Source organism: Patagioenas fasciata, chromosome 3 (assembly GCF_037038585.1).
Source record: "Patagioenas fasciata isolate bPatFas1 chromosome 3, bPatFas1.hap1, whole genome shotgun sequence".
Lineage (NCBI taxonomy): Eukaryota > Metazoa > Chordata > Aves > Columbiformes > Columbidae > Patagioenas > Patagioenas fasciata.
The window spans coordinates 32,416,384-32,488,472 of record NC_092522.1 but is presented as its reverse complement, the minus strand read 5'-3'; the positions used below and the strand labels follow the sequence as shown (position 1 = coordinate 32,488,472).

Sequence of the window (72,089 nt, the reverse complement as noted above, 5' to 3'; positions counted from 1 at the left end):
AGAAACAGCTCATTTGTATGTAAACAGATGAATAAAAACATCCATAATTATGTGAAGAAGGTACTGGCCTGTCATACACAAGACCTGCTCCTTTTGCTAGATTGCCATTGCTTGTCTTTCATCCCTTCATGCTTTACTTCTCCCCTTTCTCCTCCTTCCTCTAGCACACCATAGTGTTTCAGTCTACCTATATTTTAATTTGCACAACAGTTATATTGTATCAAACAATATTCGAGCTGGTTCTCATTGTAATAGAAATAAAAACTACTATGAAGTTTCTGTGACCAATATATAAAATTAACTCAGAGGAGGAATTTTTCGTAAAATGATCGAACTGCATGTTCATTCATCAGCAGAAGGTGAATGATTTAACTAGGACAGCTGTAGCCATTCCTCTCTTCTTATAGGATTTACACCTCTGTAGCTGGGGAATGTGTTGAGCCCTGTTCCTCACTGTACTTCTCCTAGTAGCCCTTCATTTTTACATTGACTAAACCTTATATAAATATTGGCCCTGTCAAGCTGGGAAGAAACAGAAAGGAGAACTGAGAGAATGAGACTAAATATGATGTAATGATGCTAAAATAAACATGGGTACAGGAAAGGCAAGAAAGTCAAGCTCAGTAAAAGTCGTTGAACAAGCTGAAAATCTTCAGGTGGAAGGTTTTTCCAATGGAAAATGCTGATTCATCCAGCCCTTTGCAGAAAGGTGTTAATTTCAAATAAACCTTATTTAGAAGGAGTGATTGAAAACCATTTCCATAGCATTACAGTCAACCTTTGAAGGTTTGAAATTACTTGAGTTTTGTCTTTGATATTATTCACACTGTTTTGAAATGTTGATTGGCTGGGAATGTTAATTTCTGTTTAGCTTTTGCTCTTTTTTCAGAATGGATTTGCTAACTAGCTGTATTTGATTTCTTCTTTTTTTTTATTTTTTTTTTTTTTAATTTTTTTTAACGAAAAAACTGTCTTTTCCCACAAAGGGAAAAAATAGATTACGCAACAAGGAGGGTAGTTGAGCAAGAGTAACCTGAGGGGAAAAGTCTACAAAGAAAGTCAAGAAAATCTTGTACAATGGCACCTACAGCAGTACTTGATGCTGAACCAGACATTCAGGTGGCAGGATCTCCAGGGCACACAGGGTATTTCAGTGAGATCTTGGCCCTGTGTGGTGGCCAGTGAAGTCTTTTGCTGGGTTTCAGTGGGAGAAACCTGAGCTTTTCTTTCCACATGACTTTCTTGATCTCTGTTTGCCTTTTGAAGACCAAGAGAGGAGGACTGTCTCAACAGCCCACCACCCCTTCCCATGGCATAAGGTGGCAAAATTGCTTTACTGCTTGGTGTCTGGACTCTTCAGAGCTTGAAAGGAGCTAGCGGAGTCGATCTGCTTGTGTTACTGGCATTTGTATGTTATAACTTGATGGTCCCGTGGGGATCACGTTGTGATTTCTGAGTGACCTTCGCAGAGCACTGCCAGAAAACACTGTGGTCCTGTACAGTCAGGAAGAAGTGGGTAGGGAGATTGACCTTGAAGACCAGAAAAGGAAAGTGCGATTAAAAGCGGCATGTTTTTGTAGGCTGGCTTCTAGCCAGATGAGTAATGGCCACCTTTCATTTAAAATATAGATAGGAACATCAAGGAGATTTTGAGTGCGTGACAGGGTTAAAACTGTGTGAGGTTTTGCTTGGGGAAACTGAGCCAGAGAGAAACAGTAAATGCCACCCAGACATAGCTATTGAGGCCTGTTTAAATGGCCTAAAAGGAAGTTAAAAAAAAAAAAAAAGAGAAAAGTTTTTTGCATTAAGTACTTGCTGCATGAGGCGTGAGGCTTGAGGCTTGGCAAAGTAACTCTCTCAAGTCTTTGTTCAAGAAAAGTGGGACTTTGAATTTTTTATTTTTCACAGAAACATTATTGCATCAATGACAGAACAGACTCTGTCATCAATTTTTCCGCTTAATGGAAACAATTTTGGCTAACTGCCTGGGGTCAACAAAGACTGAGAATTCATACGCTGCTGTATCACTTCCACGGCACGTACAGTGTTCTGCCCCCGGAGGTCTTGGTGTCCAGGTGACCTGATTCGAGAGATTTCTATCTTGCCTCCTTAGTCAAAAGAACATTGGTAGGTATGAAGTTTTGCAGTTGTGATAATTGTATCTTCTGAGTCAGAAGGTTTTAGCTGTAGTAACCCTTTGCAACCACTCTCCTGGCAGAGGCAGCGCAGACTGGAAGGGTTGGATGGAGAAATGGGGACAGCTTAGCCTGGGGTGAGGACCGTGATGCTGCAGCTTTCCCAGTAATGTTTTGCTGTCATACACTGGGCTGTGAACTGTGGCAGATCACCTGTTATTTTATGAACCGCAGAGCTGTCCTGGCAGGAAGGGTGAAAATCTGAGGTAGAGGTGTGGGAGGGAAACCTGGGGAACCACTGCAGAAGTTGCAGGGTAAGCCCTTTCCCTGCATGAATCAGAGCCCTCCCTGAGAGACGCAGGTTTAGCAGCGGCCTGGAGACATGAACACATGCCCATATTTCTGTAATGAGGAATAGCGCAGAGACTGCAGGCCACAGGCAGGGAAATGACCCGTGTCTGTGTGAGCAGCTGCTGCTGACCTGTCCACAAATTAGCATGAGAAATAAGCAGGGGAGATGCACATAGGCCCATCGCACATTGAGATCTCTGTCTGGAAGGGAGACAAAACGTGTGTTTCAGAAATAAAAGCAAAAAGGAAAGTCTGGTAGCAAAGTCTGCTGAGTCAAGCGTTCCTGCTCTTCACAAGGACAATATTTTATGACGATGCCTGTTGTATAGGAAGGTGTGGGGATATGCTTGTAGTATGATTATATCTGATTTGTTGTCAGCATATGAAAAGCTTGCTAAAAAAGTGGGTGCATAGTAGGAATGAGTTGTGACATTAGGAGAACCTGCTAAGTCACATTTGTAACTACAGCACTGTTACAGGAGAAAGAACAAAACCCAGATGCAGCAACCCACCTACTCTGCAGTAATGAACAGCTTTGGTGGTAGAACAGAAGTTCCCTGAGTTCCTGGAATAATGGAGATTTGATCTCAGCCAGGGCTTAACCACCATCATAAAGCATATTAAAGACATGTTTTCCTGCAGGTCATGTTTATATCATGGAAACAGAGCATTTTTAAAAAATACGACAGCTGGCATGCTTAATTAATGATGATTAAAAATGTTCAGTCTATCTAAAATTATATTAAAACAATGAGTGTATACATATACATTTTAAAAAACTTATTGAATATGATTAGTCCCTTTTGTTAAAAGTGATACATATACTGATATATATATAGTATATATTACTTAGAAAACACAGACTAGTAAAAATAAAGCTATTTTCCCATTGTAGCTGTGGCCTAAAGCTGTATAAAAACTGTTGGTAGTTTAATGGTGGTAGAAAAATCTAGCTGCCTCCTTAGCCCTTTTCAGATCTGGTTTGGTTTTGCAATGCAGATGAGATGTGCCTGGCTTAGTGAGCTTGCTTGTAACCCCATGGTAGGTGCATCACAGGCACCTTCCAGAGACAAAATTAAGGGTACAAAGGTGGCACACAGAAGCAATCCAGCCAGCGCAGCACCACTGGCTGAGCATTCAGGTTGGCATGCTTATTCTGCCCGAGTCCTGTTTCACAACCCTGCATTTTAATGACAAATTAAATGGGCTCGCTTTTTTAATTGTGCCGTGCTTTTGGCTTTAGGAGTGAATCATCCTCCGCATGCATCCAGGGGTGCTGGCGATGCCTGTTGTGCGTGGAGGAGCTCCTGGCAGGGTGCTGGGCATCCGTGAGCCAGGGACAGTGGCCACAGCTGTGGACCCGGGCCTCCCAGAGTCATTTATAGCTTGTGTGCAACTCGCCGTGTGCGATTCAGTAAACTCACTGCCCCAGTATAGCCAGGGTCCCATCCCAGCACTTTCCAACTGGATGGGCTGTGCTGCCAAGGACAGATGTTGCTACTTAAGTTTGTCTAATGAGTTTTGCTTTTTTCTCCTCTAAACATAAACATTTTTGTACCTGGTAAAATTAAGTACAGTTAAAAGATGAAGGGAAGCAGGAAAGCTGGTTATCTGTTTAGCTATGAGAAATTGCAAGCTCAGGTAACAGTAAACAGCACTAATTTACTTTTTGGTGGGTAACTAGGAGAGTCCTACCTGTTATCTCTGTAAACCTGGGTGGGGGGTGTGTGTACACACATGGCTGGAGGAGGGCTGGGGAGGTTTTTCTAAAACAAAACAAAACAGAGAGAGAGAAAAATGGTGTCCCATCTGGCTTAAATATTTACACAGTTTTAGTTGAGTAGGAGAAGAAAATTTGAGTTCAGCTCACCCAAGCTCAAAGGATGTGTTTCTTCATTTCCACAGGGCAAGGGGCTCCTTCGGCTGAACTCCTTTTCTCTCCCACCTGCATTTTCCGCTAAAATAGTTCCTGCTGGTGCTGTTTCAACACCAGCTATCAGTGTTGTTAACCTTGTCGTCAGGTTTGACTGCCTCTGAACTGACCTTGTCAACTGTGTGGGCATAAGCCAGAAGTTTGGTAGAACATTTTCTCTACATACCCGTCTTGCTCCCAGAACAGGGGCCAGTCATGGTAACTCCTGCAGCACACGCAGCTCCATCCCAACCCTGTATTCTTATTTCTATGGTATTGTGTTCAGTATTGTTTGACTCTGGCAAATATTTTCACTACTAAACCCTGAGGGAAGGGGACATAGCTGTCTCTAAGGGTTTTGAGTGAGTTGTTTTTGTTGATCATTGTTTTAAATTGTTGGTATTTGTAACCCATTTTATCTACATGTGTGATGAACAGCTTAAGTCACTGTGGGTGTATATATTTATGTTTCTTTGACAGCTAAAGAATAACGCGAAATTTCCCCAGATCTTTCCTTGTAAACCCCTTTGTCTCCATCCCTCCCCCACCCTGCTTTTTTTCCTTGCATTTAGGAGTGCTGGCAAGGCATCCAGCATAAATTTGGCCACTCTCTCCTTCATATGTGCTTCTCCTTCAAATGGGATGTCTGTTGTGGTCGTGGTTAGGACTTGTAAGCTGCCTGATCTTCGCAAAAGGCTACAGCTTTCTGCACTTCTCCTGTTACCTCAGCATCTGCAGCCCAGGCAGTGTTAAGGTCTGTTCAGGCATGTCAGTCCACCAAAGCCTGAGGTTAAACAAATGTGGCTGGTTTTTGGTTTAATCTAAAGGCAAATAAAAAACACAGAGTTGTTAGTTGTTTTTTTTTTTTTTTTTAAAAAGACTAAGACCTCTAATTTCAAGTCATACTGAGATTGTTTTGGCCCTGACTTTACTTTTGAATGGTTGGTAGAAATTGTTGCTGCTATTAGAGGAACTACAATGGACAACAAGTCGTAAGCAAGCAACGGTTTTAGTGAGCTTCCTTAGTCCCCAGGAAATAGAAATCCCCTGTCACTACTAGAAGTGTGTCTTGACAACAAAAGATGATTTCTCCTGGAACCCTTGAGCCGCCTTAACCCTGCAGAATGTGATTGCACAACATGTTGGCTTCAGTGGAACACCATGAATCAAATCCTCCCCATTCCCTGGGCCTGCGGGATGGAGGAGACGGAGCGAGGAGCTGCGGTGTAGAAGCGAAGCTGTCCCACCATGGCAAATGTGTGGATGACCACTGCAGAGGTGACTGCTCCATCAGTGGCATGTGCAATAGCCCCTTCACACCAGCATGGAGAGTGGAGGGTTCCTGGTCTCCCAGGGTGTCTGCCAAGGTCTGGGTAGGCAGCAATGATCACTAGTGTCTGTCCTTCATCCTCTTGCTGTGGGTTGCATAGTGTTATGGTGACATTTTGTGAAAAGTCAATAAAAACAGAATACGCAAAGGCTGGAGCGAAGTGCTGAAGGGCATATTGGTGGTGCCACCCTGCGATGATTGACTGTGCTCTCAGCCCAGCTGTGTCTCCGTTTACCTGGAACAAACCTGAATCCAGAGTGGAGCTGAGCAAAAGAGAACAGAGGCTCTTGTAAGCAGAAGTATGAAGAATCTGGCTACGAACAGTGAACTAACTGCAGCAAAAATGCATTTGGTGGATATATCCTTTCTGTTTACAAATACTATGCAAACATTATTTGATTTTTATATATATATATATATTTTTTTTTTTTTTTTTTTAACCTACTTTTCATCTTGCTCAGTGAATGGTTAGAGGGAGCATAGCTGAGTCTGGAGGGTACTTGTACATGATTTGAATATTTGTTATTTGCTTTAGCTCCATTGGTTGCTTGTAGTGTGCTTTTTTTTTTTTTTTGATACCTGCCATGGGAATTCCCAAACCACAAGAAGCTTTTACATTAGCTCTGCAAATGTTCTCAATGCAAATAGTTGTGCCAGTCTTTTAGCATATCTTCATTAATGGATATATGTTTGCACAAGAACCTGCAGTGTTATCCATGTTTGTGAACCTTCTTGAAGATGGAACTAAATTGCTACAAATGTTTGCAGTAAGCTCATGAAAAGGAACCTTGAACATCATGAATCTACAGGGGTTTATTTAACCTGTAAATACTTCTCCTTTCCCCTGGCGTACTGTTTTCTCCAATATGCTGGGAAAAGCAGCAGCTGTATGTTTTAAAAAATGAGCTTCATCACCTATCACTGGAAAGGACACATTTTTGTGAGCTGAGTGTAAAATAAGCCTTTAAACCCTTGCTGTGGAGTAGAGGGAAGTGTGGACCATTAAGCTCAGCTGTTTGTGGAGAGACAAAGAGTAAAAAGCAGGGTGAATCCTGCCTGTCCCACACCATTGCTTAGTGGAAATAAAACCCCTCTGTACTGGTAGAACAGGAGTAGAGTCTAAAGCATACATGACTGTCCCAAAGCAGAGACCAGCGTCAGTGCTGGTCTGGCAGGGAGGTCCTGCCTTGGTTGATGATGGAGACTGCCCATGAGAGCCCTTTAGTTGAGTCGCAGGGATGGTGACACTGTCCTGGTGACTGCTCCACGCTCCTGAATGGAAACAGTTCACCCGGGAAGACTCCTGTCCTTATCGGGCATTTTCTGAAACGAGAGCGCTCCAAGTTCCTACATGCAGCCCTGCTTGTTCACAGAGCCCTCCTGTTCATAAAGTACCACTTTGGTCTCCATCAAGATAGGAAAATTTGTCATAATTAGTGAAGCCTGTTTGCATATTAAATATGGTAGTCCCTTAAAATTTGTCTCATCACATATATGACATGCTCTGCTTGAATTGCTTGTTTGTTTTGACTAACTCTCATTTACCAGAAAAAGAAATATTTTTCTAGTGTGGGGAGGGCTTTATGTTTTGGTTTTTTTCATGCCTCAGTATTTTAGAAATTCTTGGGCAGTCTTTGAAGGTGGTTTCATGTTGGAGCAAGTGTAATCCCCTCTTGAGAGAGGGGAGACAGCTTTGACTCCTTTTTTTTTTCAGAGTTGTAGAGTTTTCAGAAAGTATATGCATACCTATCAGTCAGTTGTTTTTTTACCATTTTTTTTACCTTTTTTTTGTTCTTTGTGTCTTGCTGTTCAAGTGCCAGCAGAAAGGATGAGTTGTCTGGTGTGTCTGTGGGTTTGCCCTGTGTTTGTAGAGAGTGTATGTATTTACTATTTTGATGAAACATATACCTATCCATTCTTATGTTATACAAATGGGCTTTATCTGTTCAGCCCATGTTGCTTGATTCCGAATGCATGATTTGTCCTGAGGAAATAATTTAATTCTGGCGGTACCTCCTGGTTTTTGTTCTGACAGGCCTTATCAGATAGCATAGACTTTGAACTTGACATGTCTCTTCCTTTTTGTCTGTTACTTCTACTAGCACAGGTAACAGTGAACGTATGCATGGCTTGGTATGCTTGCAGCTCTTGTGATACACTCTAAAAGTTTTGGCGTTACTATCAACAACTCTTACAATATGTTCTCTTGTGGTTTATGGTCATTTTCTGCTCAAATGGTTTCACTTCCTTATCTACTCCAGGCAGATGAACAGATCTGCCGTTAGATTAATTGAAACAGGAATATAGAAATACCTCCTGCGGTTCTGATGACGGCTCCTTGATGATGCCATTGGTCTTTCCAGACCAGGCTCAGGATATACATGCACAGCTGTACCTCACACACGGTCCTATGCATGCAGTAACTAAAATAACGTTTCACAGGAAGACTATAGCCTTTACGTATAAAAAGGTCAAGCTACCCAAGGCAGAGAAGACACATCCTGTATTACCACTGAAAGGACCTATTTAAAATTTTTCTACTGTGGGTTATGTCTTTTGCTCTTTCACATCTTTTTTTACTCCTATATGGGTTGTAACAGTAAAAGACTATACCGAGAGACTTGTCAAAGCAGAAATTTTGAGAGTGTATCATATAGCGGTTCTAGAACTGAAGTGATTTCTCCAACAGACCACCTCTGAAGTGTACTAGCTTAGGGAATTTGCTGTTTGGAGAACTTCTAGCGTAGTTTTCAGTTGTCTGCATGGCCACTTGGACCACTGAATACATGCCAATGTCTAGCAATTTGGAGACTATCGCTTTCAGGAAAGATCTGATGAGAAAAGACAGCTTATGCAGAGGAAGTAATAAACACTGGACAACTTTGGCTTTTTGCCTGTTTCTTCACACTTAAATGTTGAACCTGGTGTCAGAAATAAGTGGCCTCCTGTGAGTATATGAAATAAGAAATCTAAGAATATTTACAGTATGTACAAGCAAAGAACCCAAATACAAACCAAGAAGGCTGTGACATTACTCTGATACCAAAAATGTCAGCAAGGGACAGATCCTGTTGAACCGTTGGTGAGCAATAGCTGCCAGAGATTCCAGAAGAACCAGGAGCAGCAGCTTGAAGAACATCTTCAAACTGCAGGAAATGTAGGAAGTATCAAACGCAAAAAATTTTCATCAGCTGTTGCTGATGAAAATTTTTGGTTAATACCAGTGCTAAAAACCAGATGATTTGTGTGAACATCAAATCTCGAGAGTCAAGCTATACCTTAGCAATGAGGACAGAAATAATATCATTTTGAACAGGGCTGCTCAGAAAGCTAGAAGTAAGCCTGCCAAATATGACAGCTATGTTCCAAGATAGTGAGGCAGCTCACATCAAACACAGAGTGTAAACAGAGAGAAGAAAAAGTATAAAAATAAACCAAGTTTTCTGTAAGATAAAAATCCATAGAAAAAAGCAGGAAAAGATGAACAAATGAGAAGTAAGTTCTGGAGAGAAGAAAATCCTACTGTATTGAAAAATGCTCCAAGTACAGTGCCACCTGCATCGATCATGGCAGATGATGTCATTATTGAAAAGTTTATAAGCATATGTAGACAAAATAAAAAGAGATATAATAATGCTTGTGCAAGACAGTGCTCCAGTTCCAGAATAATACCATGAAACGGTTGTAAACCTTCATCTAACACCAGCACAGGGCAGCTACACGCAGACAGGAAACTGTATGCCATGTAGAAGGTGTGTTACCAGTAAAGGCATTGCACTATTAAAGGGAAGAACGTGAAAATGTAATCAAGCACTGCAAATATTAAGATCTTCATAGTGGATCATCCTCATTCCACTGTGTCAATATAAAGCACAGCAAGGCACCAAGAGGAGCTTTACAAGGTAAAGGTGCAGTTAGTACTGACAAGGCCAAAGTCACTGCTAGTCACCAATACTAGTAAATTCATAACCCTTGTGATGCACAGAATGAGACAGACAAGTGACTCATATAATAGAGACACAAGGAGCTCTGGAAATCTAGTCTGAGCAGACATAGTGTGATATCCCTGCAGCAAAACTGCTGAAAGATTATCAAAATGTTTTTGAAGGTCTGAGATTTCTTCCAGGCATTCCGCACCTGGAAAAAGATTAAAGAATTCAACTACTATGGCACTTGCCCCACAGAGTAATTGCTGTATGAGGAGGAAAAAATGTGAGCTATAGAGAAATTGAAGGGGGGGCAGAAATTTTGCTGGTTGCAAAGTCTACTCATGGAATCGGCATATGGTCACTGTGGAAAGCCAGCCATGTTGAGATTTTGCAAAGCTGAGCGCCTTGGATCTCACTACAAAGTGTGTGTGATTGAGGAACCAGTGGCAAAAATGAAAAGCGGAAACCTTTGGCACTGAGTGCTGAGGGTACTGGCAAGTGGATGTGGAAAACACCTACCTTACCACATTTTGGGCATCAGCAAGTAAATGCAGATGGTTGAGGATGTCATTTAAGATCAAAGCTAAAATGAAGATTATCAGTGCTGCCAATAGATGTATTAACATACAGGGTGTGTTACTGATTGTACTTTGGTGGACTTACACAGGAGCACACGAGTGGAAGCTATGTCAAATCAAAACCTCAGACTTGTCAACCTGTTGGAAACAGTCAGTGAAGCCAGTCTGTAGATAAATGGAAGTAAGACAAAACAGTGGTTGTCTGCAATACTGTATTTGGGATGCAGTTCTGGGTTCCAATGTCCTGACCCCAGTAGTGCCAGTTCTATGGTAGATACCCACAGATACCTCCTTGATCAATTTAAGCTCTTACCAGTTCTCAAATTCTCCATGAGAGTATTTATTCATAGGTTCTCAGCAGCCACTTGGAGGTCTAGATGCAAACATGTGGCAAGGGATATTTTCCAGACATGCTGCGCCTTTTACACTTGTCTGTGCCACCCATAGACAGTGGCATGGCCATCACTTGTGTAAGTGTGCTGGTGACCCAGCTGTTCTCTCTGAAAATTGTATCAAATGTAATGCCAGTGAGATACTTCTTGAGATGTTCTAAAAAGGGTAGTTTGCGGCTTTTACGTCACACCATTCTGTTTACCCGAGCTAAGAATTAATCTCATTCAAAAGGGATTTTGGTAGTAAATTTGGATTTTGTGTGGAAAATGTGAATTTTAGGTACACAGATGTTGAACCGTTTGCATCCTGTGGCTTTTAAATCTTCCTTTGTTTCTTTTTTGACAACTGTCTCTGCCCACTGTAGCACTATGTTGGTCTACATGGAGATGGTCTATTGCAATATAAACATGACGACCATCAGAAACGTAAGCACCTGAGGAAATTTTGAAATTAAGCCCTGTGAACTTTAATGACGGAAATGCCTCCCCTGAACTGAGCAACTTTGTATTTTCTCTAAAGAGCCGCTGAAAAAGTCTTTACTGGGAATGCCCTGTTTTCTGCCCAGCCTGGCACTTCCTCTGTGGGTGGGAACGTGCTTGAGAAACAGCCCCGTGTGCCCATCTCAAACCTTGGCTGCAGTGGTCAAGATGGTCTTGCAGATGCTACTGACAGAACTGCTCTGAAGACCTGCATGCTCCTATCTGGATGAGTGTAGCTGCAGATCTGGCTATCTGCCCCACTGTAGAAAAGGAGTGAAGGCATTTGAGCAAAAAATGACCATCAACCACAAGAAAAATGTGTCACTGGCAGGACTGGCAGGACTTCTAGTGCAGTGTTTCAAATAATGTGTACAGTGCTATAAAAGAGACTGACGAGTATATGGTTAACAACCTCGTGTAAAAAGTTTGTAGCAAGAAATTGCACAACTAATATAATAAGATCCTTGGCCTGATAGACAGAATAAACCAAGCCAGATAGTGGCCAGTGTGGAACTGTGAAATAAGCTGTTCAACGCAGAGAGAGGTGAAAGAAGGGACGGATGCAGGGGAGGAATTGCACTTATCTCCCAGAGTTATCAAAATCAGCAAAAAGTCCAAGATAACACCATCTGAAAGCAGCTGGATCAGTTTGTTGAGGGCAGAAAATATTTAAGAAAGATATAGTGAAGCAACAGATTAAAATGCTACAGATATCATATTCTTGTCCTAATAACCCCAGTTAGCAAATACCTCATGAGCAGCTGTAAAACATGATGCAATGAAGCCAAGGGAAAAAAGATGAAGAAATACACAGCATTTCTAAAAGGCCTTGGAGACGTTTTCACCTGAAGCCATTCAAATTGCCTTGTTGTAAATTACTGTTTGGATTTTGAAAAATCAGTTGAATTGCTGGATGTTGTTGTTGTGACTGTCCTGGACAGAGCAATGACACTCCCAGGTAATGTGGTGTCCCAGACTCTGCAGTTTTGTTGGTGGACTCCACTGTGCTTGTGTTGAGCTTGGGCAATTTACTTAGCAAAGAGAAATCAGGCATAATGCATGATTGTCATTTGACAACCATTCAAGTGGTGGGACTAAATCAGCATTTTACGTTGTGAAGTTCTCTTAGACAAAGCTGCAGCAAGGAAAGAAAATTGATAGAAGGCTATCCTTGCCTGAAGAAAGTGCTCAGAGGAAATATAGGACTATCCTGCTACAAAATTTGGTGCCTATTATTTGGACTGTGAGGCTTGTTGCTCCAGACTCCAGCTTCTAACAACTGTCTGAGAAATAATCATGTTTTGGTGCTCTGTAGAGTCTATTTAGATGAGTCTTTCCAGGTTCTGTAGGGGTGGATATGAATATGAATGGATATGGATATGAATATCATTACTGATTCAGCCTCTGACTCTTAGAAGATTAGCTTTTAAGGCCTAAGTTAGTTTTTAATTTCACAAGGTGCAATATGTACTGGCTTCCAGATGAGTAAGTGTGGGACAGAAACCGTTCCATACAATTTTGCGAATTTCCCTTCTAAGGCAAGGGATAAAAGAAACTGAAAAAGCCTGATGTGGATTCAGTGGTGAAAGAGGGACAGGCCTTGCAGGGGAAACTTTCAAGAACTTTGAGCTTCATGGAGGTGTGCATTTAGTGAGCAACCAAAAACCGTGGAAGCTTTCCCCTCCATCCTTCAACCTGGAATCTGTACGGTTTCTGTTCATACGCATTAGTAGTCCTTTTGAGTTCGCGAGACAGACCACATATGTAGCCATTCCTGTGAATAAATACTTTCAGAATTGAGATTTCATTTCGTACTGCTTTGCTCCCTTAGAGAAGGGGAGTTTTCATCCACTTGCTCTCATTAAAAGCACACACTGCTCATATAGTGGCCAGCGCATGCAAATCTACCTCCAAGCTGGAAGAAGCAAGGTGGCACCAGTGATTTGTCACTTTACTCATGCAGCTATTTTGGTATTTTCTTTCCTTTTTTTTTTTTTCTCCTTTCTTCTGTATTGTGAATAGAAAGCTGCTTATCTGGTGTTTGCAATCTATTAAAGACCATGTGCTGAAGAGTTGCCGTAAAATTACGTGAGCGTGGAGCAAGGCACGCTCCCCACAGTGACAAGTGATGAGGTGCAGATGAGGTGCAGTGGTAGCTTGGGTTTAGAACAGGGAGGCAGCAAGTTCTGACAGCTTTCTCACACTCCTTCCCTCTGAGGCACTGAATAAGTTACTTCTCTGCCTCAGTTTCTCTTTCTGTAAAAATGTAAGAAAAACATGATGATGAATGTTTGCTTCCCCCAGAGGGATTTTAGTGGATTAATTAGTTAATATCTTTAAAATGCTCTGGAGATGAAAAATATAGTGTAGATACAGTCTATGACCAAACATTCATATTAATTAGAAAATTATTCTGGAAGTTCAGCACAATATGTAGTATAAAAAAGTGCATTTAAAGTCGTGCAGTTAATTAATATTCATGGCTTTGTTCTCAGCTCATAAGTTTGCAGTGAGAAGGCAAAGATGGGAAAGAGAATAAGGGATTATTGTAGAACAGGGCAGAATGCATGTTGTGGACTAATATAACAAGTCATTTTGCCACTACAAAACCATTTTCAGACAGCTGCAAGGATTTTCATGTACTGGAGCTGGAACAGGAGAAAAGGAACAGATCTTGGTAGATTTGCTGCCATAATAATAATAATAATAATCCGTTTTCCCTTCCAGGCAAAGCCACGGGGCTAGACCTTGCTTGTTGTGGTGTTTAGTCACCTTTGCACTTTATCTTACCTGCAAATCTCAGGCTGGGAATCAAATTGCAGCCCTCCTCAGCAGGTTAAGTCACTGTGATCCACCTTCTATTGTTAAGGAGTCATTGCTAAACCAAATGCAGGAGGAAAATTACCTTTCCTGGGGTGAAAGGCAGAGAGGCAATGCTGTTTTGGGGGACCTGAAGGCAATGAGGCAGGAAAACTCTGATTTTCTTTTGATTTTCTTTTTTGATATTTTTTTCTTTTTTTTTTCTTTTTTTTTTTTTTAAGCTTTGCGAATGAAACCTGTTTCTTTTTTTTTTTTTCCACAGAAAAATTTCTGATGTATAGTCTGAAACCATTATGACTTCTTTGCTTTCCCTTGAGTTAATATTTAATTCCTTCTTAAACATTAACCTTGGCTAGAGTTGCTTTAGTAAAAGAGGACTGCTGTGCTAATAACACTAATCATTTCCTTTGAACAGCATGGGAACAATGTGGAGCACTGTACATGTCTGAAAAGTAAACTGTCTTTTAATGACACATGTTACTGTTTCGCAACACAAATATTTCTTTTTGTTGTTTCTTCTGATGTTTACAAACTGTTCCTGCCCAAACTGCAATCCATGAATATTCTGCGGTGAACCCACCTCTTGTGCCTGCAACTTTGTTGTGAAGCAAAGTAGTAAGTCAGAGATAAATGTCCTTTTACTCTCACCAGTTCGTGTGGTAGTAAGTCAAGTGCAAGTCAAATATAAATATATATGTAGCTATAACTACCAGATGAATGGCACTTGGCATAAACATTGCTCAACCACAGACATCAGGAAGATGATTTTTTTTTAACTTCTCAAACATCAAAGACTGCATGGTCAAATGAACACTAGCCATTTCTATAGATGTGCATGCATGGATAGGGGACCCTTGAGGTGGGAGCCCAGCTGGTCGAAGCCTCGCCATGGGAAATCGTCTTGTCTCCCACTCAGAGTTTTGCTAACTTCCTTATCCAAAATATACAATAATGTCAATTTTTATACCCTTTTTTTCTCCTCATAGAGGAGTAAGGTTCCTCTATAAATGCAGAATTTTAGGTAATTAATGGATACAAAAAGAATGAAAGATTTTTCCCTTCAGAAAACAGTCTGCGTATCAGTGCCTTAACTCTTGCCCTGTTTCAGGGATCAGTTCTGAAACAGATACAACAAGGCAAAACCCAGTTGGTATGGTATTTTGTGCTGACTGTGTTGGGGAGGGACTTGGCATTGGGGAGGCGCGTGCAGCATGGGGATCAGGCTTGGTGTCTGTCCTGTGAAACTGAAAGCCATCTGGGAGCTTTAGGACAAAGGAGGAGGGTGGCAGATTTAATGACGTTTTGGCTTTACGTTGCTATGCACTGAAGTGAACGGATTTTGAAACAGTGTTCCTAGCACCCAGACCCAGTGATGGTGGCAATGTTGGGTGCTGCTGGCAGGTAGAGGATTCAAATAATCTGTGCCAACAGAACTGCCTGCATCATACCAGGCACCAGTGCTTTGGACCACAATGGCAGAGCTCTGAGAGGTACCAGAACCAGTACTTGGAGCTCTCGTCACCTCGACTTGCAGGGTCTCATCTCCCATGCATGCTGCTGCCGCTGCTCCCGGCTGAGCAAAGGTAGCAGCAGCACTGAGGGCTGAATGAGGTGGGAAAGGAGAAGGGTGTACAGTGGTGTGACAACATTTTTGATGTAACTGCTCTACAGGAATTTTTTGTCAAGGAGGGGGTGTGTGCTGCAGTCACATGTCCTTGCTGGATGCTGGCAAGGGATGTGGAGATTCTGATGGGCCTCCCATAGGAAGCTATTAAATCCATGCATTCTGGGTTATCTCTGCTCTAGGGGATGAGAGAGAACCTCATCAGTGTTGCAGTTTCAGAGACCTCTTGGCTGCCTGTAACTATTCCTCCCTGTGCCATCAGAGTGGAGAGTTTTTCTGTGGGGAAAAGTGGGGTTGTTGCCTGGACTGATCAGGAGCTGACAAAGGAGAGGACCTCCTCTCCTGGGGGAGGCACTGAGCGGGTGGAGGGCGAGGTAGGAAGGGGTATTCTGGGTGGTGGGTAGCAAAAATAAGAGGGACTCTTTCTGGACACCCATGGTTGGTGTATCTCTGCTCTTCTTGCTGGTGCTGTTCTGAGTACAGTTAGTGCAGGCTTTCAGCTGTCTGCTGATGCAATTAACTTCTGCTAGATGTATTTTCTGCAGGGTAGGAATTGTCCTAATTATTTTGCGGTTCTGGCAAAATCCATTTTTGTTGCTATTCCCCTCACATTTGCATAGTAAGCCATGCTGACCAGTCAGCAGCTCTGCAGAAAGCATCCCAGAAATGCTGCCCCTCCAGTTCTGCCAGGCTGGGTGACTGCCCAGTTTATCTCCTTGCATGTGCTGGCCCCACTGAACTCCCCCATGCTCCTCTTCAACCTTTAGCAGCCCTAGGAACAGGAGAGATCTTGGAGCAAAGGACTTGTTCAGGAGTTTGGTGCATACTGTTTTGTAGGATAAGTGGGAACGGGACATTATGTATTTCAAAAAAGAAGAAAAGGTTGAAACTTCCTTCTCCAAAAAAGCCCTGAAGCTCAGTCACTGCTCTGCTCTCTCCTCCTCCTTCTACCTTGTGAAAATTATACCAGTCCAACAAGCTCAGTTACTGCTCACTCTTTACTTCCTGGAAAATAAAGACACACAGAACTGGAGAGGACCTCCTGGGTCAAGGCACTCCTGCCTCAGTAAGCATCTTGCATTTGTGCCATCCTTTTCTAAAATTTATGAGGTTTCTTCTAAAAGTCAAGTATGTTTTGTTGAAGCGGGAAGCCATCAGACTAGCATAGTGACTAGTACCTTTCTTAAAATTTGTAGCCTTTAAAAAAAAATAAAATATTCCATTTGACATCAAACATCACTGTTTCCTGTAGTTTCCTCTGCCTGTCAGAGGTGACTCTGGTCCAGGGGCTGTTTTGCCAAACTGGGTGCCCGAGCACCCCTGGCACCCCATGCCTGACTCCCTGCCCAACCTAACCCGTGTACTGCTGCCTCCGCCAGCTCTCTGCCCCGACGGGCTTCCCCGTGACTCACACCAGCCTGCTGTGCAGAGTAATGATAGGTAAGGAGGTGTGGAAATGGTTTTGATGAGGAGATTGGCGTAAGAAAGCGTCACAAAAAGGAGTGGTATTTGCAGGAGAGCAAGGTAGGTAGAAGGTGGGAGGCTGCTTTACCTATTAGACAGGGCCTCTGGAGGGTGTGCACAGCTAAAATGAGACAAAAATAGGAGACAAATAGCAAATTGGAGTGGAAATAAGAGCAGATGGACTCAAATCTGAGCATGAGGGAAGAGGGGGCAGACTGTCCATTGTCAGGAAAGGACAAGAAGCACCACAAGCAGAGGGGAGGAGGCATGGTGAAATCAGTAGGCAAGGAGAAGGTTTCTGACAGTTAGACCGATGTGTTCTTGCATTAACAGATACCTTCCGATCCCAACTAGTCTATGGTTTGGTGATTGCTGACGTATAGCAAGCCATGTTTGTGTTAGGCAGCAGGTATGAGATGACTGTGCGCTGTGCAATGCTGAAGTATAAACTTCTCTCTTTCTTTGTATAAAGCTCCAAGGATATCCCAAACACAAGACCCTGTATTTCAGATTTCTCTGTTTAGTCTGTGAGCTATAATTTAATCTAATATGACAAAATATTTGTAAGCACACATTTGTTTTGTCATGTGTGTGTTTTACTTCTGATCCGAAGCAGAATTAGTGTCTCGCTTGTGATGCTTTTTCTTGAAAAGAAAGGAAAAAGGCCTCCTCTCCAGTGCTGGCCTGATCTTTTGCTAATCCACCGCGATCAAGTTTTATGACCCGGAGCCGCTCTAATCCCCAGTGGTCATGTAGTTACTATAGTTTCACTGATAGAACAAGGTTTGCACCCTGCAAAGCAATGCAGCGTCTGTTTCTGGCCAGGGTAATTCTGGACGGCTGTGCGGGCCCTGCTCCGACCTCTCGGTCTCCTTTGTAAATAGTTTCGGTGACTCTTTGAACCAAGCAACGCCCTTTTTCCACTCATTCAGCTCTTTTTTCTTTGCTCACATGCTTCTCGGGCGGTGAGGTGGGGGTTGTTAGTGTGATTCTGGACTTAATGCAGCTTTGGAGTTTGAAGCTGTGTGTTGAGGGGGAAAAATAAATTTGCTCAGATTTTGTCTGCTGTTTCATAAAAATTTGTGTTGCTATTGACTCGCAGATAAGTAATCTTCCCAGGACAAAGGTTGCAGTAAAACTGCAAAACCATGTAACTAGCAAACTTTATGGATTCAGTGGATGGACTGTGGGCACAGATATCAATAGTTCAGTACTGTCTTAAAAACTCAGCTTCTGATTTTCTTTCTTTGTTTCCAGTTAACCTTCACATACCTCAGTTTCACTATGTGCCAGATATAGGAATAATGACAATTTTTGCTTGCTTTATAAATCACCTGTGATTCTTAGAAGACAGGATAATACCATATTAATTAGTTTGGGGCAAAGTGAGATAAAGCCTCAGAGATTCCTATCTGCTGGGCTTATCTTCTAACTAATAGATATACTGTGAGTCTGTTTGTTTTATGCTTGTGAAAAGAAAAACTCCATCAAAAAAGTGTGATTATTGCTTACATAAATGCTTCCATGACTCTGCCAGTGACTATCAGAAACCCACAAAACTCCTGGAGTTGAGTTTGTTGATTTCTTGATCCATTACTTTAAATTGCATTGAAATTAAAACTCATTGATTTGAACTGCAATGAGAAAATAAGTATTCTCAATTGTTGTGCAATTTCCTTGTGTGCCTTTTACTCACAGGTGGAAGAGCAGAAGGGCTTGGTGTGGAGCAAAGCAGGAGTGATATGACGCGTGACTATCTGTGACTATCTGTGACTATCAGTGCTCTGTGACGGGCAGGATTTGTGCATGTGCGCATTCCAACCCTCCGCCTCTGCCCAGGGACCTGTGCAGGGGGAAGCTGTTCCATGCCTCCTCCTGTTCTGTCTGCTCTGCAACTGGAGGATGTTGATCTCCAGAAATGTCAGCCCATGTCAAGCAGCTTTCAGCAACTCTAAATTCGCTAATGGCGTTAATTTGCTCTAAATGCTTTTCCCCTTTCAGAGTCTCTGCCCTTTGTCAGTGGGATGGGACCAGCCCCCTTTTGAGTTTGAAATGTGGAAACCTTTCTGCTTGGTTGTTAGATGAGCTCTACCTTGGATGTAGCAAATGCAGTTTGATATCTCCAGCAGACTGTCTCCTTCCTGTTGTGTATCTTATGCCGTAAAGCCTACCCAACCTGGAGGCAAAAGCTGAAATGTCACAAAGTAGGCAGCTGCCTCTTCCTAAAACACCTGTGAGTCAGTTCCCAGTGGGCATGAAGATGAAGATAACCTGGAAGGCTTGCAGGGACAGGCTCCATTCATCACCTTGCAGTTCCTTGCTAATCTGTTTTAACCCTCGCAGACACTTTTTTCATCAGTCTTGCAAAACATTTCAAACTTCTTGTCAGCCAGGAGGATGGTGTTGACCACTGGATATAGAAGGAAGCTGGGGTCCAGGAACATCTGACCTGTATCGTAAGCTGGCATGCATTTAAGCTGTTTGTGAGCTTTGATTTCAGTGAATAATGACAGCTATTCTTATTTCCATTATTGTGAAAGCAGCTACTGACACTGCACATTGGAAACCTGACAGTCCACAAACTGGTGTTGTTATATGTTGTTACCTTGGTGATGCAGAGTTACCTTTCAGTAATAATTACACAACACTAACTGTGATACAGAGATAACTACTGAATTACTTTTCATATCTTGGGAAAAACTCCCTAATTGTCCTAGATGCAACAGAAGCATATTGTTTGCCTAAAAGAAGAAAGGACATTATACAAAGAGATTCTGCCCCCACTCCCTTCCCCCTCATTTTTTTTCTTATTTGTTTTTGAATACAACATCTTCTGTACTCCAGGTAAATGAAGGTGTGACATACTGACTGGTGGAGAGGAAACTATTGCAAGGTGAAGTGTTATATGTTCAACATGACCTCACGTGTAACTTTGGAGGCAAAAGCCTAGTTGCTGGGGGTTAATATAATAATCCTTGCTCCTTTGTTTTACTGCCTCGTAGCTGGGCCATCTGCTGAAGAGAGTGAAAATAATTTAGGCAAAAGAATGAGAGGCTGAATTGCTTGGCCATGAAGCAGGGCCAGGCTGCTACAATTTGCTTCACTTCATGGGGCTTGAGGGGTTCTGGTTTATAGCTGTATTCTATTGACAAAAAAATCTCTAACATTGCTTATATTTTTCATATTTCTTTTCCTTATGTCTTCATATTGTCAAACCTACCCATATGATAAGACAGCAGGAAAAAGAAATTTTTCTTTTTCTTTTTTTTTCTGATATTTGTGGCTGTGGGAGTGCACTCTTGGTTACGTTTTTCAATTATTTGCCACAACTACAAAGGCTAGAGATGTATTTGTTTAGAAACAATCCATCAACCGCTCCACCCCCAAAATGAAAGCTGGGTAGCTCACCTCATTATCTGTTTGGAAGGTTTTAAGAAACTCCTGAAATAACATGAGAATTACTAAAACTGGGTAACCAAAATGAGATTTGTACTCACATTCATGATAAAACATCTGTATTTTAGTGTGAAGGCCCTGCCAAACAATAACTCCAATGGCTTGTAAAGCCTGAAAGATGTTTTAAAAATGTTCTTACATGAAGTCAGGTAGAAGCAGGAATTTTTTTTTTAATATCTTCCATTGCATTATTATTCTCTCTGAATAGCTACTCTGCACAAAAATTGAACTAAAAGCTTTGTGATTAATTCAAATGTTTCCACTTAACTTGTTGTTAGTTACCTGGTGTTTAGTTCCTCTTCATGTTTTGGTATCCTTCGCTGATGCCTTCAGGAGGACGTGTATCAACAGAGCAAGCGCATTATAAGCCTATTAATTGTTTATTTCTAAAGAGGTCTAATGTTTTCTTGATGTTTATTTCCTAACTAAGAATTAGTATCTAAACAGAAGAATTGTGGATGAAAGAAAATACTCTCAAGAACAAGTAAAATGACAAAATTTGGACACTGTTCCTCTTCAACTCTTTTGCTTTAGTCGTAGACCCAAAGATACGTCTAAGTTTTAACTTTTCTTAATAGTTTGTGTATTTGGGGAATGTGTATCGTTAAATCATTTTGATTTGAGCTCTGCATTTCCTATTTTTTTTTTGTTTGTTTTAAAGCTTCATTTAATTTCCTTCAAAATCTAGTGTCTTTGGAATGCATTGCAATGTGGCCTCAAATATTTAATGAAATAAGCCATGATTTTAGCTCCTAACATACATGAGCATGCCATTCCATAACTAAATTTACTTATTTGCCACAGAAGGAGTTGCATTAAAGATTAATATAATCAATACTTTATGCTAAAGTAAATTGCAAAGGTTTACTATTTATTTAGATCTGTCTATTACTTAAGAAAGAAACATAACAGAATTGTGCCAAATCTAAGCCATACCTGTCCATGCTGACTAGTGAAATATTTGATTTTTCCATCATCTGCATGGTTTCTGGATTGAAAGACTTGCCAGATATTCACTTAAACAAACAAAACAAACAAACAAACATAAACCACCCAGAAATGATTGCTGTAGCTAATGTATCCTTTTTCTGCACCTGGAAACTTGGGCTGCTTCTGCATATCCACTAACAAAAGACCTTCAGGTAGCTTGTGATTGGCTAGATTAGCACAAGTTACATCAGAGTAGCCTGTCTGGTTGACAAAACTATGGCCCTGCTCTAACTGGCAATGGTTATTTTTCCCTGGATAACGCTCTTGTTTTTTCAATGTGGAGGGACTGCTAAAAGGAAGAGAGGGAGACTTATTTAAACAATCTCTCTCATTTTTTCAGACTAAACATAGGCTTGCAGAAAATAGTGAATCTGATGATATTCATAAATATTCCTTTTCCCCCTCCCTTTGCCTCCTAAATTAGAAGAGGGTCTTGGGGGAAGGGCAATGGGGGACATGAAACGCAGGAAGAGGCAACTGAACAATGCCTGAATATAAGTAAATTTCAGACACTGCATGTGTTTGTTCTTTTTTTTTTTTTTTTTTTTTAAGTATTGAATCACACATCAACAAGATACCCATCAAAATGAGTTACAACAAATAACAGAACTGTGTGATAAAAGGTAATCACAATTTACAAAGCACCTGCCCTGTGGGAGGGTGAAGGAGTGGGATAAAACTTCATTGGAGATGAAGCTCGCAATTTATTTTGCAAGAATTAATATGGAAGAGTCTTAATTGGTTATGAAATATAATGAAGTTGATTAAATAACAATTGATGCTAATAAGATATAAATAATCCCTTATTGCTGCTTTTTATCCATATTACCTGTGTTTTCTATAAGCATATAAACTGATCCAAAATGCACAGAGATTTTTTGCTAACTAGTTACTCAAAGCCACCGCTTGTGACTCCAGACAACACGTGGACCAATTCTAGAGTGTTGTGTAGTGAACCATTGCTGTTGTGTTAGCCTCTGGGCAAGCCGTGCCCTGGCATTATCACTTTTTTTTGTACAGTCTGTTATACAAGCCTTCCTTTATGACATGAGTTGTGATCTGCTCTCAAGAATGTCCTGAAAACTCACTTATTTTCTGCTGAAAGCATACTGGGAGTAGTGCAGAAGATACTCAACCGCAGTCACTCCATTAGGTTAAGACCTAGTTGTAAAATAGTAAAGTTTTCTGGAAGAGTTGCAGATATCCACAGGACAGCAGCTTGCTGCTTTCTGCCACCAACATCTCGCTAGTCTGCAGATAGCGTTGCAGTGTGTACTAGAGAGGATGCTTGGGACTTGCAAATTGGAGAATAGTTAAAGGCTCTTGACCATCTCATCTTTTGCCTGGCTGCCCCCATGGCTTCAAAATGATGTTATTCAGCAACTGCAATCAGACATGGATGGCCCTGTGAAGGGGCTTAAAGTGCTACACATGGCTGTGTCAGCCTCGTTATTCAGCAGCCACCTATACAGGGAATAGGTTCGGAGTGTGGCAAAATTGAAGTAATCAATTTAAAAGACAGACTGCCAATGGTGGGCCCTCATTTTAAACTTGCTGGTTAAAAAGCTACACTGTTGACCTTAGGATATCACACATTAATTACAGGAATTTTCTACTTCTGGAGAATTGCATGCCCAAGTAGAGAAGGAGAAGAAACTGAGTGATTGGTTGTCTTGCAGTAAATTGTTCATGCCTAGATTATCAGGACACTCTTTCGGTACCCTTTCAGTTACAGATGGTCCTAAATTCATGCTTCTGCCCGTCATTCTGCCATGCCTCTTGCAGAGATGTAGTCAACATGCGGACACGCTTGTGATGTATGCAGTGCTTGGCATTGCTGTGTGAGACAGGCTCTGCATCTGCAGTCCATCCTGCAGCACAGCTCAAGTCTGTGATGCTTTCTGCTGAGCACCTTGGCTCATTCCTCTTGTTTGTGTTTGCTGTAAAACTATCTAAGGAACTTCAGTGAGATGAGGTTCACAGTTTGGGTTTTGCTCTCTTCCACTCCCGCCGCCGGGTGCTCCGGAGGTTCTGATCAAATTCCAAGTTTGCTGCGGCACAGAGACTTTATCAAGGGAAAGCTTGCTGTATGCAAACCATGCTGAAGTGCCCTCTTATGAAATGAGGTTTGACTTTTTGTGATATCAAAAAGAATATTAAACCAGAATTTAATATATCCTGGGAAATCGTATTTCACAATCTAATGCCTGGAGCCCTTTTCTTTTTAATATGAGGATCAGAATTCTGATCTCTCTTATGATTTGCCTAAATATTTTATGTTAAATGACAGTAAGTTAATAAGTACAAAACAGTGGGTGGTTAACTACTGTTTAGCAGACTAACACTTTGTCTAGATGGGAAAGCTCTTGGCGTAAGATAAGGAGCAAATTTAAAACAGTAGAACTAAATCAGTGTAGCCACATCTGGTAGACACTCCTGTTTTGGTATTAAACTAGATGGGGTCATTTTAGCTTACTGTTTATGAAGGCTTTTAAACTAAACAGTGAGTCTTATCCTGCCTTACCCTGGAACAAAGGTCTATCCACGTGAGGGAGTTGTGTTAATGCATCTCTAGCTGCTCAGCCATCTTGGTAGGATTGTTTAAAGCCTTTGAGGCAAGGAGAGCTACTGGAACCGTTGCCAAGTGACTTAGTGAAAAGAAAAAAGCTGACACGTGCTAACTGTGCAGCGACTCCTCCGATAACACGTGATAGTGTGGAACAATGGGGTGGGCAAGCTCGATAAGAATTTCCAGTAGCTTTGCACCGAGGGAAAGGAGCTATGATAGCTGTGCAGAAAGCAGTTTGTTGTACGCTGATGAAATGGCAACTTTTGTGAAATGAAAGGAGGAAGTAGATGCCTTCTGCCCCAGCCAGTAATGAACTGCTGAAGTCGGGGTGGAATTATCACACTGGCACACTGCTGCAAAGGCTACTGTGAGTGTTGCCTGCTCTTCCCGCAAGAGTGATGGAAATGATGGTAGCAACATAATGTCAGACAAGTGTGATGTTAGTATAAATGCTAATGTGCCTGTTTCTAAGGGCTTTTTGAAATACCAGCAAAAACACTCCTGTAATAGGGTTTATACTATAGTTGCCCTCATGAAGAGAGTGTAGCATCTTGTGCGGTCATAGAGTGTGACTCTACATCATCTTTTCTGCATTGTCAGATGACGCTATGTGGGAGTGATAATAATTTCACATACTTTGCTTAGATATGAACCGTGCAATCCCGCTCAACCTAGCAGTTAGCTACAGTTAAGCCTTTCGAGTGGTTTCTTTAAGAAGAAAAAAAATGGATGATGAATTGAGTATGTCTTGGTTTTAGACAGTTTATAAATAATACCTATAAATCCCTGAATATGTTGTGTATCAATCAGCAGGAGAAAGTTTCTTGGTTTTCTGTCTAAGCCTGTTCTCCAGAGACCTCTGTTAGTTTTTTTTCTCAAAGTGCTGCCACAAATCTTCCTCTGCTGCCTACTGAATTACTGTGCTTTGCTGCTTTTCTCTCTCATACATGCAAGGCTCCAGCAAACTGTATACAGCCTCCACCTGACACACATACTTTTGCATGTGAATCCCACAAAAAGCTCCTCAGGCTTCCTCGCTTGATTCCTATTTGTGACTTTTTCACAGAATATCTTGCTGGTATCACCTGATTTTCCTATTTCATTAAACAGCTTAACTGTTCACTCTATCTGTACTGGCAATGCAAGCATCAGGGTCAGTGGGCATACCAACCATGTGCTAGCATAGCAAAACTGTTCAAGGTGGAAAATTCAGACCATGGAAACACATGAAGGCCTTTCCTGGACTAGGCAGAGAAGTGTTATTTCCTTGATTAGGGTTAGGGCAATCATACAGGAGCTGATCTTTTACAGAAGACTACATTGTAACAGTATGCAACTATTTTAAAATTTACCAGAGCATATTAGTGCTGTTCATGGGTATGAAAAATGAAGGGGCATTTAGGAAATGTTCAAACTCTTTGTGCTGCATTGTGGGATGCTACAGCACTGTATCTGGTGCTGGGAGAAATTTGGCTAGCTCAATGGGGTTCTACTCAGAGACACCTGGATCTACTGCTGCATGTGTACAGATGAACTATAGAAAGACTGGTATATCAGAGTACTTTGAGGATCAATGCCCATGCCACGGTGCTATGTCTTGTCTTGGCTGACTCTGCAACTTACATCAGTAGATTTAAAAAAAAAAAAAAAGGTAAGGTTGCATTATGAAAAGCAAACTAAAACGTTTTCCTTCATTTTCCTTTCTCCCTCCCTGCCCCCCCCCGCTTTTCAGGCTGCCTCAAGAAGGTCTAATTTATATGAAGTTGGCAGGTTCAAGTGTGACTCAACTCATTGTTTTCATTCTCTCCTTTTGGCAGCCTTCAGTAATTCCAGATGTTATTTCTCTAACCACACGGAAAAATTCTTATTAAAAGGGGGGGATGGGGAAGAGTGAGAGAAACTGTTTTCCTGCATTTGGTACATTTTTAAAGCAATGATGATATTGCATAGACAGTGTTCATGTGCAGCAGGCACTAAGGCTAGCTGGAGGCATGCCCAGGAGGAGACAGCCCCAAGATAAAAGGCCGTGTGTTATAGGGCAGTAATGAGAAGAAAGCCAAAAGCAGCTAGTTAGTTCAATAAAATGGTGGTCTGTCATTCTAGGACTCATTTGTTGGTAATTGTAAGGGCAGGACAAATGTGGGATTTACCCTGAACCCACTATATTGAGGAAGCTTGGAGGACTATAGTATCATGTCAAGGAGAGAATGAATGTTTTTCTTGCACTGTGACCATAGGGGAATATATAGTTAACTCATAAATAATGTCTTGCTCTGAATGGAAAAAGGATTTGTGTCTGTTTGGACGGTGTGCTTTTAGAACACGTGAATCCACTTACTCTGCTTGTCTCACTTAGCATTGCGGAGCTTAGGGAGAAATGGAGAGAGGACTTCCTAACTTAACAAAGAATACAGGCTTGTGTGTTGTGGTAGTGCTGCTTTGCAAGGTGAGCCCAGCCTCTCCTTCTGCGGTTTTGAAGTCTCCTTCAGCATCCAGGCATTCCAGAGGTCTGAAACAAACCACCCCCAGAGTAGAGGGGCTTCCCTTTCCAACCCAGCAAGATGCTTGACAGAGTAAGCATATGTCCATTAGGACTCTCCAAATTTAGTAAAGTAATAAATAGTGCAGAGAAGATCATCCACTCTCTCTGAGCTATCATGCAGAGTGTCGAATCTTATTGATAAAGTCTGGTCTGGTGGATAGACAAATAACAGCAGGCTCAGAACAAAGCACACAGGAGGGAAAAAGTGATGTGCTTTTGAGAACTGTGAATTTTCCCTCTTAAATGCAGCTTTTACATAAGGGACCTCATTGGCCCCTCCTTATACATCCAAGTTTTGGAGCTTTCTCACTCTTGGGGGAAAAAGAAAACCCTTTCACTGTGAAAAGAAAGTCCAGCCTGAATTTAATTGATTGGCTTGCCATGGTTAACTTTTTTTTGCTGCTGCTGCCTTTTTTTTTTTCTCCTCTATAGTGCACAAGATGCAGCAAAATAGCATGGTGCTAGCAAAACCAGAAGAGTTTTCTATCTGTAGGTGGTTCAGTACCAAGAGCCCAGAGAGGATAAAAAAATGTTCTGTTATGTCGTGTGTTGGTAAAAGTGAGAACTGTTACTGGAAAATATTTTGTTTTGAGATTAGTTGGTGGTAAGCCATGACTAATGCTCATTGTGCCACGATGTGCTTGCATTTGGGTTACAGGGTTCCCCTCTTGCCCCCCTTGTTCACTTTATGTAGCTGATGGAGTCTGCTAAAGCTTGTACTGTAAGGTCTTTGGTGCAGGAACATCAAGACTGTTTGCACATGGCGTAATGCAGTGGGGGTCCTGGCTCAGGACTAAAGGCATTGGGTATTATGATAGCAAAAATAGTAAATTTAGTGGTGGTTCTTGGTTACAGTAACCTTTGCAGCATCTGGGTCACTTCAGTTTTGGGACTCTGGGGACCCAGGGCTGATGTTGGGTTTCATTCAGGGAGTGGAAGGCCAAGTCTCCAGCCATGTTCATTGTGAAGTTTTCAAAATGGAAAACAATTGTTGGTTTGAGTCCAAGATATTTTCTGGCTCCGGTAATCTTGTGTTCATCATGATCACAATTAAATAAAGTCAGAATTGGTTTTAGGGGCTTAGTGGGATGTATTGTGTTAGAAGCAAGAGAAAACAATGCATTTGTTGCTGGTTTTGTTTTATTTTAGGCATTTACTTACTTGGGGTTCTCTGGTTTTGTGGATAACCCTGAGGATCTTCTTTCAAATCTAGCACTGATTGCTTTACTTTTCAGTAAAAATAAAAACTAGAAAGAATGCTACAGGTAGCTTTTCTTTCCTTCAGATATGCTAGAAGGAACATGCCTTCCTCAGCTCCATCTGCCAAACTAACAAAAATCTCTATCCCAGGTGATCAATGATAAGACACTATGCTGGGAAGTGCTGTGATGATGCAATTGCTTGTAGCTAAGATATGCTTGTTCTAGCACTGAGTCTTGGTGACCTGCACTGGATGAGATCCAGCAAGTACTGCTGCATTAAACAGCAGCTGCAAAGTTATAACAGCATACATTTTCCAGAGCATATAAAAGCTTACCGGAAGGATTCACCCAAAACGAAAGGAAAATATGCTTGGCAGCAGTGCCTCTAGCTTGAGTTGTTTCCTTCTGTGTGGTGCAGGAGAGGACTTAAGAACTATGCTGCTTGAAAGAAAGATCTAAAGAAGCAAGTATCTGCATGGAAAAGATTGGTTTTGTTCTGTTTCCAGGACACTGTTTAAAAGAGGTGTTTTTATAATATATCTTCATGATGAAAATTAAAATAAAGCATTGAACATTTGGGGATTTCAAGCACCTGTTGCATGAGACAAGGTAGGGAGTACACTGAGGGAGTCAAATGTGTGTACCAAAATATTGGACCAACCAGACAGGCAAAACTTGACATTATTGTAGCTGGCAGTGTCTTTTCCTACAGGTTCAAATACCTGTAATCTTTAAAAATTTCTATGGATGTCTTACACCATGAGTTGCTAGGCAAAAGTCCAAGCTTTGCTGACTTCCCACTATTTTGTAAAATCCTTCCAAGAGGGAAGTTTAAGAAAAAAGACTCCACTTCAGAGACCTGTTGGCTGACTGTTAAAGTGTACTCTCACTCATCCTGCTTCTCCGTAGGTTGCTGTTTGCTTCGATAGCAATCCAGAACAATCACCACTTGGTGGTTAACGAGTGATGCTTTTCTGAAGTATCTGTCCATCATTTCTCTGCTTCTTCTCCAAGTACTAGCGAAGTGTGATATCTCTTTCTTGTGTTCAAAGCAGCTGTAGGCAGCAGCTCCTCTACTACACAAATGATTTGACTGGTTAATGATGTTTTGTAATTTGCAGGGTATGGCAAACTCTTTTGTGTCTTTTGTTCGTGGCGTAGTGATAAAGAGTATGCCAACATGTCACTCATGAAGTAAGAGTATATAGGTGATGTGCTATCTTTAGACTGAAGTTAGACTCGTAAAAATCAATGTGGTTTTACCAAAAACTATGAATTTACCTCCAAATTGCTGTCTTAGATTTTTCTGAAGAAGAAAGAGCTGAGCATGCTTAGTTTTTCACTCACAGGGGAAGTTGCCATAATTTATAGGTGAAGAGGTAGAAGAATCGATAGTGCCAAGCACAGAAAAGATATATTGGGTACTGAGGAGCCTGAAGGTCCCTGAGGACTGTGATGAATCAATCCACCCAATAGGACAGGAATCTATTTTGATCCTTCAGGTAGCTGTCCTTATGTCTTGCATATGTAAATGCTGATCCCTATCTCAAAGTGGAAGGACCATAAGGAAGATGTAGTAATTGAGAAAGTAAATGCCAAGTATGTTTTTGGAAGGGATAAGGCAGAACATAGCCAGTGTATACACAAATGTCACAGGGCCCCTTGAAAACCTTTCAAAGGTAGAATTGCAACACGTTATTGAGTTATGCAGAAACAAGTGTTATCAAATACTAATGAGCATGTAGGTTAGATGGAGACTTAAAACTTGCTTTAGGTTCTCCATTCAAGGAGTGCCTGCCAGAAGTAAAATTATCTGAAAGCAGTGTGTGACTATTTCTGGCAAGACTTAGTTTTGAAATACTTGACATTTTCAGCAGTTTTCAGTTGACTCAGGCAAAGACATCTTAATTATGAAAGTAACAGTAGTAGGGGAAGCTCTGTGCAGCAGTGAATAACATTCCAGCTTACAGCGAATATCAAGCAGGACCATTTCAAACGAAAGGAGAAAAGAGCAACACTGAAGCACCCATGACTCCTGTAAAGATGAAGTGTTACTTCTGTCAGCTTGGGGAGCAGATTAGTCTGGTCAGGAGCAAGATGGTGACTTGAGAGAGAGAACGTAACCAAGCATGTGAGAAATGGAAGATGCGGAATAATTCTCTTTGTCTGGATTCCGTGGGGCCAATGGAGATGCTGAGCAGGGACTGAACACTGGAGACTTGCAAGCTCCAGTGTGTCCATCATTTTGCTGCTGTTTGCTGTCAGTCCTTTACAGGGGCAGCACATCTGAGCTGAGTTTATCACAGTTGCATCAGCTCCAGCAGAGACAGGAGGCGTGTGAGGAATGGTGGAAAGCTGAAGTCTACTTGGAAATCTTTGCCTAATAGGGAACATAAGAATAACAATATGAGAACAGCTGCTGTTGTCCTGCCCTGACAGTGGTCGGTAGTGAACTAAAAGAGCAGGACAGACTTGCTGATGCTTTTTTAGTGAACTCTCCCAGTTTTCAGCAGTGTGTTGCAATCTGGAGCCAGGGGTGGTAACCTCAAGGTTAGTAGCCCTTGATGGATCTGTCTTACATGGCTTTGTGCAATTGCATTTTGACCCCATTCAACCCTGACGTTTGCAGTATCCTGCGGCAAAGTGCTCCGCACTGAAGAATAGCTAGTGCAAGAAACTGTCCTCTTTCTCTTTGCTTCAGAGTAACCTTCTGCTAGTTTCATTTGGCATGCCCTCGCTTTCATGTTATTTCTCTCTGCAGTAAAAAATGGTTCATTTTCAAATGCATAAATATTCTCGTATGGGTTCGTCATGTAGTCTTCCAAACAGATTCTGGTATTTTAAAGTGTTTGTCAAACAACTCTTCTCAAAGCTCAGTGATGTCCATCTATTGTGTTGGTTGTGTGATAGGATGTAGCAAGGATGATGGGACTTAATGCTGCTGACACCTGCAGGTCCTTACAAGAAAAAAGTTAGTTACTAGGCTCTTCAGGTCTGTCATGGAAGCAATTAGGCTGATGGCTTAAGTATGGTTATGTGTAGCTGGGAGAGAGAGAGATGTGGACTTCTAAGAGGCTGTGGTACGACTCAGTTGTTGTGCTGTGCAGTTAGGATCGTAAATAAAACCAGCATCTCTTGGATCTGAGCAGTTAGTGACCAACACAGTTTATCGAAAATCTGCAGCTGTGTCTAATCCGAGTATTTGTAAGAGGAAACAACTCAACCTAAGAACTTTCATGGTCAGATGCATAGTACTGGTGCTACTAGTAGATGATTTAATCTGTGTATGAGACTTTCATTTCTAGAGAACTGCTCTGGAATAACTGCTTCAGTGATCTCTGCTGGCCTAATGCTATTGCTTTTTATGACAGACAATGTAGGTTTTCCTGTTTACTTTCCCAACGAACAAGTCAGTCAAGTAACCTTTTAGGAAATACTGCAGGTCACTTCTGAAGTATGCCTCACTGCATGGAACCTTTATTGCTGGGATGAATGATATTCTTAGATATTAATGGGAAATACACAGCAATAATCCAGACAGGAGGTGTTGGCAGAATGAAACATGAACAGGAAGCGATTAAAGATAAAAGGCAATCTCGGGAGTTACCTGTAGTTGGCTGTGTGATTATAGGTGTGGCTGGAACAGGTCACAACACAACGTAGCACCTGACAGCAAAGCAAATCGGGATCCGAAGTGCTCTCCTCTCCCAGGCTTGGACTCCTGTTGTATAACCAGGCCAATCACTTCGAATAAAATACTTGATGCTTAGCACACACTTTTTCGCTTTAACTGTGTTTCAGTGTATATTGAAACATACGCTATGTGTCTTGTAAGAGAAGCCTCTAAGACATTTAGCATCAAAACATTTACCTTCATTTTCATTATAATGATGCAGTGAATGAGGCAGGAATCCAGGCAAAAACAGTGTGTGGTCACATAATAAGGACTGCCTCATAATGACAAGGGAGGCAGATGACGGTTGCACCATCCATGTTCATTAGTGTGTTTTAGTGTGTTTCCCAACCACTGAGTTTTGTTTTGTGGTGTGGTTTTTTTTTTTTTTTTTCACTTTTAGTCCCATTGGTCACCTTCCTTGCAGATTTAGTGTAAGTTTTATATCATACAGTACATACTCTCTAATACAGAAAGTAATGCATATTATCTATGTGATTATCAAAGTATAGTTGACTGGTAGCAATTTTTATCCATTTTAATTTGCCGTGGGTTGTCATTTATAAATAATAGGATATGTGTGACAAATACGAGCCATGTATTTTGTGCATTTTATCTTCTTCTATTTCTGTGTATACAAATCCTGGATCCGTGGAGTTTGGGAAAAAAGAGACAGAAAAGATGAAAACATAAGTAATAATTACTATTGTAATGGAGCTCTCTGAAGTTACTCTTCCAGTTTACAATCTGGAATTGATATCCCTCCACACCAATTATGTAGCTCGCCCTCCTCAGCCTCTACCACCCTGACCTGTCTTCAGAGGAACCTCCTGAGTCAATCCAGAAGAGATGTTTTCCCATGGGGAGCAGGGTGTGCAAGTCTTGCCTGGGACACGCTCTTCCCACAAATAGGTAGCCTTTATCTGAGACCTGTCATTTACATTTCAGATGACATGGTCAAGAGGTGAGTGGACTAGCCAGTGTAATTAGAACATGCATACATCACGGGTGGGTTCACAGATCCGAATCTGAGCATCCCTGAACTGGTGGTGCTGGTGAGGGGGGGAGATGGAGTGAGGAGATCTTAGTGCTCCATACCAAAACTCCTCCATCCAAATGTCTGTCTCTGCTCCCTGCACTCTCGGATGGAGGGCGATTACAACTCTCCATTATTTATACCTGCCCTTTGTGCTAGTGTTTGCCTTTGTTGCCAGGTCTCAGCTTGCTCATGCTTTTCGATTGTTTGCCGAGGTTTAATCTTCTCTGAAATGTCAGTCTTGTGTTAAAGATGATGCGTACTGTGTCAAGCAGTGCAGTTTTGGGTATTTTGCAGTCTGGGAAGTTCACTGTGTGGTACTCCTTCTTAGCCAGAGCAACCAAATTTACCAGGAGCAGAATGCATTACTTATGCAAGTCTTATGTAAGATGCTCAGCAGAATGATTTAGACGTAATCATCAAGTTAAGAGGGTGGTTCCAGGATGTACCCACTGTTCTTAAAATATTAGCTCAACAAATTAGAAGTAGGTAAGCAAAAGGAGCAGACTAGTTAGCTGAGCAGTTTTTTCTTATTGTTGAGTCTCTCTAAGGCACTGCCCTGCCTGTGATGAAAAGGACCAGTCTCCCCCATTTCCAACTGCTGCAGAGAAATTTGTTCAGACACCAGAAATGTTGCTGCATTCCCTCACCTGGAGAGGGAGTAATTGTTTGGGACACAATGATTTGCTGTTCAAATTCCAGCTCCTCCCTGGGTAGGTCTGTTTACTCTAAACTGTTGGCTGGGTTTGGGTCTAAGGGCACTCACACACACAAATGGCAAACAGGTTTGACTTGACTGGGGACTTCACAGTTGGGAGGTTGGAGGCAAATTGCAAAGCCTCGGCAAATGAAAGACATGAAAAATGAAGGAGCCTAGCTATGTTTAAAATGTCTTAAGTATCCAGCCTTTGGTTTCCTTTACTCATGGCTTTGAGGGGAAGCTGGTTTAAGTGGAAAAGAATGCCTAGACTGCTCCTGGTAGATATGTATCTTCACCCAGGCTGCCTGGTGCAGGGCTTCCCCGGGTTGTTTCTCTCCTGCCTTGCACGAGGCTCAGTGACCTTACCTTTGCAGCTGTCAACTGTGGAAGGCATTGAGACCACCTGAACAATGGCTGAACTATTTTTCAAAGTTCCTAGGATTAAATGCTAGTTCTCAGTCATGCCTCCCAATCATTTTATTGTAGATATGCATATGTGTTCTTTGAAAACACAGAACAGTAACTACATAAGTTTTTAGTTACTCATAAAGTTCCTTTGCCTGGTGCCTTTCAAAACAATCTTTCTGTGTTGTTTCTAATGTTGGGGCAGACTAGTTCTCACAGATGTAACCCAAACATCTGAATATATATTGCTTTGGAAGGTATCTTTCACCAGCAGGCAGATGGAAATATTTCTGATGTGAGGGGAGGGGAAGAAGTCTGCAAAAAGAGGTGAGCTCTGACTCACACCTTCAGAGCTCGTAAAGGCCATATTTGCACTAGCTCTGCCAAGTGTGTGCTGCTGAAGGCTTTGTGCTGCTCCAAGTGCTCAGTGGAAGCCTGACAAGGGTTCCCATGTAGGCATGAGGTCATGGAAGCTGGTCAAAACACAGCTGTGAATCCTAACAGCTTTAGACAAAACTGTGAACTGTTGACTCCAAACCTCATCTTGCACCTTCTCTAACAGAGTTCTGCACTGCTGCGGCCCCTTAGGTGCTGTCTCTGACAGCACTTACACCTGACCCCCTCAAATTAGGGCTAGGGCCCAGAGTTTTGTAAAGGAAACAACGGTTTGGAAACTTTCCTGCTTTCAGATGTGAAGCAAAATGGAGACAACTTCTTCAGTTAAAAGGATGTGGCATGTGAAACAAAATGAGGTGTAAGTGGGACAGCAAGGGAGAAAATGCTCATGTTTGATGTGAATCATATAAAGCAACAAAAATACTGAAGTCCTTCAAAAATGCAGACAGCTGAAGCTAGCTGGTATGTGGGGAAAAGCTATATTGCCAAATGTAAAATTTCAAATTAATTTGCTTCAGGTGTGTTCAGGGCTCTGTACCAGCCTTCAGCAAATGTTTCTGAGTTTGAAATGTGCTATGTAGAAACTCATGCCATGTGAATCCAAATTACAAGTTTTGGAGGTGAAATGTGATTTTTCTGTCTATGACAATTAATATTCATCTGTTCTGGGTCCAGCACCATTGCTGTAGTTTGTGTGCTGGAATATGGAAGAAAAAAAAGGGGGAAGAACATGCATGGACAGTAGGACAGGAAAGCCAACAACCAAGGTACTTTCTAGAGACACTGCTTGGAGAAAAGAGAGTGATCTAGGACTAAGGACCTGGTGTGGGAATGTAAAAGTACATCCTGGGGCATGGTGTCATACAGTGGATTGCACCGAAACAGAATAATGCTGCTACAAAAAAGGGAGGATCCTGCCCCCCCCCATTAGTGTTCATTCCTGGCTGTTGTTGTTCTAATAGCTCTTCATTTTTCTTTGCTGTTTTGCTGCGTCTTTTTGCTATTATTTGATCTGTGAAAAGAAAAGTGAATGCCAGAGAGGGTGGCCTTGGGAGGGAACTAGGCCGTATTTGGGACAGAGGATGGAGGGAAGCACTTGCTTTCTGCAGTGCTGAGCCATTAAATTGGTGCTGGCCCAGGCTAGAAACCACTGAGAGGGTTGACAGCAGCTGAGGGTTCATATCTCCCACATGACTCCAGAAATCAACCTAGAAAATGAGGACTGCAAGCTGGTATTGCAGGCAATTCACAGGTCCATCCAGGCCCTTCCTGTGTAATTTTTGCTCTCTCACGTATGTGCTGCCATATGTTGTTCTCATGTTCATTTGTGAGACACCTATTGAAATTTAGTGACATCACTAATGCTTTTATTTCAACCTCAGGAAATCTGGGCTGATGCTTTCGGATTTGGAGACTAGTGGCGGAACCAACATCTAAGATGTTTGTTATTTTCTCTGGTAAAAAAGGAGGAAACAGTAATTTATAACTTATGTGAGTCACTGCTGACATTTAAAACCATGTACAGTAAATGTTTCTATTAAAGAAAAATTTGTATCTATTTCCCAGGAACGCTGTGGGTCATCCAGCAGTGTAAAACCAGTATTTCCACTGAGGAGACAGAGGCTCTTCTCCCTGAGAAGCCCTTCTTTTTTCTCCCGCAGTATGTATAAAAGACATACAAAGCCAGCTGGTCAGATGGATTAGAAAGCACTGCACCACGTCAATAGGCACCCTTGTTTGTGTTGTTGAGAAGAGATTCTTACTTAAGAAAGAAAGAAAGAAATGCTTCCCTTGTAATCGCCACTAACGAGGAGACCCTAGTGAAGTTTTTGTTTTTTTTTTAAAAGGCTTTGGCAAAGACATTTTGGACTCTCAGATTAGTTTATGTTCCCTCCCCCTCCCCACTTGATCCTTAAGGATTTGCCTGAGTCATGGATTTTTACTGGGCTTGTTAACTCTGTTGTTATGGTTTTTTTCAGGCAAGAGGATAAAGAAATCTTTTGGCGAGAGCCACTCACTGGGGATTAGCTGTGAGTGGATGCAACAACGCAGTGACTCCCCGGAGGGAGTGACCCCTGACTCCCAGGTCGGGTGGTGCCTCATCTTCTGCCTCCTGGATGAGGCAAGCTGAAGGCTCCCAACAAGGCTTTTCTCCATCCTCACCGATTTCCCTCTGCATGGTGACAGGCAGTGCAAAAGATGGGGTCTGTGTTATAATAGCTGCTATTCCGCATAACTGGGGAAGACGATTAAGTAGATAGAATATCAAAGGGTCTGGTAACTGTTATTGGAAGGAAACCGTAACCTCTCTTACCACCTAAAGGGACCTGCCCGCTTTCCTCTTCTCTAATTTTAAGAGCTGCCTTTCCAGCAGGGGTTTTCCCTGCACAGCAGCGGTGCTTCAATTCATTGCGGAGTTGAAAGGTGGCAAGAGTGGCTTTTGGAAAAGTTCCTGTTATAGATGGTAACTCTACCCAGCCTTGATGGTATCACAGAGGCTGTGGTGGTGGCAGAGAAAGGCTTCAAGGGAAGCCACTTGCACAAGCTTTCACTGCTATATGAATTGAACCCATTTACTTTGGCTGGGAAGTTACAAGCAATGCATTTGGAATGCAAAACACAGTAGGAAGGGAAGCCAAAAATTAAACTGAAACCTTACATGTAACGGAGGTCAGATTGTGTGTGAGGTTAATATGTAGATGAGTATCACTGAACAACTGAGTTATGCAGATTAACTCTGCTTTCGAGAAAATGGGTTAAATACTATGATATCCACAGTTTTACAAAGTCTTTGAAATCCTGGCTGTTTTACAAAGCAGTCAACTGCATCCTTTTATCAGGTTATCAAGGGCTTGGATCAATTCATGATGAATAAGCATCCAACCTACTCTATTGAAAAGTCTGTCAGTCATTGTAGTGTACCAGTAGGTTTTCAAGAAGCAGCTGTGGAGAAGGAACCTTTCCCTCCTACCTATTGTAAGAGGAAAAGTAACAAATTGCTTTTATTGTTGGAAGGGAGTGTCAGCTCACAGAGAGCCAAGTTCAGTGGTTTGTGTTATTTTTTATGTGAATAAACTGGATGGAATTAGACAAACCTGCAGCGTATTAAAGCACTGTACCTTAAAATGAGATTTCCTGACTAGTCATAGGAATTAAGCTCCAGTGCAATCTAGAGAGGTGCCCTGGCATACAATGAGCAAACAGTGAAATTGAATATACTGTCCAAATTTAAGTATGTGTACATCTGATACAAATTCATGTGCAAATACAAATGTGTTAGCTTTTTGCTTTCTGGCTGTTAATTAGTAGTTGATTTATTGTAAACATCTATGGTAGAGGAATGCTCTTAGAGGCTTTATAAAAGGAATGGGCTGTAGCAGCTGTAGAGGTATTTAGGAAGGATTTCCATGCATGAGGAGGCAGGCAAATAGAAAGAAGTTGTGTGAAAAGTTGGCAAGGAGCAGGAGTAATCAAGGAGGAGCAGGTGATCTGCAATAAGCATTGAAAGAAGAAGGTCCTTAGGATTAATAGCATGGCAAACTCTTTGGCTTTCCAGTATATCTTTTGTCACTCACTCTACATAGTGCTGTTTTTCGTTTTGTTGTGTTTGTTTTTTTTTTTTTTTTTTTTCCCAAGGTGGTTGCAGGTGATGGAATGCCTCAATATGAACAATCTTAAAACTCTAAGCAATAGGGAAACACAGAAAGCTGCAGCATGCATTTCTCTCCCAAAGGCAGCTGTTGTGAATGCATCAAACTTAGTTTTTGCCCTGGCTTTCCATCAAGTATTTGATTAGGTTCAGAGTCTGCCTTTTGGTTGTCAAGGTCCTTATTGGCCTGGAGCACATGTTTGTGGCAGACTGCTGAGATCTGCAGTGCGCCGTTTCATTCCTTGGCTGCAAAGAAACCTTCTTCATTCAGGGTCAGATTGCTGAAGGTAAAGTGACATATTATAGCTGGCCATGTCTCTTTTCATACTGGGGACATCTGATGCCCTGTCCTCATCTTGTTGCTCCTCTTCCCCACTCCTGGCTGCACACTCGCCCTGGCCTCCAGCAAGTCTAGTGCTCCTCATGTCCCAAGTGAAATGGATTCAACTCACTGGCCTGGAAGAAAACGAACACAACAAAAAAGTGAATTGTGTGCTCCTGGATGAATGAGCTGATTCAGCTCAGTGAAGGCTCTGATGAACATTAGTTTGATGCAAGAGAAAGGGTGTGTGAGCATGACTGGGATGGAGAGAAGAAAGGGCAGGCCTGGAGAGCAGGGCGTGCTACTTTTGACAATGATGAACTGTGGGAGTGACTCAACTCTGACATGTAACTTCCCCAGAAGGGTCCTAATATGGGACTGTGAAAATAGGAACTGCTTTTAGCAGAAGCTGCGCCTTTGCCTCTTATTATCATAAACAGACAGTGGTATGTGTGTGAAAACAAGAGATTACAGTGCACACACAGGACTCCCAAATTCATTCAGAATGAGAGCAAAGCACACATGATAGATGTTGGCCATACTGGTGAATGCACTGCTGCAAGTCACTCTGGCACTATAGAGGTATCAGGACTTTTGCGGGGGGGGGAAATAAGAAATCAAGATGCAGTGAGATTTATTCCCAATAACCATTGTGAAAGCACAGTCTTCCCAAAGAAGAAACATGCCTGTAGAATATGATGAAAAAGTGCTAATCATAGATTAATTTCCTCAGGCTGGACTTTCAGGGTACTCCAGGGTTCTCATTTAGTTTTGTTCTGAAAAGCATTTATCATGGTTTCATTAAGGCTCATGTGACAAGCATTTTGGAAGCTCTGTTTCACATCACCTAGCCAAGTTCCTTTTAGTTGTGTTGTACATGAGGTCAGGGCTGAGACCTTTGCCTCACATGGTGACCTGAGAATCTAGGCAGAGAATTATGTTCTTAATTTATTAAAAGTATGAAGGAGAAAGTTTGCATTTCATAGTGTGTTCACAGCTTCAGTGAGTTTGAACAATCAGGTCCCTAATGAATATCAGTAGTATGAGTAGAGGGAAGCTTTTCTGTTCCTTTAGGAAAGGAAGGTTAGAGGTTTTACTCTTAAGCTTACTGCCCTTATGTCTTTTTCTCTTGCCATTTTATCACCATCTTTCATGATTTTTTCTTTTTGCCCTCTTTTTGTTCAAAACATGTAGATAAAGTTAACAGAGAATGAACCTATTGCTTTACTTGGAAGGTTTTCTTTGCTCGCAATGTAAGGTCAAACAATTTTTCAAGTACTAAAATGGTGTAGATAGTGTATTGTGGAAGTTCAGATGCATGTGTGACTGTGGGGATCCCCACTTTGTGCCTTCCCATCTTGCACCTCGTGTTATCCATGTGCTTTCCAGCATGTCTGTGCTTCATTTGCAACTCTGTGTGGTCTTTGGCAAAAGAAATGCAAGTGCTGCAGCCCTGGGCTGTCTGCACAGAGAGGTGCAGGACTCTTGCCACCCTTCCTTGGAAAGGTTCTGGTTCAGTGCAGCACGAATATGATGGGGTAGTCTGAGGGCTGGGGTTAACTCCACCTGGATAAACCAGGCCCGTTGGTACTAACTTGACATCTAAGACTGTGAAATCGAAGTTGAGGACATCACCCTTCAAGCAGCTGGCAGCTTTCTTGCTGAAACAGAACATCACGCAAAGATGTCTCAGCCCAGGGTGTATCGGAGAAGGAATGAACCCTGCATCTTTGCATTGATCACAGTTCAAGAGATATCCCTTAAACTTCAGAAACTAAACATACATTTTTGTCCATTTTAATAAACTAGCCCATCTTCCACACTCTTTTAACTTAGTTGTAACATTTACTGGTATAACTGAATAACTGGAACATTTAGGGTAGAGGCATTGGAAAGAGCCAGATGCCATACAGTTGTCCTTGACACAGTCATTTGTAGCAAGTTTAGGATTTGTGTCTCCTCAAATACTGCTGTGGCTTTAGGAAATCTCAGACTTTGCCACAGTTTAGTCACATTTAAAAAGGTCGTCAGGTCTTTGCAAGAGTCCTGTGCCAAGCTGGCTGCTAACTTTCAGTTGTTATCAGTATTGGCATTGTGATTTCTTCTTTCCTCAAAAGAAGCAGTGGCCTTTATTCACAGGAGAAGGACTCTGGGGAAATGAAGACTCTTATTTCAGGTTTTCCTTCTTTTGGTTATAAATGCCCTTTGAAATCTTCAAATGCGGGATATAATTCAGATCAGTTGGAGCAATACATTCATTGGGTCATGCACAGAAAATTGTAGGTGTTCCTCATATGTCAACCAGATTTTTTTTTTTTAATGTTCTTGGCTAAACCATGATGTTTTTGTGTGGACAGCAGTACTAACATTCTGTTGACCTGCCCCAGTCCACAGCTAACCACCTGGAATTAAGTTATTTTTACAATTGTCAGATTTTTCTATAAGCAAAATGGCTCAAATTTAGCAGCTGGATGGAAATGCCTGGCACGCTTTCTGCGGTCAGTCTTGATTGCAGACATTACAGGGTAAGGCAAATGTGCTACAAACTTGTGGCATGTTTGCATCTTTGTGAAGGGGTTGATGACTGGCCTAGCTGAGCTACCCAGGCCAGCCAGTCTCAGCATTTAAGCCTTCCTAAAAGATCAGTGTGTCTTGAAGTCGGAAATTAGGTCTGTTGAACTGGAAGTATCCACAGAATCTGAATGTAGAGCCCAATGAGACATTGAGTCTGGCAGACTGGTTTACTCAAGAATTGCTTTTAAATGTGTGATACATACTGATATTATTTTCTTCAAATATCCTGAAGTTTTTCTTCAGCATGGTTAAAGTGGTAGTCTGGATGTGAGGACCTTTCAGGCTTTCCTCTTTGCAGATGCTAAAATAATCTGTTCTCCTTTTCTGCTCTGCACATTACTTTCTATTTACTATTTTATCTGAGCTAAGGCAAACTAAATAGCGAGTACTTTAGATTTTTAGAAGCAAATTCCCTTGGGCCTGCGTGCTTTCAGTGACATTATCTAGGCTGTCACCCTTGGATTTCTACAGGAGGAAAGCAAATTGCAACTGACTGAAGTACAAGAAAAAGGAGAAAACCTGATATTAGTTTTTCCACATAGCCTACACAGATTAAGAGAACTTCCTCTGCTTTTCCCAATACAAGAAATAAATTCTTGAAGTGAACAGAACCATAGCGGAGTGATTCTTCAATGTCATCTTTGATCCTGTTGCCTCCAGAAAAGCTGGTCCTGAGCACTGGGGACTCCAACAGGTCCCATTGGAGTGAACATCCTCGAACCTGTGAGAGAGTGGCAGGTTGCTCCATCCTGACAAACCGTAACTTCCAGTGCTCAACATGGCTGGTACGTGGCTTTGACTTTGCTGTGAGGCTCTCAGTCTCTGACATTTACACACATTTTCAGGGTTCAAATGGTGTTAAAAAAGATAGTGGGGAAGCTGACAACTGAGCATCAACAGAGTTTCAGTTGTTGTCAGTCTTTTGCAGAGTCCAATAACTGTTCTGGTGGATGTGCAGTCCAGCTCATAGACCTGAGTGCCTCAGCCTCCTGACATTTTTGTTGAGTATTATATACTCATGGTTGAGTCCAGGGACTAGGAATCTGGGGGCCATAGACTGAAATAATTTAATGATTTCTCTGTATACAGCCAAAAGTGCATGCATGGTACTCTCTTTGTGCCAAGTTCCAGCAAGCCTTTGAACATGGGTGCTGTTAATGTGACAGGACCAGGATTTTACCCCAGGCATTTTTACATCTGCATATATAATCTACTTTGAGCAGCTTCAGGCAACACTGCAATTAAAAATACCTGGGCAGGCCTCCACAAGTGCTGCCCCTGCACCACATTTCGTAGCATTGTACTGATGTTACACACCTGAGATGGCAGGAGGAGGAGGGTGTCTTTCATCAAGTATTGAGCAGATAGTCCTCAGGGCTACAGGAACAGGACCTCTCTTCAAATCATCGTGTTAAGTACTAAACCAGGGTGCTGCTTACTGGCCAACACAACAGGCACTTGCTTGAGTTTACCAGCAGCCACTCTGAGGCATTGCAATACTTGTACAAACAGTTTTCCTTCCAGCTCTCATCATTCTCTAGTTCTTTATGCTTCTTCCTCCTGTGCCCTCCTGGTTGCCCCACATCTTGGTGGTCTCTGCTCCACTTGGGTGTGATTATCTGGTGTCCTGTGCTTCTGCACCCTCCTGTAATGTTAGGAAATGCCCAACCAATTACCTCTAAGAAATGTACATGTTAGGAAAGACATTGGTTTCCAAAAAAACACAGCACTGAGATCCAGACCTGTTCATTCCTCAGGTTTTAGGTCTGGGACTCTGCTTTGATCCAGCCCCACAAACACTAAGTCTGAACTTGTGCCAGTGTCTGATCTGACAACATTTTTATTTGAAGAAACCCACCAGTGTTTCTTTGAATTTTGTTTTTCATGAGGATAATTAAACTTGAGGAGTTTGAGAGGGAATATTTTAAGTATTTGGAACCATTTCTGTGATATGAAAATGGTGTGATCGATAGCTGTTAAAATACAAGTGACAGCGAAACTCTGGGCCTCTTGTCCCTGTGCTCAGAAAAGGGCCTGGGTCCAAGACAGCTGGGGAATCCTCCCAGGCTTTTCAAACCCCTTGGGGTGAATTCATTAGCAAGTATAACAAATGCAAGAGAGTTTAAATAGAAAGCTAAGCTAAGGTGGATAGTTCGAGAGGTGCCTTGAAGAAAGCTGTTGCAGCTCTTTGCTGTTGACCTCAGGTGCGTGCTTAACCTCATGCTTTCTGCTGTGTGCTAGTGGAAATGGTTTGGATAGACTACCTGGAACAAGGACATGAGCCTTTTGTCCTGAGAGACTTATTTACTTCCTCTTACTCACTCCATGGGGACCGTTTGGTAACATTTTGAGCAGATTTTCTATCCTCTTGGAGTCTTACTCAGGCCTGGCTTTGTTTGAAGGAAGAATTCCTTGTGCTGGAGACTTTCCTCAAATAGCTCCAAGTGTTTTGGCGAATATAAATCATAGCCTGGTATCACTTACAGCTTTTCATTGGTGTCTACTCTTGACAGCTATTTCTGCTCAGAGGTGTGTTTTGAGAAACAAACTCATTTATGTCTTATCTGTAAAACGAAAAGCGTCTCTGAGCAGAGAAGCCTATCAGTAAAATTATACGGTAAAATTATATCCAATTTTCTTTTTGGGCAACTGGTGAGCTAAGGTCATGGGAAGGCTTTGCAAACAAGAGAGTTGTATTTGGAGCCTGGAGTCTGAGAAAAATTGCTTTCTCTCAGTGTCTTGCCGATCAGTTTGGTATGTAATGTGAACCTCTGACCAGCACAGCAAGTGTTTCCAGCTGGCTCCTGCCCCAGGCCCCACAGGCACCGTTCCTCCTGCGAAGGAGCAGCACGTGAGATGATGGAGTTGTCAGAGAACACTTGACTACATCTAATTTTTAGGAGACAAATGTTGTCTCTGATGTTTGGAAGGAGGACTCCTGTACATAGCCATTAATTTCTGGCAGTTGCTGTTGTCTTTGTAAATGCCTAGGGTGGCCACAGTCTGCCAAATACATGCCCAGTGGAGCACTCTGATCTGCCCATCTCTCCACAGCCTGATGGAGCCTTTTCTGAACTTTTGCAGAGAATTTCAGGATGGCGGTTGCTGAGGGTGGGACCATGAAGTTGTATACCTTGAAGAACCCCTTTGGTTTGTGACAGCCACAGCCTTCTCTTTCAGCCAAGAATCAGGATATGCTCCAGGCCAGGTTATGCATCAGTCTCATCCTTTCGTTATCTCCTATCTGTAGTAATACATGATTTCCCTTTCTTTTGCAGCAGCACCAGTGCTCATGCAACTCTGCTGCACTGTTTCAAGAAGTAACCTGAAAAAGAAGCAATGAGCTGTGTGAACCTGCGCCCCAGGAAGCCAGGTAAGTGTTAGTGCTGGCTCATGGCAGAGAGTGGGAAAACATGTCCCAGAGTGAGGGAAGAGCTCCAGCTGCATGTCGGAAGAGTTTATGCTGCGTACAGCCTCAGTGATTTGGATGGGGAATTTATAACTGAGAGTCTTATCTGAGTCACTGACTAATTGTTAGTATTACCATGTTTGCCCTGAAGTAAGTAATATCAGGAGGCTGCAATCATGATAGAGCACCACTGTGCCTACCTCTGTGTACAGCCCAGAGGAAAACTGCCCCGTGTTTGCACATCTCCATAGATGTGACAGACAAATGCAAACAATGACAACACAAATGTGCTTCATTCAGAAGAGCTGTGCTGTTCCTGACAAAATCTCCCTCTCACCCTTCTTGCCCTGTATTCTGTCTAACAGGGGCAGTAGCTTTGTAGAGGGTGCAGGAAACACAGCATGTATAGCGCTGCTATATGTGATACATCGCGGCTGCAGGGTGTTGGGAGTTCTGGGCTATAAGGTGTCTCTGGGACATAACAGTTTCTAAGGGATTTATCCTACAGAAATTTTTCTGAACTGAAAAAATCCTGTCTTGAATGTCCCTGCAACAACCCATTGCAGTCAGTTTCTGTTTTATCCAATGTTGTTTTAAGTGTGTTCTGCTAAAAATTCACTAGAAGTTCCTTATTTCTTGTATCAAAGAGAAGTTGGACAGTTGTTTCTCATTTATCTTTTCCACAGCATTCATAACTTTTTCAACTAGTGTAAGCTGAGCTACATTAAACTTTTCAAGTGACATGTGGCCCAGTCTTTTATGACCTGAGCTGTTAGTTGGGGAAGAACTGCAGCTACACGGGTGGCAACTTCATGGTCTCCTTTATAAAAGGGCTGAGTCCTCACCACTCCCACAGTGTGATCTGCTCTTAGTACTTCTGGGAGTTGAGATATGTTTGCAGTCACATGCTGCAAACTGAAGGAAGTGTTCCTCTGGACACTGCTGTGGGTTTAGCTCTGTGACTTGATTCAGGGATATTGCGGAATTGTTTTGGTTGGATTTAGGTATTGTCAGGCACTTGTCTCTTGCTGAAACATTGCTCTATAATAGAAGTTTCTGTAACGAATGTGTGTATCAGCTTTTCAGCCACCACTGCTTAGTCTCTGGCATTTTAACTTAGTGACCGCTTATGTTATTACTCTGGGCTGTGAACTGCAGTTGAGGAGCAGATATTTGTAGACCCCGTGACCAGGCAGCAACCTTGGGATGGGGGGCATGACGAGCAGGGGCTGGTATCCTTTTTAACCCGTGCTGTTGGTCCTTTATTGTTGAACCATTTAAAAGCATAATGAGTGAACGACGAGATTTTGAACGACGAGATTTAAGGGCGTGTATTGCTGCCCTCTTTTCATTGAGGATCACAGTTACATCTCAGAGTGTGTCATCTGCTCAGGGGCGCACTGCATCAGCATATCCTTATTGCTGTTCGAACACAACATTGTTTGGGAAAAAAATGGGAAACATTTCAGGAATTGGCAAGTTTGAGGGGATTTCATCAGTTACGATCAGTTGACTCCCAGGAATCATTTAAAGAAAAGTTCTCTTAGTCCAGCTGAGAACAAAACTAGAAAGTGAATGCAGTATGTCCAAGTCTTGTTTCCTGTGTAAGTACAAGCAATATAAAGTAATTTACCTCAGATCTTTTCTTAAAAACTAACGATCGGTTCCTTCCCCAATTCTTTGGTAACTATAAGGATGTAATTAGATGTTAAATAAATTGAATTTGACACAAGACAAACTCTAAGCAATTCCTGCTTCCCACTCCTGCTGTTCCTGCACTGCAGTTTGTGGCTGCTCTGGCTGTGCTGATGCAGCTGTTTGTAGGGCTGTGCTGAAATGATATAGGTTCAACTTCTCCATACACAAAAATATCCAGCAGCAAAACCTTTCTTTCTTTTTCTTTTTTCCTTAGTAACTCAGATCTACAGACTTAATCTGTTTCATTTATACACATTCCTCCGCACAGGCGCACTGATGTGAGGTGGCACTGGACTATGGTGTGGAGTATAGGCGGGTGGCTTTGCACCCAGGGAAAATGGGTGGCAGAAGAGGAGACTGTTTGAACAGAAGTGTGTAAACCAGTGGTATGAGTAATTCCTGATGCACCCTGGCGCCTGAGCCAGCTTCTGCTTTCGGTTCCTATGCACACGCACAGACCCCAGATGAAAGTGGCTTCAGCTGGTAGACAACCTGTCAGTATGGTAATACTCACTGAACATAACATTTAGGGGATCTATGTCTTTTTGAGATGGTTTTATACCACTGTTGGAATAGGAACAACTATATTATATATAACAAATAAACTCAGCTGGACCCTTGACAGTGACTAGAAGGAAAAGGTGAAGTAAAAAGCATATTACTGAGTTTGGCTCTATGTCTGTGTGTTTAGTTGCATAAGTTCTCCTTTCATGCTGCAGTAGTAATACCAACTTTGATTTTTGGAAAGGACTCTAGGGTCTGAAGGGAAAAGATGCTACATATACAGAAAATACTATTACAAGGTAGAGAGAGGCTGTTTCTTTGGAAGTTTAGCATTCTTCCCACCCACCGCCCTGCCAGCTTACTGGTACAGCAAGGATGGAATTACTTTTCAAGGAGTAATGCTTTTTCTCCCAGGCTATGCAGTTTCTACCTGTGGTACAGTAATGTTTGTTTGAAGATGCTGCACAGTAGTCCCAGCGTCTGTCCTGTACTGTCATTTGATGACCAGAATCTCAAGGTGGGTTTGGTCTTTCAAATTCAAGGCTGTGAAAAGATGTTAAACTGTTGGCAAGGGGATTGGACTAGATGATCTTTTGAGGTCCCTTCCAATCCCTAACATTCTGTGATTCTGTGATTCCGTGTGATTGCATCCTGGTACCCTGGAGCCTGCTTAGTGGAGACTTTTACTTTTCCTCTAACCTCCACAGAGTCAGCTAAGTCTGGATATCTCCAGGTTTTGTCTTTATGAGCATGCTGTTGAGAATTGATATGTAAAACCTTAAACATTCCAGAGCTCAACCAATTAAGAGAGATAATTACCATTTGGGTTGCAGCAAACTTCCATTCACTTGCAGCATTCTCCAGTTTAAATTTCCTTCAGAGGACATGAAGGGATAACACTCTGGGGTGGGAACACTTCCTTTTTGAATTATTAAGCAACATTATTGTCTTGAATGTAAATTAGATAATTAGTGAGGTCAAGAGAACACACAAAAGTTTTTATTGGTTTGAATAAAATGCAGCCTGACATCAACTAGTGTAGTAACAACCAGATTTTCTGAGTTAGTATGAATCACTGTACTAGATGCAATTTCACCTTGTGTCTTTGCTCACACATCTAATTATTTAAATACAGCTTTGCTTACTATAGATATATAGTATTGCCCACTTCATTTCTACATAAGGGCTTGGTTTTAGTTTTTGTTCAGTCTTCAGTCAATACTTGATTTTTCTTTGACTTTTCTCTCTTTATTACTTGCTTGTTGCTTTTATCGTGGGGATTTGCTTAGAAGTTATGCAGACTTTTTTTTTTTTTTTAATATAAATGCATGAATTTAACAGATTGTAAATTAGAAAGCTTGAGTTGTCTTTTTGGTTATCACCCATGTGTTTTGGCTTTTACTAACTTTTTGGCATGCGCTACCTTTTCATCCAGATGTAAGTAGTACTATGAAAGTGAAAATACTCTGCCTGTGTTATAGTAACTTTTTTCACTAAGTTCTTCTTGTGCTAAAGGCTATAGATCCTTCCAGCATAAGAAATTTGGTTTTATCCAGATTATATTCTGAATAGGTAAGATGATGAGAGAATAGATGCCATATCATCTGGATCATGTGCAAAAGCAACGGGTATGGGGAAGATGTGGTAAGAATATATGTGAAGTTTATAGTAAGTCGAAAACTGAATCCAAGTCACATTGTTCCTCTTTTACTGCTTTATAACTAAGTATTGTCTGCCTTTCCTCCAGATTCTCCCACTCTAAATTTTGAATTGCCATGGTTGTTACAAAGTACTTTAAATAATAGTATGTAAATTTTTACCTGAAGAGAACATGGAAAATTTTAAATAGATCCTTATTTTCTGGCCATGTGGTTAAAAAAGCATTGTCTTGCCTTTATTTACACACGAGAGACAGGGTTCCTGCCAGCCAGCCATGGGAACAGTGCTTCTCCCTGGTGAAATGCACTGGGAGGTGTTTAAAGCAGCAGAGCTGGAAGAGAAGGGAGGACTGGCTCTGCCAGCTAGGGACACACGGCTACATAAATTGAGCGCTTTATGCAGAGACAGGAGCTGAACCATGTGCCAGACAGCAGGCATAAAGCCTAGTTAGCATCCACCAGTTATTAAGAAATATCTGACCACAGACACGAGGGTGAGCGAGTTGGATTTTATTTAATTCTTCACAGGTCTGTGAGGTTGCAACCCTGTGCTTTTACACAGTCCGTGCCCGTCTCAGGGTAGAAGTGCTTCATGAGGCTGATGTAAAACTTCATGTTTGTTTTCATGCCTCTTGGAAGCAGTATGGCACCCAGCTTTAGCAGGTATACGGGGTGTCCTTGTTACAAAGGGTAGTCAGTCCACTTGGTGAGGCAGGGAAATGTTATTATCTTTCATTTTATGGACAGTTATTGCAACACAAAGTAAACAAGACCCAGACCCTCAGAGGTACTTTGCTTGACTCTAAATGATTTCAAGGGCATTCAGGCCCTGCATATTTCTGAGGCTCAAGGCTGATGCGATTTTGTGCATTGACAGCAGCAGCACAGGCTGTGTCGCAGGCAGCGTCAGTGGAGATGGGATTTCTCGGTCCCAGGCTGGTGGCTGAACCGCTGGACCAGGCTGCCTTCCCTAATCTTTTGTTCCGATCTCTACCTTAAACCTGTCTGTTCTGCATGATGAAAACCACTGTGGTTTTTATGCTGAAGCTGTGCCTCTGATCTTGAAAAGACTATGTGCTTCTGAGGTATGGGAGGTCTGTTTTGTTGAATTTCTGCACTGTGGGAACCAAAAGCCCAAGTTACAGTGCTGGGTGAGCAATACTCGGCATACAGGCTCACCCAAGACCTCTTCACTGATTATCAAGCCCTGTACTGTGAGATCACAGTGAAATAATGGCACAAATTGTCACAAAATTTGAAACATTTAGATTTTGTTTAGCAGGAAAATGTTCAGAAAAGAGTCCACAGAGTAAATAGTAAAGAGAAGAATGTTTCTACAGACTCTGGGATCACAAATATGTGTATTATTTATGTGTGTGGATAAAAAGAGAGTTTAATAAAAACACAGATGAATTCCAGGTAATTAGCAGACTGAATTTTGCCTTGGTTAGAGAATTCTGCTGAAGTAGCATGCTTTTTTAAAGTTAAATTTTCTGCTTGATGCCATGCAACTGGCTGTAGAAAGTGAGCAAAGCTACCCTTCCCTTGCTTTGAATAAAAGGAAAAGCCAACTGGGCACTTGAGTATCTCTGTTCCCTCCCCCTGCAAGGTTTATTGATGTTGTCTGCAGATTTGTGTTTGCTTTACTGCTGGTAGTTAGAACTGGTGATCAAAGGCTAGTATAGCTGTGCCTGTGAAGGGACATAATTGGTTGGACTCTTTTGAGTCCTCTGTAACAATACTTGGTTTTGTTGTGTTAGGCAGTGCTCCACAAAGTATAAAACATTGTATGATTGCTGGGGCAGTTGGTCAAATGTATTCTTCTCGTCTCAATTCCTTTTATACAGGAAACTAATATAGCTCAGAGTCCAGGGATGAAGGCTTTTAAACCTGGAGGGTGCCTGGTGCTTCCTGAGAATCTCATGGGGGAAATGGTCAGTCCTGAAACAGCTTTGCTGACAGATACATTTTTATAGGCTATTATTTTCTCTCCTCATTCTTTGTTTTATATGAATATAATGGGCTCTTTATTTTTAAATGCTCATCTGTTCTTGCTCTTTATATTTTCACCCCCAAAAATCATAATTCTCTGGATTATTTTCTTGTTTTGTGGGTTGTTTTTTTTTTTTTTTTTTTTGGCATCACATTTGGTTACTGTTGAACATATGTACTACAATGCCTGTATAAAGGAATGTTGTTTATTTTTTGAGTAACAGAGTTTCCATTTTCCTTTCTGTCTTTTCAAAAGAATCCCATATTCCAATTTGAACCAAAAGGTCATAGACCTATTTATAGTTTATGAATTTTGGCAGTGATGTAAGCATGTTGTGTGGTTTTATGACTTCATGAGAGAAAAAGCTGGAGTTGCAGATGAATATGTAAAAACGTTATTTTCCTGGTTCTTTTTTAATACAGGAAGCAGAGAAAATACTTCTTACATAGCTCCTCTCGGGAGTAGCTTATATATAGTCCGAGGACCGCTCCAGGGTCCAAGCAGACCATGTCTTTAACTTACCAAGGCAAGTTTCTCAGTGGATTCAAACATGATTGAACTCAATGAAATGAAATGTACAGAATGGCTTCATTGCTTGGCAATATTTAAATGTGGGATATGAGCCCCATGCTACTAATGAAGGTTATTTTATTTTCTGTAGTATAGTCATTTATAAAGAACAGATGTACAGCTTTCTGGTATGATAGTTCTTAATTTAGACAAACAAGCAGCAGAGGGTAGCAAGACAAGTTTTTAGGAAACAGAGCATTGCAAGCACCCCGACAGTTAGCATTTGCCTGACAGAAGAGTTGAGCCTCTGAAAAGCAGTACAAGTCCCAGGGGCTTTAAGTCTGTGGCAAGAAGAAGACTGTCAGCAAAGTGAAACAGCTACCCAGGCCACATTTGTAAGCACATCCCGCTGTGCAAAAGTGTTCCCTAGAGATTTTAAATCCATGTAAGAGGCAGGGAAGCATGCCTGACACTTGCATTCTTCATATAAAAATCCATTTTACGGTGCTGTTTGGGTGAGCCAGCCTCCTTCTGCAACTCCTCCCGTGCAAACCCCCACCCTCCAGCCCCAGGGGATGGAATGGTGGCGTTTGCCCTTTGCACACAGGAGACTCTGCACAGCACCGGGTCAGCGTGACATAAATGCAGCACCTCTGACACATTGCAGCAGACTTTTGGAAGCAAAGCAGGCTGCAGAGCCAGGGGCTGGCTTTGCTCTTCATGCAGCCTTTGGCTCTGAATGCCTTTTGGACAAGTTCTTAAATCTGGTTCTTAGTTACCAAACTATAACTAGCAGCTGCGGTGTTTGCCTTGGGCAGTATTTGAGAACAGAACTAGTGGGGAAAAAAAAATTCCGTCCCAGAAAACCTGCAGAGATTAAATGGTTATATATATGTGCATATGTGTGTGTTTAAATATATAATTATTTCATATTGAACATAACTTTATACATATATGTAAATAAATAAATTGAGTCTGCAATTTTCATAATGAAAACCCAAATAATGAAGACCTTCATTACAGAATATTTCCTCTTCTCCAGTTTTGTTAATGGTCAGTCGTACTGCATCTTATTGAAACAGTCAAGTGCTTCATTGATATTCTGATATCCTGTGGAAAGAAATAGTTTTGCTGAGGTGGAATTTGCTGCTCAAAAGCTCTTTCAGGAATTCCTTTCTGTTGCATAACTTAATGTAGTACTAGGAAATTACTTTAAGCTTCTTGGAAAAGAACAACCAGAGATCTATTACGTTATAATTAATAAGTATAATGCAATTAATAATTACTATTATGATTACTTAACCTGTTTAAGTATGCACATTCTTTTTATGTGCTTTCTTCCTTGCAGATTGATCATCTCAGTTCTGGTATTTCTGTTTTCATGAGCTTAGCACGTACTAAAACGAAGCTTAAAATGCGTTCTCAAGCAATTTAGAAACTGCTTTGTGTGCTTGGAGGCCATCTCAGTGGGAAGGGACTAGCGTTTCTCATCTCCCTGTGCTGATGGAGCTTGGACTTTGCATTATGTCTTTTTCCCAGACTTTGACAGAAAATGCTTGCTCTCTGTTCTCATTACTTTGAGAATTACTGGTAACGGTCTAATGATTAACTGTTGGAGCAACGAGGAACAAAGTGTATGCCATCATCCCAATATAGTGAATTCTGCCAGCTGCTGAAAGAAGGAAACCTCTAGAAGTTTGCAGAATTACACATTTTGTAACTGGATGATACAATTGGCTTTTTGTGTTTTAGTCAATAATTAATAGACTCTTCATCACTGTTCAGAGGCATCTTGGCAATTAGACAATTTTTAAATCCTCAGTGGATAGAGGTCAGTATGCAAGTCTTCACAGGAAATGTTTGTAAGACTGAACAAATTACATACAACATTTCAAAGAGACACAGAATTCTTCCCCCCACCTCCGAAATAAGTAATGACATAAAGGGATAAAACCACCTGTGTAAGTGGTCTCCAGAGTAAGGTGACATTAGGCATCAATTTGGACTTCACTTTGAGGCCCTGCACTGCTTGCAAAGTCCCGTCTACAGAAGAAAGATGAGTTGAGCTTTGTGGTGGTGGTTTTTTTTTTTTTCTTTCTTGGCTGCGATGGGGTCATCTGACTCAGTTATGCCCATGCTCACACAGATGAGCAGCGCAGCAGTGGTATATCTCTTGCTACATAGAACTCTAGAATAGTTTGGGTTGGAAAGGACCTTCGAAGGACATCTAGTCAAACCACCTGCCATGAGCAGGGACACCTTCAACTGGATCAGGTTGCTCAGAGTCCCAGCCTGGCCTTGAATGTCTCCAGGGCTGGGACATCTACATACCTCTCTGGGCGAACAAATATAAAAATGCATAACTGCCGTAAGAGGATCCCAAATGAGCATTTTGAGCTGAGTTAATGTACCTGCAGAAGGGACTCATGTCTGTTGAGCTGCCTAACCAGCATAGATGTGCTGCAAGACTTGAGGGTCTAAAGCCTTATGCAGCTCTTCATGTCCCTCAGGTAAGCCCTTGCTATTGCTGTGTTCATATTGGTATCTCCTGGATAGCTTTGCCATTTTGCTTCACCTGCTTCTCTCAGCACAGCCTGCTATGGATAGGTCTCAAAACTTTTCCTTTTGCTCTCAGATTCAGATGTCTACATCACTGGGGAAGGACAGCTGAAGCTTTGGGATTGGGGAGATCTGAATGTGGTATGTTGTGGGGCTTTTTTTTCTCTCCCCCTGAGGTTATTCCTGAGATACTCTTTCTTCCTCACTGAAGTAAAACAGTGAAGTAAACAGCAGTGATAATACTTGCCTCCTCAATGGTTCATGCAATGGTGTCCATTAACAGTTTTTGAGATATTTATAGGAAAGTGGCCTTAGAAAGTGAAGTGGTGGTGGTAATGTCATGCCATAATCATGTCTGAATTATCCATCATTTAAACAAAAGTTTTCTGCACCTCAGCTTGCAATCAGTTATATCATCGTCACCGGAATCCAGGGCGCTCTGTGCATCAGTAACGTACCACTTATTTGTGCCTTTAACAGGCTAAAGGACAAGGAAAGAAAAGCAATGAATGAAGACTTCTGTTGTGGATCAGAGCTGCTATTGACCAGGTATTGCTTTCTTCCTTTCAGTCTGATAAGCTCCAGTTTCTTCAGCATGGTTGCTTTTATGCTACCGTATTTATTATATGTATTTTTTTTTCCTCCTGATAACAGCTTATTGAGACTTGAGGAACTTTGTTTGCTTAACCTTGGATCTATGGAAGAGAAGTTGGTTACTTTGAACCTTTCAGCCTTCTGCTCTTAAAAGTGTTGAAAGAAGCAACTCTAATTTAGGGCTTTTATTGCAATTTTAAACACAAATAGATGCTTTCATTCTTACAATCAACATCAAAAGGTCAGAGAGTCTGGAGTGTATCAACAGTGTATGGGTCCTTTACCATTAATCAACCTACATGTGCCTATCTCTCCATCAGGATCTCTTCCCATCTGTTCAGACAGCCCCACTGCTGGTGAAATACAAAGTCAGGAGGAATCCCAATAAGACTCAGTTGTTTCGTACTGTGAGAAAGGAAAATGTGGCTTCCTGACATACCTTTTTACAAACAGTGTTTTGTCATGTAGATGAGTGTCTCTGCTTATTTATATGCAATGCCATTACACTTCAGCCATGGAGTTTGTATTTTCTGTTTATGTTTCTCAAGAAGATTGCTTAAAATAACAGATCCTAACTGTTGCAGACTGATTAGTTAATTTTATAACTGATAAAAACAGTGAACTAATAAACATCAAAGCACTTAGGTCCACAGTCCAAAAATGTAGAGAAATAACTTATGTCTAAATGTTTGGCAGTCAATTTCCAGCCCCTGCGTACATGTATATTTTTGTATTATGACCTTTTTGGATGGTACAATCTGTGCGTCATCAATGCTTAACTCCACTCTGTGTGTTGTGCAATTTGTTTGGGCTTGCATCTTACAGGTCAATATATTGGTTTTCATTAGTGCTCTGGGTCCATAAAGTAAATTATCTCTTTGGATGGGAAATACGGCAAAAGAACACATATATTGCTGTAGAAGGACAATGTTATTGTTTGTATGCATAGGTATTACTTAGCAGAGGTTGTGTATAGCGGACTGCATGCCTTTTTTGTGTTAGTTAAAATAAGATGTGTGATATGTGGAATAAAATTTTAGAAACACGTTTCTACCAAAAGCAATGGAGTTAAAACATGCTTCCTTATTCTTCTCATTCTAATATTTATTCTCAACTCTACTATTACTTTAATGCACTGAAGCTCACTCACAATATGAATCCAGTGATAGGCAAACTCTGCCGTGAAAAGCTTATACTAATGTATAAAACTGCTAATTTTCTTGCTGGATAAGCTAATTATGCAGAACAGGAAAAGTTATTAGATCGCATGTGAACTGTAGTCATGTAGGAAATATATAAGCAATACAGAAATTAACCCAGATCTCCAAGATTCCACTCAGTATGTTAATCACAGAGCATCTTTTCCCTGTTTGTTTCCTCTCTCTTGCTCTTTCTTGTCTCAGGTACACACTTTATAGCCCCAAAAACAATACATGACATAGATGGAGTATCTGGTGGAAAAATGTAAAGTCCTTTTTTTTTTTTTTTTCCTTTCATTCTCCTGCCAGCAGGAGACACCTCTGGTGTCCATAGGACAGCATGCTACACTCATTCAGTTTGCTGCTGTGACAGGAGATGGGTCCTGCCTAGTTTTTGGTGGGTTACTGAACCAAACTATGAAGGCAAGGGGGTCTACAAGTGCCAAGACCAGGTCAAGAAAGTCCCAGGGAATTTTCTTTATGCAAATTGTTCCACTTTTCTGATTCGCTGCCTAAATTTGTCTTTGGAGTCAACCAGGAACTCTTTGAGAGAAATTATTCCATGGCGATAAATGTGGCACAACTGTTCTGTGAGTTTGCTTTTATCCACTAGATACAGATCAGTGTTTTTCTTTTCTCCTGAAGTCTCCTTTATGTTGTGGGCTTATCTAACCAGGAGCTCTTCAAAGGAGAGAAACAATATTCTTACGCACATGGAAGCCTTCCATTGTTTCCCCTGCTGCTCCTTTGGCTTGATTCTGTATTCAAGGAGTAATTGTGGGAAGTCAGTACTCCTCTTCCTAAACATAAACTAGGTCGAGCTGCACTCTTCCTGTCTGCTATTGTTAACAAGAGCATCAGAAAATTGCTGTGTACCAAGTCAGTCATGGAAAAGAAAAAGCAGGACAATTAGCATTTTTTCATGGCTGAATGCAATGCCAACCTTTTCACCTGCTGTATATGGGATTGTTTGTCAAATAATCTTAATGAGAGGGATGATTTCATTCATGGGCAAATAAAGCAAACAGGTTTAGGTTCCTTTTTTTTTTTTTTTTTGAGTAACGACATTCTCTTTCAGACCAGTGTTACCCTATGAAGTTTATATTTGTTCAGCAAGCATGGTAAGGACTTTTTCAAACTTTTATAATCTCTTTAGCTAAGATAATTATGAAATAATCTGTCCTTAACCTTCTCCATGTTGCCACAAGAAAAGTCAGTGAAATACAGTAGAACTTAGAACCATATAAGTAACTAGTTCCTATATTTCTGATCACCTTCTTTTTTCAAATCAAGATAGATAGGTGAAAGTAAGAGCAAAAGAAAGAAAAAACCCAACACATGAGTTAGTATTTCTAGGTAGATTTATTTGCAACAAAGAATTAGTATCAAATATGTGTTAGAGAAATGCATTACATCATTGAATACTAATAAGGATGATCTTACTATGAATTTGTTATTTTCAAGTCTGAGTAATTGGAATAAAGCTCTTCCTACTGCTAAACTATTCTCCAGTGATATGTCCTGGGGATTTCATTATTCACAATCTTCTTTCCAATTCAAGGAATTTTCACTGAAGTCAGAAAAAATGCTATTTTAAGGTATGTGAAATATAATATGGAAATTCCTAGTACAGAGGAAAGAATTTAATTCTGTGTTTGGAATTACGTTCAAGTTTTTTGTTTTGTTGTTTAAAAGATACTTAAAGAGCAATACTAATTTTCTGAGCCACACAACTAGTTTCCAAGTGTTTTGAAGACTGTCAGCTTTTCAAACACTTACGTTGTGACACAGTAGGATATTTCCAAGTCTCAGATATGGCTGATTTGGGCCCAAGAGATTAATCGACTTAATGTAATTTAATAATTTTATTCCTTTTGTTCTTGTTTCTTATAAGGAAGGAAATTTATAAGGCATCCTTATAAGATGGAGGCGTGTATCGTTTCATAATGTGATTCAAAGGAGCATATCATCCCTTTGATTAGGGCAAGAAAATTTTCTTTTTTTAATTCACAGAGACAGTGAATGATGATAAGCATGCTGGAAGGATTTTTGGGTTAATGAGGCATGAATAAGGGTAAGCTTTCCATGAAGAGATGAATAAAGTGATTGTATTTACTGTGGCTGAGCAAGGTATTTAAGAATATCTAGTGCTGCTATTCAAAAATGCTCTTTTAATAACCTTTTTGTGCAGTTAACCATAGGCACATATGAATGTCAAAAGTAAATAGTCCTTTTCTGTGTAGAAGCGCCCAGTTTTAGAGCTGAATTTGAAACTGCAAGGCTTCTGCAAGAGCAATGGAATGACAAGGGTTCATTTAGCAGAAAGGGTGAAAAATTGTGGGTCTTGGAATGTGAAATGAAAGCTAACAGCTTGTGCTACAACAAACTCTACTGACCTCTACATAGTAATCTGAAAAGACTAGATGGATTTGGGAATAGATGCCCGTTTTAAAAAAAGTATGTTTTCATCTCCTTATGTTCTAGAAAGGTCATCATTCTGGGCTGAAAAATGGTTTAAAAAGTTGAAACCTGTTATTATTTTCTGTCAAAACAGAGTTGACAGGTTTCAGTCCAGAGAAATCAGGGCCTTGTTCAAACTGAAGGATTTAAATTCAGTAAAAGTTGTTGGAGCAGTCTGTCTAAAACTCTCTGGTCATTGTGTATGAGGTCAGTAATGTTTTATAATTGTGCTCGAGAGTCTGGTTTTCAATGAATAATTCGAAGTATTCCAGTAGCAAAACAATACTACCTTCCTTATTGTTTGTGCTCTGGGGTGCTGTTTGGTCTTTGTATCTTAGGGCCTAAAATGAATATTCAGCAGTTCTGTAGGGATAAGGAGTTAAACCCTGGCCTATTTTAAGTCAGTGGCTTGATATTGATCTCATATACAGTCTAGAATGTTCTTTTTTTTCAATTTTTTTTTGAGCTGCAAAGAGTCACTAGAGTCCTTCCCAGGTGGTTGAACTGTTGAACTGGAAGAGCATTTCTTGGCATAGGATGAATAGTTCCGAAGACGTTTGTCCCATCTACACTTCCTGGCCAAACTATAAGAAACTGGAAGGGCAGCGAGGAGTTGAATCAGGCCACGTTCAGCTGTTTGTGGCAAATACCGTGGTTCTTGTGGTGCTAAAGTCACACCAGTTTTACAGCTATGAGACAGGTGGGATTACTTGTGAAATCTTCCTGACATTGGAAGATTTCAACATTTTGTAGGTCAGATTTGCATGAGACCACAGTTTATGTATGGGACCTGTTGTTTTAAAGCCGAGTGTAATGACTTACCCATTGCCTGGCTGAGGGCTCTTTTTTAATGTTAAACACCCATGGAACTACGGTGGAAGCAGCCTCAGTTGGCCACATTTCTGAGAAAAGTGCATCACAATAGCACATTAGTCATCCTTGCTTGATAAAAACAAGAAGGGTGAAGAAAAAAACGTAGCACAATGTAGAGCTCCCAAGAGCAGCTTATATTGAAAGAACTGCCTTTTTTTATTTTAAGTGTGTGTGAAGACACTGCCGCTACTTTAAAGCCTCTCAGTCTTAGGTTTGAAAAACTACAGGCTCCTTGGGATTGCAGGACCAGTAGTGATGGTTGATTCAGCCCTTTGTCCTTCAGAAGAGACACAAAATTCTGGCTTCTGCTGTGGCATCTGATGTGTCCTTGAAAACAACGAAGTAGAAAAAATCTGTCTGGTCTGTGTAAACACTCAAAAGTGCACATAGCATTTTCTGGGTGAGCTGGGTTTTTGTCCTGAGTCACTACATTTTTCTTGCTCCCCAACTGTGCAGTTAGCTGCTGCCTTCCAGCATGCTACACAGGGCAGTTGCATTGCATGTGAACAGTGTTTGGAGCACATGAAAGACTCTTTAAGTAACTACTAGTGACCAATTGCACTGTATTGAATAAATGCTTTTAGTCTGTCTTTATTTCAGTGTGCAATAAATGGCAGGTTTCCAAGACTGATTAAATGGTGCAATGCCAGATGTTAGGATCTTTGGGCTGTATGTAGATCTTGGGGGAAAAGCAGATTTGATGACTTATGGAAAGACTTTGCTCATAAAAGAAAAACAGAGATATATTTTGTTTTAGTCTCACAGTTGTTGACGGACAAAAAATAAAAAAAAAAAAAGAAGGAACTCCAGATGCAAAGGAATTATTTGAACACTGGTTATGTCGGCTGGGGCATAAGGATGAGAATGATAGATTATTTTACAAGGAGAAACAGAAGTCAGTCAGATGTTCGCAAGCATTGCAGGAAAGTGGCAAAAATGCAAGAGTAAAGAGACCCCAATCTACCTACCAGGTGATGCTGAAGGCACCAAGCTCACACCTGTAAGTTCAAAGACTTAACACATGGTCCTTCATTCCCACATTTGTTCATTCAGCCTCTTTGGTTTTGTCAGCAAAATTTTGTAGTGGGAGTCACTTAAAACTGACTCATGAATTCATTGGGATGCGAGGAGTTCTTTAAGAATATGAAGCATTTTTACACATAATATGATTTATAAGTTTGCTTTTTTTCTGTATGACTAATTTCATTGTAATTTCAAGCTGTGATGTTACACAACAGAGAACACCACGCTCCGTTGTTATAGTCCATTTTATGCTCTGCCTCTTATTTGGTTTACCATTGAAACTTCAGGACAAATGCCTCAAGAAATGGTGCAACAGTCTCTCTAAGGCTTTGGAGGCCTGGACAAAGCAATGGAGAGAACATGCAATGTGCAACTTACACGCTAGGGAATCGTGAAGGAGACATTCAGTTATTGTTTTTTGTTTTCTGAATAAAATTACAGTTGTAATTAAATTAAAACACAGAACTAGGGCTTATGAGGTGTTCAGTGCTGTCTGCTGCTTCTGATGACAGTAGGTCTCAAGAGCGACAGTTCAGACTTTTCCCCCTCCCCCCCCCCCCCCCCCCCCATGGCTGTATTCCACAATGATATTTGTTCCAGTCCCGAGGTGGCATTTATATTAAACGTTTGGAATTGAAGTCTCTAACTCTGCTTAAAAGACTAACTCCAAGGCAGATAATAAGGCCATGAGGATAAGCTGCTGGTTCAAATGTGGGGAAATATTGTTTTAAAGACCTGTGTATGTGTCATAGGAGTTCAGGACTAGATTTGGGACTTTTTTAAACTCTCTTTTAATAATGCTGGGTTTTTATTGGGTGTGGTCTGTGTTTGTGTTACACTAAAATATAATCTGACCATAAAGGAATCTTGACACATTGTGCTTTTTAGGAGGTACCTACTCTTAAAAAAAACTTTATTCAATAATTTACAAGTGATGTGTCCTAAAATAGAAATTTCCAAAAAATGGATTAGACCTTACAATATAAAACAATTTGGTATATGCCCAAGCAAATAATAAGCTAATTTGTCTAATATTAGACATTAAACTCAGATTAATTAAAGATATCTTAAAAAAAAAGAGAGGAGGACTGTTGAATACAACTTCAGAGGACCAAGGTTTTCCACTTTGTGTGTGATCCCTGTACCTATGACAAAGGATGGAATGACAGTGCAAGAGCAGATTTTGACAATGTCGAGGAGAAAATGCCAAAATTGCATTCACTTAATTTGGAGAAGATGTGAGTCTTAGTTGCATGTCTCCAGTATGTCAAAGTTAAAATGCAGTTGCTTCTGGAATGAAGTTTACAATGTTGAGGGTGACTAGGCAGCATCAGTGACCAGTTACTTATGCCTCTCACCTTAAAAGTCCACAAGGACTAAGACAGCCCCACGAGAGTCTGGGCTGAGGCACCTGCTTACAAGAGATGTTATCGACTCAATTCCTGTTTCAAAGGAATTGTATGCAATATTAAGCCTACTGGTAACTGAACAGGTTCTATAGGTGCTTTAGGTGTGTACATCATGTGTCACCTCCAGTGTCACTTGACACATCTTGTTGCTGCTTTTTATGACTCTGTCACTGAAAGTGAAAAAAGAAGCAAATGGGGGAGAAGGGGGGGGAGGGGGAAAAAAAAGATCTGAACTGTTCTCACTGCTCTTTGCATGATCTTACCTTTCAATCCTGATGCTCAGGGAGCTGCCGAATGACACTGTTACTCAAAACTGGTTTCGTTCTTGGATTCTTCTCCTACTTGGAAACACAGCTTTAAGATGAAGAAGAAAACAACTATTTCTTCTGCTAAAAATTAGTAGGCTGGAGTTAATTGAGGATGCAGGCAAAAATACAGAAATCTACTTAGAAGAGTGCATCTGAGTTTCCATGTCCTGTGCAGAAATGAGAAACCAAGAAAAAAAAATGTCGGTGTCAAGCTATAGTGATCTGAATGAGAGATTCATTTCAGAGAATGACTGGCATTTTGGGGGAGGAAGATTTTTTTTTCGTTTTTTTTACAACTGAACTAAAATATGAGTGCAAAGTGAGCTTAAATCTAATGAAACAAAGTGTGGGATCAAAATCTAGTAGGCAGCAACGAAAATAAAACTGATTTGTGACACAAACATTTTCCATTAAAAAACCTCAACGTGGTAGATGGATATTGTTCTGTTTGAGAACATAAGGTCTTGTATGCCTCTGCAAAATGCACAAAAATGGGCTCCTAGAATTTCAGTACTTTGACAAAGCCTTAAAAAGAGCTGAAAACGAGGGAGTCCTCGCTTTAAACGTCAGCGACTTGGCAAGGCTTTGGACAGTTGGCATTAACGTCAATGCTGGTATTCAGCTGACATCCTTGTTCAATGTATCTTTCTTACTGCAACTGGCAAGGGACAAGAGCTATTGTGAGTGCAACTCTGAAAGCAATATTTAATTAAGTAAATTGATGTCCTCATTGGGAAACTGAAAATTATTTTTATTTGGGCTTTTTTTTAAATTAAAGGCTCTTGAAGCGATAGTCTTTGCACTCAGCAAAGTTATATCTTTACAATAAGTACTTAATGGTTTGCATGCTTGAGCTCTCTTCTACCTTGGTATCAGGGGTGGAGTTTTTCCTTTAAATCTATGTATTCTTCATCTACACCTTCAGGAAAAAATATTAATACATCATTAGTTGGTGTTTGACTTGTTCTGGAGGTACAAATCATCCATTTTATTAAAGTCTGAAATGCTGTTCAGTTCTGCTTAAGGGCCCAAATAAGGAAAAAAATAACATTTCAGTGGATTGCTTCCCCCCCGCTTCCAAAAGTATTTTTACATACATAGCGCTCATGAAAGTGAAAAGGATTAAAATGCTAACATTTTGAAAAGAAAACAGTTTGCAGCTTGTGCAGGGAGATGTAATCATCATCCTCTGCTTTTGCCTCCTGAAGAAGAGGAAGAAGGGTTAACCACAGCATTGAGAGCAATTTGTCTATTGTTTCTCTGTTAATATCATTCACCAACTTACCACTCATCACCTTTTCCGAGTACTCTCCCTATAGCAACAAATGGCGCCACAGACAAACCAGATGCAATCTCGTCTCTGTTTTCTTTTCATAAGCATTTGCAAATTTGTTAAAAAGAAAAGTAAGGGAAAGTGGGAGAAAAATGTTTATTTTGTACAAGCTGGACCGAGGAGCATTGAGAACATGGGACTCTCTTTTTGCTGTAAACCCCTCTGCTATCTGATGGGCCTCCACATTTCTGCAGCATGATTTGATTTCCTTAAAGGAGTTGTTCTCTGTCAATGAAGTGAAACTGGATTTCTTTGTGTGTGATCTTGATGACACTGACCTTGTATTCTGAATATTTAAAGGATGTTGTCAGAGCCTGAGGTCCACAACTAGACTCTGTTCCTCCTCACCTCTAGTTTGCAGCTAATTTTCATTTCTCTGTTTAATTCCATAACACAGTGTTAGTTTTCCTCAGTGACACATCTGCAGATAACTGCTACATGCATGTTTTTCTGTCTGAAGCATGATAGCCTGAGTGCGTGGAATGCTTTTTTTTCCAGGAATGTTAGTCAAAGTCATTAAATTTTAATCTTTCCTTTACTAGATAAGTCCATTATTCTTCCTTAGAAAGAAATCTTTTGCTTTACTCCTTTTTTTGGTCTTCACGCTCCTTCCAGTTGTAGTTGACTTTAAAAGATGCAAAACATTTTTCTTTCTTTACATTTTATTTGAATGTAAAAAACTGACTTCACACCCCAAACTTGTGAAAACTAAAGTCTCTACAAGAGTTTGTATCTCTTTTCTTGCAGTCAAATATGAGATAAACATAAAATGCCAACTGTCCTCATTATAATAGCTGATTTCTGGCTTTTTACGAGCATGAGCTATTGTTATAAGAGTTATTTTTCTTTGCATCTTTTTAATAACTTATGAAATTTTAAATGAGCTGCACAGACTAGGCTCTCATACTGTGAGTGCTTGTCAGCAGTCCAGGTAGAACTTCTGGAGACTGGTCATATGAAGAAGTCATCCTCCTCCATTCAACTACTGAACTGCAGCAAAGGTTAGCCACAATGGATTTTAAACAGTTATTCTTTCGCAGCAGCAATTACTGTAGTTGTCAGAAGGAAGTTAGGTGATTATAAATGGGAGCAAGGTCAGTTCAGCATTTGTGATTCCTTGCTGCCACCCATTTCTCAGTATAGAGCCTTGAATGAATGGAATTAGCTTGCGTTTCTTTAGAAAATACAATTGAGGAAATATTTTACGTTTATCATCAAGATGCAAAAAAAGTCATTGGTAAAAAGAAAATTAACACTGATTCCTTCCTATCAATTGTATAACAATGATGTTTAATTTTTTGCCATCTCATTTGGTGATTTGCATATATTTAAGTGCACATAGGCTGCTTGACTTATTTAAATGGTAATTGCAAGATCTGAAAAGTTATGGCCTTGCAGGATTTTTTGCGAGAACTTCTGTCACCTCTTTGACCAGTGAGGAGCTTTGCCATGTGATGCTAGTGGGCTAAGACTTTTTCCAGTGTTGCTAGCCCCTAGCACTGGAAATCTGCTGAAAAGTCGGTCTGATTTCCTGGCTGAAGTTGTGTTTGAGGTATCTGTGGCTCTTGGTGTTGAACAGGAGAAAAAAAACCTTATGCTTGAATAGATTTTCCCGACTTTTGAAGAGCATCTTGTCTCCTTATCTGTTGCAGACTATGCTGTAAACACTTCTTTACTTCCAGAGCTGGTTTCCACAGGCACATTTGGCTGTGCCATCTGATTACCGCAGAAACAGAGGAAAACCGTCTTGCACTGTCACTTTGTTGCCTGACTTATTCTCCTTTATCATCCAGCCAGTGTTTACAGGATGCCACAGTTAACATTGCCCAGATGCTCTATCTGGGGGAAACTGAGAAACCAGGCAGCACCCACCGCCAGTGTTTTCCAAATTCAACCTTCTTATCCGAGGTCTCGCCTGTTTGTGCGAACTGGGGTCACCCCTTGGCCCGGGTGTGCTGTCAGTCACCCTGACAGGAGATAGCACCACCAAAGATGTTGAAGTTTGTGTTGTTTCAGCCACTTATGGCTTTTCAGCAAACATTTTAGAACAAAGTGATATGATTTCCCTGGCGGCCCGTGGGCCTAAGAGCATTTTTTTAACAAAAGAATACGATAGGAATACTGTCTCTAACTACAGGAACATTTTATGCATTTGCTAGTAAAACACATGGATGTTGCAAGAGTTGCATGATTTCCAGAAGCTAGGTTATAAATGGTATTTAGCCTATATTTTACTTTGGTCATCACTTCTTGTGTTTGAGTGTACATTTTTTCCATATTACTATTTCCCACATATGCAGATAATTACATACTCGAGTCAGTTAAACCAACTTTTCAAAGATCAACTTTCTTACAGTAGCTTGCTCCTAATGGAATACACAGAATAAAGTGTTTTTTTTTTTGTGGCAGATTTTAGAATGTGTTTATTACACTTGTATGCCAACTAATTCTAAGAATTGCACAAGTAAAATTATTTTCAGCTATGATGAGGGCATATTTGAACTAAAATGTGCAATCAAACTATGTAGTGTTATTATAGATTCATGCCGTTGGCCTTTTATTGAAAAGAGTTGTGTGTTTTCATTTAAGAAAGATTTTGTGTCCCGAGGAATTAGTATTTTGTTTCCTGTGTATTTTGACCTTCTTGTACAAGAAACTTCTGTGCACATCACACAAACGACCCCATTACCTGAGGTCCTGCTATGCTTTTAAGCTTGTGAATAGATGTTTCTTCCTTTAAGGGCTGGACGTAGGGTTCTTTTAACTGCTTCATATCCACATTCCAAAACCTATTTAAAAACCTGAGCCTAAAGTCCAGCTGACAATGAACTCTATTTTCAGCTAAAGCCCCGTCCTCCCCCGCTTCACCGCACACTGTTTCTGCTGCTGGTGCACTTGTGATAAAGACCAAAACTGTTGTTTGGCTGACATGCAGAAGGAGTTGTTTATCAAAAGGGGGCTATTCTAGGAGGATATGCTCTTTAAACAGAACAATGGGGATTTTGAAGATAACCAAATCAGTACTACATAGGTGTTAGATCTGTTTTAAATTGTTTCTGTGTTGGAAAGTAGGAGGGGGGCCCCGGGTGTTTGGCTTTGAATCCCCGGCTTGCAAGTGTGAAATGGCTAAATCCAAATTAGCTGCCAACTGTGCTTTGTGCTGCAGCTCAGACGTGTCTATAGGCCCTGAGCCCAGCACCTGGGGAACTCTATTTTAGGATCCAGCTGTACCTTGTGTTTCAGCCAGGATTTTTTGATCTGTCCTTGGCGCTGCCCAGTTCAAATGACAGTTCCTAAAAGCAGATCTACAGGCAGAGTCATCTTTTACTAGTTCGATCAGGTTATAGACATCTACCGGCTCTATTGATATAAATTAACTGGTTTCTGGAAATGCAGAGAAGTATCAATAGCTGACAAATGGGAGGAAAAAACAAGGAACTTCATGGGAAACTTATTTAAGTACAGAAGATCAGCAAATGTGTGTGATGCATTTTTGTTTGCTTTCACCCCTTCTGTAGAGGGAGAATCTCACCAACAATAAAAGTACCCTTCAATTGCAAGGGGGAGGAACATGACATTTTCTGTCAAGCTCTTTGATGGCTGTTTCTCTTCTTTCTGAGCCATGGCAATCCTTAGTTTTCTCTAATGAAAGCTTTTCTTAAAATGTTTTCTCAGATATTTGTGTTAGTTTGGAATAATTATGTATCACCAGCTCCAACTGAAAATTCCTCTTTCTCACTCGGCAGTGGTCTTTTGTGGTACAGTGATCTCACCTAAAAATCTCTTTCCAAAACTAAGAAACTAAAGATTCCCTATAAATAAGTATTAACTTTTTCCTTTCCTGGATAACAGCCAATACTTCTGCCTGTTTTCATATAATACCTCCATACATGATAAGGAGCAGAAAATGTTCTCTAGTGCTGATCATATGCAAGTGATTTATTTAAGGTCACACAGTGGACTGCTTGCAAGAGTAGCATGATTCTCTCTACCAGACATCTAGTTAAAGCTCAGCCTAAATATGCTTGGATACTTGCAGGTGGTTCAGGAGAACATCTGGAGGTGCATGCTTTTCCTGAAATGTCTGTTTTGATTGATTAGGGAAAGGGAGAGGTCTTTTGTATTCAGCTGGTAGACATCTCATGGCCTCAAAATTCAGCAATAATCTCTATTTTCAACTATAGATTCCTTACCTTCTCCCTTCTCCAATACAAATGCAAGCTTACATTCTTTTAAGTGTGGAAAGGGGACCCCAGTGACCCCAGCCTAGCATCCCTGACACAGTTAGGCATCCTCACCTGAAGCCTGGATTTATTTTCTTAAAGATTCTCACTAACTAAACCCCATGGAAAAACTAACCCTTGACAGCTCTTGCTGTTTTGAACATCAGCTTTTGCAGCCAAGTGTGATGAGGTGGAGATTAGGAGGGGCAGTCCTCTTGTTTGTGCTAGAGACAACCCTGCTGTGTTTTATTTTTTTTTTATTCTGTCCTGAAGTGATGCATTTTCAGAAGCTGTATCACACAACCAGGAAGCAAAAGTGACTCTGTGGTTATTCAGACAGACGCAGAAACACACTCTGTGCTGCAAAGTAAGCAGTGTAGACTGATTTTTGCAGTAAGTGTTGCCAGAGGTAGCACTGACAAAAATGAAAAATAGTGCACCCTTTTTTGTGCTTGCTCGGAATAACTTTAAGGGAACACAAGTATATCTCAGCCAACAGTGATGGCCCCGTAGTTTCCAGTGGTGAGCAGTCCTGGTGGAATTATGTGCTGTGTTCTACTGTTTAAAGTTTGCAGGCTCTTTCACAGGTATGTTGCCTGGGATTTAACCAAAATAGATCTTATTAAACCAAAAGGATCCTATTTAACTGAAATAGATTCCTAACGAGGGATGAAGCTTTAGCACGTCCCAGTACAGATTCATGGGCCTGTTGTTTGCCTGTAAGTTTGAAAATTCTGCCCCTGGCTTTTTTAATCTTATCTAAGTCAAGAAACCATACTTCCATTTGGCTGTGTGTTTTCTGTGTTCAAATAATGCTTGACCTACCCACATAGATTTAATTGACTGGGAATAAGGGTTGTACCTAGTTATCATACGCATTGACAGAGGTGATGGAAACCAGTTTTTATGCCAATGTAAAGGGCAGAAACCCTACTTAAAAGAAAATACATTCCCCCACTTCAAATACCAAACAATTTAGCAGAAGAAGCAATTACAGCTCGCTGTGCTGCTGGAGTCCAGTGAGCACCAATCTGGTTTGCAGGGACCCGCACGCCCAGGTTTGCACCATATGAGCTCAGTGCATTGATTGCTGCCGCTTGAACCCTGAGCTTGCTTTGCCAATTGGTTGTTTGCTCTAACCACGGTTCTGGATGGAGCCTTCGGAGACTGTCACAATGTAAATAAATACATGTGTGTTTGTTTCTAGCCTGTTAAAAAGGAAAAAAAAAAAAAAAGTGGATGTGTCAAAGAAGGGGGAAAAGCTGTTAAGGATTCATTTGCATGCCTTTGAGATGCAGGAGGTACAGGAAGCAAGGGGCTTAGGGGAGGGATAGCAAAATCATTCAATGGAGTATCACAATAGGGAAACATGGAGAATGGTTAGATGCTGTTAGATTAGATTAGTGCAGATTTATTTGACAAGTGATGTTTACTTTGCTATTAATCATATAGAGGTATTTAAAGCATGCAGAAAAAGTCTCAGAGTCTTATTCTGCAAATCAGAATGAAGAGTGGTTTAGAATGGTTAGTCTGGTTTGTGTGTGGTGGGGTTCTTTGTTTTGTTGTATTTTTGTTTGTTTTTTAATAACCCATAGGAAGATATTACTTTTTTCTTTTTTTTTTTTTTGAGAGTAAAAAGGCTAGACTAGAACTAGAAAATGAAAGACGATAGTCAGGTATGCTGAATTGCTCTGCTGTCATGATTGTCTCTAAGATGGATTTTTATTACTCTTTTGTATTAGTGATATTTTTCTTTGTGCCTTTGCCCTTGCTGTTATAATTTTAAATGTGGTGAAATATGCTGACTTGTACCAAGTTTTATGTTTCAGCGAAGGAGAAACTACAAATAGAACGAACAAATGAATTCATAGTTGGATAGATCTAATTTTGTGTAGTTACTAGCTTACATCATGGATTTCTCTGCCAATTAGCTGTTTGAAAGCAAAATAGGAGGCACGGCATGGCCTGAAACTGAGGGAAAGGTTGGTATTTCAGAGGGACAGCCTCTTTATGCCATTGCCAAATCACCTCTCATTTACTTTGCATTTGTAGGCATAAAATAGAGCACAAGTCTGATGGCTGTAAACAATCCCCTTCAGTATTTGTGGTGTACCTTCAAAGCTTGTACATGTTGTAAATATTTTTGCCTTGAAATTTGCTGTGAGGGAGAAAGCTGGTGTAAGACACGGCCATTGAGCATCACGGAGTTTGACAAAATGTCCTGTGATGAGGCCTCTCCACCTTTCCAGTTCCCCCACAGCTGCTTGCAATGCTCCCCAGAAGATCCTGGCTCAACACAGCCACCCTGCATGTAGGTGGTGATGCCTGCAGCCACTGAGAACCTTAACCATCTTCCCCTATTCCCTTCTGGTACCACTGTTTCGTTCTTTTTTTTTTTTTTTTTTTCTGGTTTAGCTACTTTCTCCTCTCTGAGCACTAGAGAGATGCACAATTCCATCTTGTTTCCAATCCCTTTTAATCCCACTGTGAGGGAGGGCTTCATCCCTTATCTTTGCTCCCTTGTAATGCAACTAAAGCCACCATCAGCCTCACCTAAAGGGAGATGGTTTGTCATTAGAGCTTCTCCTGACCTCCAGCCCCCTCCTGCCCTTGTTCTCTGTCAGGTACCTCTCTTTAACCTGCAGCTTTAGTAGATAAGCAGTTAAGAGGCTCCTGCATTTCTCAGTGCTGGTGTTTCTTGCTGGTGAAGCCCCTATATGATCTTTGGACAATACATGTGTTTACCACTACATAATTTTATTAAAATAGCCTTTTCCAGAGTCCCAGATTATGTAGCTTATTTATCCACATTGGATGACTGTTCTGTTTTCTCTCTACTGGTTTCTAAACCAAATTTTAGCTACCTATTAAGTGTGAACTAGTACTTTCCAGTTTAAGTAAAACTGTAGGATGGATTTGTATTTTTCAGTGTTTCTTTTGACCCACTTTGCTGAATTAGTTTCCAGTTTCCCTGGGAAAAAAATGTTTGGTCTCCTTTCTGGTTTTGCTGTTTCCTTTTGTTGGCTGAAATAAATAAATAACAGGTTGCAGCAAGCAAAAGCCAAATACAAAAGTGTAAGTAGAAGAAATTTCATTGGCTGAACAATACAGGTCAAATGTAATGACCTTCATTCTTTAATGTGTTCACAGATCTTCCTCAATTCTTAATACAATTGTTAAGATTTTTTTTCTCTGTTTGATTGAACTACTTACATGAGGCTGAAGAGAAATCCTTTTCTTGTTCAGTTTTACTTTCTTTATTCTTGTGTTGATTTTACTGTATTTTCTCTTTGGCCATCCACAGAGCGTTTCATGGTAGACACTTTGCCTGGTAATAAACCAGTGGACATCTTCTCCCTGTTTGATTTGTCATCTTTCATGTCTTCATTGTGCACCCTAAGTTATTTTAAAGAAGAAAGACAGGAAAACGAGATGAATACTCTCCCTGCCCCTTCATACTCATATCTTAAACACGTGGTACCACGCTTGGAAACAGTGAGTAATCCTTTACCTTTGCAGCTTTGCCAGCCTGGGTGTTTGAGGCGAGAAATGAAGTGTTTGCTGACACAGGGCCTTGCTTACTCCAGTGGGTTTCTCTCTGTGCCTTTTGAGATGCCAGAAAATCTATTGCATAGGTCACGCCAAGGGAAATTAGTTCGGTGCCATCTCGTTTCAGTTCCCGCTTATCCTTATCGTGTGCCCGTGCCCTCCTGGGCGGGCTGGCAGAGGCTCTGCAGAGCAGCGGTGACAGGAATAGCAGGGATTGCTGCCTGGGGGACAAGGAGGGTGGCTCCCCTGCCTTTCGGGAGCTGGCTGGCTCCGTGCCTGCCTTTGCCACCTGTTCCTCAAACCATCAACATCACACTCCCTCTCCTCCTCTCTCCTACTCAGACGCTTTCTGGATCATTTAAATAAGATAGTCCTGAATACAGCGTGGCAGTTGTAGAGGCTGACATTGGGCAGGGTTTACCTGTTAGACACCAGATCCTGCTTGTCTCTGTACAGATACACCTGCTCTGAACTTACCCGAGCTACAGGGAAGGTCTCAGAGTTACCAGCTTGGTGTGTTGTTTGGAAAGGTGGCATTAGAAGGATGCCTGAGTTGGTTCTGTCAGGGTTTGATTTCTTGGGGTTAGCTGGAGCCACATCAGTGCAAACCACACATAGGACGCTAGAACAAGTGCAGTGAAAGCCACATCTCAACACAATGCACCTATACCAGGACTTTATGGTATTGCAGCTACGTAAGTGCGGTTCAAGCATTGTAAAACAAAACCCTTCCAGATATCACAAGTTATTGTCCTTTTAAAGGTTCTTCACTGTTTCAGTCTTCCTCCACCTCCCAGCCTCAAACACCTTAGCATCACACTGCAGATTAAGCATAATTAATCTTGCCCTCATTTTTTAACATTTAATTTCTCTAGTTGCACACAATCCCTCCACTATGGAGACCATGGCAATACTTCTGTGTTATTTTCCTTCTCTCAAGGTATGCCTACTGTTCAGCACTCTCCTCATTCACACCATTACTCAAAACTGACATCTTTCTCTGTTTCGTGTGAATTTGACAGTGTGAAATGTGCGCACCAGAAACTTAACTGTAAACACCTACTGTTTTCTCCATAGGTACCGATAAGCAAATCCATGATAAGTATTTGTATCTCCACTTTGGATGCCAAAGGGACATTAATAGCTTTTGAGCCAATCATCTGTTGGACTGACCCAAAAAAATAACCTCAGTGGAGTAGGAACCTTGTCCTTCTCTCATCTTCCTACTGTTTGATAATTCATACTGTAGGTATGATGGTTTGGATATTGCAATGTTGTTGGAGCCCTATGGAGATACCCAAATTGGTCCTCATCCTAGGTTTGGAAATTGCTTAACAAATACAGCTATTTTTGAACGTGCTTAAAGTCTACACATACCTGCATAAACTTTAGAGGACCTTTCTTAGCTCTTATTTTAGCAGTGTATTTCAATAGTTATGCTACTGACCTTTTTCGTTACAAGCATTCATGTTAATTCATGGCAAGCCAGAATGTTATTATAAACCTCTTGACTGTTCCGTTTCTCAGGGCTTTGAAATGTAATCAAAGGTAGATTTATCTGATACTAAGAGATGAAACAGTTACCAGTCTTACGTTTCCTCCCTTTTATTTTTCTAGGAGGTTACTGCCAGAGTAAACTGAAATTGGAGGTGGTTTATGTTAATGCTGCAGCCTGTAGACTGCACTTGCTCAGGAGTTTATCCAGGAGGATCAGCTGATCCCACTGCAGGATGGTGACCTCTGGCAGAGACACAGGACAGAGACAGCTGCTTCAGCTCTCCCAGATAAACCTGCTTAAGGCGGCGAGTGGGAGTTGTTAATACCATTATTTGTTTAATTGTAAGGCTAATAGACCTTTTTTTTTTTTTTTTTTTTTTTTTTGTGTGTGTGTGTGTGCTCTATTACAATAGAATACATGAAATAAAAGCAGAGGAAAAATTGAGAGTGGTACTTAGGAGGTGTTTCCCAATTATTATTCCTTTTTATTAATGAGAGTCTAAAATGAAAAGTAACCAGAATACTTGGCCTTAAACATTCCAGTTGTATAAAAGGGCAGGTCACCCGGAAACGTCTGGTGCCATGGGGGTGTGTGCTGCTTTTAGGAATACAGGGCAAGGGTGAATTTTTAATTAGTTTAGTCTTCTTATTTTCCTCCAAATATAGACAGGCACTTCTTAGCTTTCTCAACTTTAATACTTGAGAATAGGCAGCCAAGTGTACTCTGGGAACTATTTTCTAGGGAGATCTGTCAGAAAAAA

The 72,089-nt window shown here is 41.1% G+C and overlaps 3 long non-coding RNA genes across 4 annotated transcripts in view; 1 reads left to right on the top strand and 2 right to left on the bottom strand.

Moving 5' to 3' along the window:
* The window catches only part of LOC139827707 (uncharacterized), a 4,957-nt gene extending 460 nt beyond the window's left edge, over positions 1–4,497 (bottom strand). Inside the window, exons 1-2 of the long non-coding RNA XR_011738624.1 lie at positions 4,357–4,497; positions 4,182–4,252 (exon numbers count right to left, since the gene is read on the bottom strand). This is a non-coding gene — a long non-coding RNA (uncharacterized lncRNA). The remainder of the gene's footprint in view (positions 1–4,181; positions 4,253–4,356) is intronic.
* Positions 4,498–43,487: 38,990 nt separating this feature from the next.
* Positions 43,488–69,756, top strand: LOC139827705 (uncharacterized). 2 transcript variants are annotated; one of them, XR_011738622.1, is made up of 3 exons: positions 43,488–43,902; positions 53,341–53,409; positions 69,587–69,756. It is a non-coding gene; the product is annotated as an uncharacterized lncRNA (long non-coding RNA). The 2 variants fall into 2 exon arrangements; XR_011738621.1 differs by lacking the exon at positions 69,587–69,756 and adding an exon at positions 53,515–54,429.
* On the bottom strand, positions 69,405–70,009 carry LOC139827706 (uncharacterized). Its single transcript, XR_011738623.1, has 2 exons — positions 69,794–70,009; positions 69,405–69,678 (listed from the first exon to the last, which is right to left on the bottom strand). It is a non-coding gene; the product is annotated as an uncharacterized lncRNA (long non-coding RNA).
* Positions 70,010–72,089: the final 2,080 nt, after the last annotated feature.